The sequence below is a fragment of the Schistocerca americana genome, chromosome 3 (genome assembly GCF_021461395.2).
Source record: "Schistocerca americana isolate TAMUIC-IGC-003095 chromosome 3, iqSchAmer2.1, whole genome shotgun sequence".
NCBI lineage: Eukaryota > Metazoa > Arthropoda > Insecta > Orthoptera > Acrididae > Schistocerca > Schistocerca americana.
The window spans coordinates 201,714,222-201,786,310 of NC_060121.1; the positions used below are offsets into that span (position 1 = coordinate 201,714,222).

Here is a 72,089-nt window from a genome sequence, read left to right on the forward strand (position 1 = left end):
TATGTCTTTGTTTAAGTCCGATATCTACTATTCATGAAGAAATTGGTCAAATATTTTGTTGTGTACATAGTTAAAAGTGGTTCAAATGGCTCTGAGCACTATGGGACTTAACAACTGTGGTCATCAGTTCCCTAGAACTTAGAACTACTTAAACCTAACTAACCTAAGGACATCACACACATGCATGCCCGAGGCAGGGTTCGAACCTGCGACCGCAGCAGTCGCACGGTTCCGGACTGCGCGCCTAGAATGTGTACATAGTCCCGCGTAGTCAGCGCGTACACAACTTTCCCAATAGAGCGCATCCCGCTAAGCACAACAGCGCAGGCGCAGCGCTCGTCCGTCTCCGCACTACGAGATGGCGCTGCCATAAAGATGGACCAAATTCTGCTTCCGCCGATCCGCGTATTAATATGTCACGCAGCCAATGAGATTGCTGCTAACGTAGAACCTTTTCTCCTCGCGGATCTCACTCGCGCAGTGATACCTGAACGCTCGAGGTATTATAGCGAGTGTACAGACCTCTGATTAGTCAGTCTGCACCAGTCTAAATTAGTCTGCATCAGTCTGCATTAGTCTGCATTAGTCTGTAGTCAAGTTTCAGTCTGCGCCTAGTAAGATTATCATATTCCTGTACATAGCCATGAAGATAAATGTATAGACACCTTTGTCAAGTATCAGAGATATGTGAGAATAAGATGAACGTACCAAGACCAAAGGAACTTCAGATTGTCAATTGTAAACAGCATCCAGAATAAAGTTACGTAATATCTATGTTTTTTATTATTTTAATAAATGTGTGTGAAAATTAATGAAGCTCTGGATAAAGTTGGTCACCGTCAATCTGCTACTCTAAGAGTGCAGGTGGCATTTCTATCGTCTGACCTAACGGCAGAAGATAAACACGCCACAGTAAGACCACGAGACATATTGCTGACACTCGCCTACTTCGTTAGAGCCACAAGTCAAATAATCTGATGGTGTGCGTACCGAAGGTCTTACAGTACGCACACCAAATATTTACTGTGTTTTAGAAAGCACAGAGACAATAGGCTACTGTCCTGCTTTTGTTTCTATTCTTTTGGTACATGTTTTTTTTATTAGCTTATGTATTTAATAATGTGTGTTAGAGCGTGTTTGTGGTCCAGCCATAGGTATATTTATTTAATTTCATGTTATTTAAAGGTAAATCCAGTATTTCGTATGTGTTTATATATGTTCGTGAGTGTGCGTTGGTTTGGAGAGGTGGAGGGAGCGCTCTAGCCAATCATAGCTCTCGTTACTACGGTAGGCGAATACCAAACAATGGAGAGGTGGTATGGAAGTGAGGGAGGAGCATCGGGTCGCACAGGACACAGGGAGTGGGGGGGGGGGGGGGGGGGGTGCTGGATGGGCAGTTTGCGCTGGGTCGCAGGAAATACTTGGAGAGAGTAGCAGTTTGCGCGTGATCGCGGGAGATAGAAATATTTCGTAGTGCTGACTTGTGCACTTGTGAGGTTTCAGTGGCTTCTGCAGTGAAGACGTAGTATGCGCTTAGAAGCGAATATCTCACAAGCTGTGTTGTTGTTCGTAACTAATTACGTGAAGTACGAATCTATTGTTTCCCTGTTATTCAACATATATTTTCTTTAATTGCTGGACCATCGACACCAATAAGTGTTTTGCAGTTATTAACGGATTTCTTAAAGGTACTTCTGCTATGGTACTCATGATTTAAAGTCGTTAAAAATAGTACCCACAGATTTCTATGAATTGCGATCTTTCATTTATAGCTTTCTATGTTACATTCAAAATTCGCATTTGCCGAGTGATGAACCATGGACCTTGCCATTGGTGGGGAGGCTTGCGTGCCTCAGCGATACAGATAGCCGCACCGTAGGTACAACCCCAACGGAGGGGTATCTGTTGAGAGGCCAGACAAACGTGTGGTTCCTGAAGAGGGGCAGCAGCCTTTTCAGTAGTTGCAAGGGCAACAGTCTGGATGATTGACTGATCTGGTCTTGTAACAATAACCAAAACGGCTTTGCTGTGCTGGTACTGCGAACGGCTGAAAGCAAGGGGAAACTACGGCCGTAATTTTTCCCGAGGGCATGCAGCTTTACTGTATGATTAAATGATGATGGCATCCTCTTGGGTAAAATATTCCGGAGGTAAAATAGTCCCCCATTCGGATCTCCGGGCGGGGACTACTCAAGAGGATGTCGTTATCAGGAGAAAGAAAACTGGCGTTCTACGGGTCGGAGCGTGGAATGTCAGATCCCTTAATCGGGCAGGTAGGTTAGAAAATTTAAAAAGGGAAATGGATAGGTTAAAGTTAGATAGAGTGGGAATTAGTGAAGTTCGGTGGCAGGAGGAACAAGACTTCTGGTCAGGTGACTACAGGGTTATAAACACAAAGTCCAATACGGGTAATGCAGGAGTAGGTTTAATAATGAATAGGAAAATAGGAATGCGGGTAAGCTACTACAAACAGCATAGTGAACGCATTATTGTGGCCAAGATAGATACGAAGCCCACACCTACTACAGTAGTACAAGTTTATATGCCAACTAGCTCTGCAGATGACGAAGAAATTGAAGAAATGTATGATGAAATAAAAGAAATTATTCAGATAGTGAAGGGAGACGAAAATTTAATAGTCACGGGTGACTGGAATTCGAGTGTAGGAAAAGGGAGAGAAGGAAACGTAGTAGGTGAATATGGATTGGGGCTGAGAAATGAAAGAGGAAGCCGCCTGATAGAATTTTGCACAGAGCACAACTTAATCATAGCAAACACTTGGTTTAAGAATCATGATAGAAGGTTGTATACATGGAAGAACCCTGGAGATACTAAAGGGTATCAGATAGATTATATAATGGTAAGACAGAGATTTAGGAACCAGGTTTTAAATTGTAAGACGTTTCCAGGGGCAGATGTGGACTCTGACCACAATCTATTGGTGATGACCTGTGGATTAAAACTGAAGAAACTGCAAAAAGGTGGGAATATAAGGAGATGGGACCTGGATAAACTGAAAGAACCAGAGGTTGTACAGAGTTTCAGGGAGAGCATAAGGGAACAATTGATGGGAATGGAGGAAAGAAATACAGTAGAAGAAGAATGGGTAGCTCTGAGGGATGAAGTAGTGAAGGCAGCAGACGATCAAGTAGGTAAAAACAAGAGGGTTAGTAGAAATCCTTGGGTAACAGAAGAAATATTGAATTTAATTGATGAAAGGAGAAAATATAAAAATGCAGTAAATGAAGCAGGCAAAAAGGAATACAAACGTCTCAAAAATGAGATCGACAGGAAGTGCAAAATGGCTAAGCAGGGATGGCTAGAGGACAAATGTAAGGATGTAGTGGCTTATCTCACTAGGCGTAAGATAGATACTGCCTACAGGAAAATTAAAGAGACCTTTGGAGATAAGAGAACCACATGTATGAACATCAAGAGCTCAGATGGAAACCCAGTTCTAAGCAAAGAAGGGAAAGCAGAAAGGTGGAAGGAGTATATAGAGGGTTTATACAAGGGCGATGCACTTGAGGACAATATTATGGAAATGGAAGAGGATGTAGATGAAGATGAAATGGGAGATATGATACTGCGTGAAGAGGTTGACAGAGCACTGAAGGACCTGAGTCGAAACAAGGCCCCCGGAGTAGACAACATTCCATTGGAACTACTGACGGCCTTGGGAGAGCCAGTCCTGACAAAACTCTACCATCTGGTGAGCAAGATGTATGAAACAGGCGAAATACCCTCAGACTTCAAGAAGAATATAATAATTCCAATCCCAAAGAAAGCAGGTGTTGACAGATGTGAAAATTACCGAACTATCAGTTTAATAAGCCACAGCTGCAAAGTACTAACACGAATTCTTTACAGACGAATGGAAAAACTAGTAGAAGCCGACCTCGGGGAAGATCAGTTTGGATTCCGTAGAAATACTGGAACACGTGAGGCAATACTGACCTTACGACTTATCTTAGAAGAAAGATTAAGGAAAGGCAAACCTACGTTTCTAGCATTTGTAGACTTAGAGAAAGCTTTTGACAATGTTGACTGGAATACTCTCTTTCAAATTCTAAAGGTGGCAGGAGTAAAATACAGGGAGCGAAAGGCTATTTACAACTTGTACAGAAACCAGATGGCAGTTATAAGAGTTGAGGGACATGAAAGGGAAGCAGTGGTTGGGAAGGGAGTAAGACAGGGTTGTAGTCTCTCCCCGATGTTATTCAATCTCTATATTGAGCAAGCAGTAAAGGAAACAAAAGAAAAATTTGGAGTAGGTATTAAAATCCATGGAGAAGAAATAAAAACTTTGAGGTTCGCCGATGACATTGTAATTCTGGCAGAGACAGCAAAGGACTAGGAAGAGCAGTTGAACGGAATGGATGGTGTCCTGAAGGGAGGATATAAGATGAACATCAACAAAAGCAAAACGAGGATAATGGAATGTAGTCGAGTTAAGTCGGGTGATGCTGAGGGTATTAGATTAGGAAATGAGACACTTAAAGTAGTAAAGGAGTTTTGCTATTTGGGGAGCAAAATAACTGATGATGGACGAAGTAGAGAGGATATAAAATGTAGACTGCCAATGGCAAGGAAAGCGTTTCTGAAGAAGAGAAATTTATTAACATCGAGTATAGATTTAAGTGTCAGGAAGTTATTTCTGAAAGTATTTGTATGGAGTGTAGCCATGTATGGAAGTGAAACATGGACGGTAAATAGTTTGGACAAGAAGAGAATAGATGCTTTTGAAATGTGGTGCTACAGAAGAATGCTGAAGATTAGATGGGTAGATCACATAACTAATGAGGAAGTATTGAATAGGATTGGGGAGAAGAGAAGTTTGTGGCACAACTTGACCAGAAGAAGGGATCGGTTGGTAGGACATGTTCTGAGGCATCAAGGGATCACCAATTTAGTATTGGAGGGCAGCGTGGAGGGTAAAAATCATAGGGGGAGACCAAGAGATGAATACACTAAGCAGATTCAGAAGGATGTAGGTTGCAGTACGTACTGGGAGATGAAGAAGCTTGCACAGGATAGAGTAGCATGGAGAGCTGCATCAAACCAGTCTCAGGACTGAAGACCACAACAACGAGTGATAGGAATCTTGGACCGTTCGATTAATGTGTGTATTCATATTGTATACTGTAGATTCAGCAGTATTTGGCTTGTAATGCGGCGAGCACGTATGCCAGCCCCTAGACAAAGAAAATAGTCAAAACTTTTAATATTTCAACTGTGAGTCAGAGGGTACGTAGTTGAGGGTCACCACACCAGACATTTCGTTTTTATTTTAAAGCCCGCAAGTCTTGCTGTACCACAGAGGGTAGTTTGTTGCAATTTCACTCTAACATAGAGGGCATTTATTTACAATTTTTGCTATAACATGGGCAGCTTATTACATTTTCATTGTAACATGGAGGGCAACGTCCCCAATTTTGTTGCAACTGTGGCTTTTGCTATAATCCATCTTTGACATGAAAGACCTTACAATAGTGAAACAACATGAAAGGCAATTTGCTTCACTTTTACTGAAACATGGACAATTTGTTATTTCCACTGTCATGTTGAGGGAAATTTGTTATAATATTATAAGATGGTCTTTTCGTTTAAGATCCCGACTTGAGAAAAGCTGCTGAGGGAGTCATCACACTGCTCTCGTGGCTTCCATCTGTATTAGTTATCTTTCAGTAGTGAAATGCAGATTTGTGTGTGTGTGTGTGTGTGTGTGTGTGTGTGTGTGTGTGTGTGTGTGCGTGTGTGTTTGTGTGTGTAGGTTATCTGAGGGATAATGTAATCAGCTCTGTAAATAGTCCACTCATTTTTATACACAGGATAACACCTGTGACCCTGGAAACTGACCCACTCACTAGTATGTAGGGTAATAGTGACCATTCTGTAAAATGGTCAACATTATCCCACAGTGGAATGGTGGATACATAAGAAGATTGGTGGTCACCTTGGTGGACAGTGGTCACAAGGAGCTAATAGCAGTCAACCTGTGATGTCAATTACCATCGTGGCCCATCCAACATTCTGGCATGTGTGTGTGTTTGTGTGTGTGTGTGTGTGTGTGTGTGTGTGTGTGAGTGTGAGTGTGTGTGCAATTTAGAAGTAAATATTTTATGTTCTTATCTTTGATCCTTAAGCAAAGGTCACAAAAAGAAATTAATTCATTGATCTTGATGCATAATCAGATGAAGGTATTCCACTTCTTTGAACTTTGCGTCAGAAACTAGCATCTCCTCTTTGATTGGTTGCGTCATTTCAGTATTTCACTGTGATTCGATGGGTTATAAAGCACAACTAGGTTGATTTGGTCGTCTGTAATGAATTCTCAATTTCCTACTGGCACAACTGGGTTGGATAAGGAATTTGGGATTTAGATTGGGTGTAGAAGAGAGGGAAGGAGGAAGGACGTGTATCTTGATGATATCATTGTAAATGATGATTATGTTAGTGGTGACAGTGACGACATTACAGATAAGGCGTTTGTAGCTTGTGACATCATCGTTTTGTCCTTATATCTAGTTAAGTCCCTGTAAGCAATACAACAGGTGACATTCTATGTTTTCCAGAATCTCCATGGATTTGCTTGTAGTGTACATTAATTTAAAAAGTAAGATCGTATATTTTCCTGTGTTACAGTCGAACAAACCGAAGTAAGCCCTTCTGAGAAGGCACCCACCTACAATAGAAAGTAAAAATGTAAGGGGATGTAGGTTGCTTGAAGAGTCTAAAAGAATTTAAAAGCTAAAAGAATTAAAAAAGTGAAATATTATAAAATGTGGTGGGACAAATTAAATAGAAACCTACATTCAAATCTCAGTTTGGCTCATATTATCGTTAGGTACAACATATCGGTTGTACTGTAGGTTAGGCGTATAGCTATGGATTCAGAGTAACATGCTCCCATTCGAATCTCATTGTGCAAATAACTTTGCATCATTTCAATACATTCATTTTATTGCAGATTCAGCTTTAATCACCAGTCTGCATTATCATCGAGTAGTACATAGTACGGATCATACTTCTGTTTCTAGTGGGTAGTCCATACCATAATAATTAATGTATAAAACCGAAAATTGTGTGATACTCTCATGTCATTTCTTTTGCAGTGATTTTATACCCAGAGATAAATATACTACATTTCAGTGTATTTAATCCAATTCATTATAGGCAGTATTTGGGTGTAACAGATGATCAAAGAGAGTTACACGATTTCGTATTATTTTTATGACTTTATTAACTCAATTCGACGGTAATTCGTTTAATTTCAACAAAGATATAGAAATTTTCAGGTGCAGACATAAAATGGATGAAGATGAAAGACATATTTTCAAAGTTTTCTAATTTTACCTTACAGCGAAGAATACTAATAAGGAAAATCACATCAAAGATAACGTTCGTGAAATTCAGGCAAAATTATTATATAAGCCACTTAAGGCAATAATGATACACAAATTTGAAGCTCAATCATAAGGGTTCAAGTGCTGTCGCTTCTGTGATCCTGTTATAGAAATATGAAACATTGACGTACAGACTATTTTGGCTGACATCATCTAAGCATCTTCCATATATCACAATACCGTACAGAATTCCATGTTTCGTCAGTGCTCCGCCGCCATCTCCTTCGCAGATATCCGTGCTTGGTGTCTTAGGTCGGGCACACAGAATGTCTGAAGTTATGTTGAATCCGAAATCCTTTTCACACTTGCTACTGGTCGATACAGTAACTGTGGTGTTCAGCAGCGACCATGAGAAACTCTCGTTGACGTTTGTGCGGCCCCATCCAGCCACAGTCGCTGAATAACCAGGTGTTATGGGAGATTCTGCCAGTGCAACAGCCTGTTAACACAAATCAGGTAGTAGATTAAGTTTCGATAATAGGGCGGCAGATTGTTCAGTAGACAAAACAGTTTCTGTGAAAACGGAAATCGCCTTGGGTACTGCTGTTGCTAATGAAAGCTTTACCAAAAGATAAGGTAGCTAATAAAATGCCCACCTATCTAGTGAATCTGGGACCGATTAATATATTAGAATAGTTGACAACAGCGCATAAATCACGTTCACAACCCTATAATAGAGCACACGCATAAGTCCAAATAGAACAAAATTACCTGATTCTGCAGAGAGGGCGGCTCTCTATACACACATGGAAAGTTCTAGTAATTTCCAATGCCCCATAAATCAGTAAATCCGTGAACCCTCCAGAATTTACAAATCACATGATAATAATGACAATAACCGGGATTGAAATCAGACTGACATATCATCAAACAAACACCAGAGCAACTGTTTTTTTACGGTGCTCCATCCTTCCACATTCATAGTCCAGCGCTCGTTGAAGTGGCCTTCTTTGGCGCTTGTGCTTTCACCTCCCTTAGCGTATTCAAACAAAATGTCCCCTGAAACAAACTAAAATCTTCGTTCAATGGACCTCTTCAGGATAAATAAAGAATCCTCCTGCCAAATCAATAAGAATATTCCTGGGACACAGTGAAACTCCTCTTCGAGAAACCATAACATTTTTCCAAACACAAAAACACTTCTTGGAAAAATTAGAACCCTTCTTCGAAAAGATTGAATCTCTTCTTTGGAAAATGATTTGTTTTGCTTTGGGAAAACGAAAAATTCTTCTTCTAAATAGTCTAAGCCCCTTTTCATAAGTAAAGTAAGAACGTGTCTTTGAAATGTAACTGAAATTTCTTGTTTGAATAAGCTCTGATTGTAGCGCCCTGCGACGAAATCCTTTTGAAGAGTTACTTAAAACTGACATCAGTCCTATTATACAGGGTGATTCAAAAAGAATAACACAACTTTAGGAATTTAAAACTCTGCAACGACAAACGGCAGAGCTAAGCACTATCTGTCGGCGAATTAAGGGACCTATAAAGTTTCATTTAGTTGTACATTTCTTCGCCATTTCAGCCAATAAAGTTTTTGGTCCCTTTTTCTTCGAAGGTGCTGCTGTAACTGGACTACAGTATCTGGAGATGTTAGAGAATTGGCTGCTCCCTCAGCTCGAGCAAGAAGCACAACAATTCATATTTCAGCAGGATGGAGCGCCACCACATTGGCACTTATCTGTCCGTAACTACCTGAACGTCAACTACCCGAGGCGATGGATCGGCCGCCAGGCAGCCCGTGACAGAACACTTCATCACTGGCCTCCAAGAAGCCCTGCGATTTTTTCTTATGGGGGTATGTTAAGGATATGGTGTTTCGGCCACCTCTCCCAGCCACCATTGATGATTTGAAACGAGAAATAACAGCAGCTATCCAAACTGTTACGCCTGATATGCTACAGAGAGTGTGGAACGAGTTGGAGTATCGGGTTGATATTGCTCGTGTGTCTGGAGGGGGCCATATTGAACATCTCTGAACTTGTTTTTGAGTGAAAAAAAACCTTTTTAAATACTCTTTGTAATGATGTATAACAGAAGGTTATATTATGTTTCTTTCATTAAATACACATTTTTAAAGTTGTGGTATTCTTTTTGAATCACCCTGTATACTATGCTACGGTTGTAAGTAGTTATTCCTTCTATTCACTGTCGATTAGACCAAACAACTCGTAAATAGCACCTGTACATTTAGAATAAAGTTTGGCGTTTTGGTGAGGAGACATCCCATCAAATTCTGACCTTAGCATGGATAAAATACAGGGACTGAAAAGTTACGTACATATTTTATGCAATACAGGCTGTAATTATTATAGTGGGAGGATTTAAAATGAAGACTCTGCTTTACAAGGCAATCAGACAGGGCTGACGGACCTGACGATGATATTGAGCCGGTAGCAAAGGAAATCGGTGGTTAATCTGGAGAGCGGATTGTAGTGCAGGTAGGAAAAATAGAAACTTTGAGTTTTTCCCATGATGTTTTGGATCTCTCGGCAATGGCAAAGATATTGAAAGAAGAGTTACATGTAGTGGACAACGTATTAAAATGTTATATGATTCATATCAAGTAAAGCAAGGATGATGGGGTGTAGTCTGTTTCAGTCAGGCAATAGTGACATAATTAACAAGAAATAAGGCACTGAAAATAACTATTTTTTACTGCAGGTAGATATTTTATTGTCGAATATGTATTGCTACGTCTAGAAGCTTTTTCTGAACAAATCTGTACAGCAATATAGATATTTAGTTCAGGCCAAACGGGAGCTTTCGCAGTGTCGTGCTACAGATGACAGCTGAAAGACAGATAAGTAGTCGAGACTAATCAAGAGGTACTGTGTAGAGCTGCAGGTGAAAGACATTTTTGGGAGAGCTTTAATAAAACTTGTGTAATTTCTCAGCATATATCCAGTGGCGTTAGGACACTGTAAGTGTGGCAATGAAGTGAAGTGTGGGGGATAAAAGTTTTAAAAGAAGGCACAGGGTTCGGTACATTACAGCAACTGAAACGGTTGTGTGTTCCCAGAGTTATGCCGAAATAAAGAGGCTATCACGGGATAAATGAGCCCTGCATCAAACGAGCCCTCGAATGGAAAATCACAGCAACATGGGGGTTCAAGTTCGGTTAGTAAATTATAAACTACGGACGGTCCGAGAATAGAAGCTTCATTAGTATTTTTCGCTGCTGGGAATATTTTCCAATCCAAGTGCCGAATTCTTACGAATACTAAACGTTCTCACAGAGACTACGTTATAACAAAGGCTCTTATATCTTGTCTAATACCAAAGGTGGAACTGTTGTCCACCATCGAAGAAATATTCACTGGACGTTGGAATGCCAAATTCTTCAGACACAGGAGAATCAGCTAATTTCATTTGAAAACTTTACTTTAGTGTTTTTGTGGCACCTGTCACGAGCTGAAACCATCTAAACGATCTGTTACGTATGCTTGTGTGAAGTAAAGGATTTATAATGTTCCACACTAACTGTTAACTGTGGTGGCACCACCAGACACCACACTTGCTAGGTGGTACCCTTTAAATTGGCCGCGGTCCGTTAGTATACGTCGGACCCGCGTGTCGCCACTATCAGTGATTGCAGACCGAGCGCCGCCACACGGCAGGTCTAGTCTAGAGAGACTCCCTAGTACTCGCTCCAGTTGTACAGGCGACTTTGCTAGCGATGTTTCACTGCCTACAAACGCTCTCATTTGCAGAGACGACAGTTTAGCATATCCTTCAGCTACGTCATTTGTTACGACCTAGCAAGGCGCCATATTCAGTCACTATAACTATTCTGAACAGATAATGTTGTGAATCATGTACCGTCAAGAGCGACGTTCTTCATTAATGGATTAAAGTTAAGTATCAAACTTATTACGTCCGCTTTCTGAATTCTAATTCCTTGTCATGTTCCAGACCTCACGTCAGTATAGTCCTACCGAGCGAGGTGTCGCAGTGGTTAGCACACTGGACTCGCATTCGGGAGGACGACGATTCAATCCCGTCTCCGGCCATTCTGATTTAGGTTTTCCGTGACTTCCCTAAATCGCTTCAGGCAAATGCCGGGATAGTTCCTCTGAAAGGGCACGGCCGATTTCCTTCTCCATCCTTCCCTCACCCTAGCTTGTGCTCCGTTTCTAATGACCTCGTTGTCGATGGGACGTTAAATACTAATCTCCTCCCTCCTCCAGTATAGTCCTTCCCTCCTCACGCCAGCCTGCGTGAGCTAAAACGCGTGCATTTCGGCCTCCTCTAGTAACACGGTGTTGGCTCTTCTGCCAACACAATATTGATAGTTTGTAGTCGGGTATTTGACGCTCTTAGACCGCAGTTAACTGGGGACAACAGGTGGTGCCACGTGTATTTTCGCTAGCGGATCTGCCAGTAGCGAGTATATCGAAAACCAGACATCAAGTGGTAATTCTCTCGAATAATCGCAGGAGTGTGAAGTTTACTTAGTGGTGCAGTTACGACCACGAAGAAAACATCTGGCCTTAAATTTCGAGAAACGTTGTGAGAAGCGTGTCGATCAGAGAAAGAACAACCAGCATTCTGCTGTATGTGTGTATTGTTCAACTACTATAACATTCATATGCTTTGTACAATTCAACTATTAGTAAGATCAACCTAAACTGCCTTCTATTTGGAGCCATATTGTCAGCTATGAATTCTGTGTGCTGAGGAAAACATTGTCTGAAGACAACGTAGATTTTCTTGTAGCTTTCATCTAACTTTTTTTGTATGTGGCGAAGAGAATTATAAATATAGGATAAGTGTAAAAATATTGTTTTATTTGTGGATAAACATACATTAAATAACCCTACTTCTTAGACTGTCAGAAATCTGAGTCATTATGATTCATTCGTAGGACACCGACAATGACTGACAACGTCACCTAGAATGTACTGCCTTAAGTTTCGAATATTAGAGTTTAAGAAACTATCTTGTACAGTGAAGATTTAAAAAAAATTGCGTTATTAGTGCAGTATAACGTTAAGAGCATTTGCTTACAATTTTCTAATGCATTCTTAATCGTAAGTACATAATTAAAGAAACATTCTTTATTACAGCATGGTCACAGAGAGTCGTTGTGGAAAGTAGAGCGCAGATGTGAAGTATTTAGTTGCAAAAGCGTATATAAGTAGGAATCATGCATTAAATAACTGTGCACACATATAATGATTGGCTAAGGCTACAGTTAGGACGAATGCTGAAAATAAAAATGAAAATGCAGACGGAAATGCAATTCAGTATACTCCGACGAAGAATAAAAGTTTTGGTGAAGGATATTCTTACATTTGAAGAGATGATGTTCAGATTATGCATGCTTTACGTAATAAAATGCTCTTTCGATTAGTAGAACGAAGCGGATTGCCACAGAATTTTAGTAGATAAGACGCCACAGTGGGCACAAAATGAACTACAGGTGTCCATTCAAGGAATACCACCGAGGTTACAAGTAAAAGCTCGCGGTCTTGCCAAGGAGCAAGTGAACTGACGAGTAGCCTATACAAAATGTGGACTCACTGGACGTGCTTACGGCTGCAGAAAGGAGTGAAATAGTTACATTGTAGTGCCTGTAAATAATGACCTAAGAACCAAAACATGAGACTTTCCTTTGAAATTAGTGCAGCACATATTTTTAAGTTCAAGGAAGTAGTTTATGATGTTTGTTTCCTAATTTGTACCGTTTGCAGACGTTTAGAAAATTACGTGTAATGAGTCGAATTTTCTCAGTACGTCCATTCTTTAAATCTAGTGCCTAGAACAACATCCTGCAGTTGAGCATGGCACTGTTGAAATAAATGACATTGTAACTTCCTTTTCAGTCTATAATAAATAAACCCTCACAAGTGTTACAATTTGGAGAACTCTTCATTATTAGATAAGATCGCCAAACGAAAGAACGTTTTAGGTTTTTAAACAATTACAGTTATAAAGCAAGAAATAGTACACTTTTACACACTAAAACATAAACTGTTATTTGTTTTCCTTTCTAGGGTGGGGGGAGGAGGGTTACTTTAAGCCCAAGATAAAAAGTAGATAAGGAAACAAAAGTGTTTAACGGTTGTTGATTTGTATTAAAAACATACTTCTTAAAGACATACTGATGTGTAACTAGGGTCCAGAATCAGAAAATAACTTGCAGCATGTGATAGTTTATTAATGAGCGGTTTCATGGTGAAGACGTATGATATTACTGGTGATTGCCACCAATGATTCAATGTATCTCTTACCTTATCCGCAGCTTTCAAAGCATAACACATGCGCATGTACCCCTTTGGTAAATTTTGAGAAAGTTTAGAAAGTTGGAATGTAAACCCTGTGCAGAAATCGTCTTAGCCACATAGTGATTTTCTACTCAGTTGTATGAGCTTTTGAGATGTAGAAGTCTTTCCTCACTCAAAATCGGTCCTCTTATCGCTGGATACTGTAGGATGTATGATATATGTCACTGGCCCACCAGTTGATACAGATAGCTAACGTGATCTTAAAATACTGAACGTGATCTATTTCACTCTGGTGTTTTCTATTCTTGTAAAAATCGTAAAACTAATGTCTAACGGCTTTAATGGACGATATTAGGTACTCCCGAACTTGATTTGTAAAATAGCAAACAGGTTATACTCCCCTTCAAATTGATCTTGACTCTTTTTGAACTCAGTAATTAATTAAACAATTGGTTAATTTGGCTCTTCCTGTGTCCTAATCTTTTCACACAGTTCAGCTTATACCCCACCTGTAACTGGTACTTTATGCTATGTTACCGTGTGTTTGGGGTTAAGCGAAATTCGGACACTCAGATGCCACAGCACATTTCCTTGCGTACTAACAGTGCAACAAGATCTCTAACAAAATATCGTCCATTATATATTTTGGAAAAGAAATAACGTCATACAAAGGCAGTTTGTCTATATTGCAATCATATGCAGCTATTTATTTTCATTCAGTACTTTGTAGCTCAACAGCCCATTTAGTCCAGAGGGTACAATCCTGGGCTAACCGTGTAATTCCATTTGCTTTTGTTCTGTACTGAATAATTTCTTCCGATGATTATTTCTTTTCCGATATATTTGCATTTGTGCTGCAACCATTTCTCCTTGGCTTCTATCCACATTCTATTTAATTCAATACTAAGTCAGTTTATTGACATGCAATCTTCCTGTTTTTTCATGACCGTTTTTTTATTCTCTTCATTCGTCAACTCAATTGGTATCAGCTGTTGCCCAAGGATTCTTAGCAGTTATCTTCGTTGAACCATATTTTCCTGTCCACTTACTGTGACTGCCTTTCCTAGATATATCCATTCCTCTTCTACCGATCTGCCCACCTTAAAATTGTCACAACTGATTTCTCAGAAGAATATTCACTATTGTCACTACCATTTACCAATGAATAATGCTTTTTATTACATTCGAGCTAAGCATATTTGATTTTATGTACAAAAATTAAATATTGAGGGCGGCTGTATAATTTACCAGTTGTGTCTATGCTGCCAACATTCTGTAGAAATTTTGTAAACTCTATTTTCACACCAACTACCATATAATACCAAAATAGAATCACAGTGCTCGAAAACAAGAAATGTTTCTGCACGACACAGCCACAGGCAAATGAGCTAACTACACAGAATTTTTGAACGGGGATGAAGCTGTTTCCATTACTTCTTTATATCATTTTAACACTTCTAGTTAATAATTTCGTAATACGTGAGTAGGTAAAGACAATAGTAAAGCAGTGCACACATAGAGGTGAGACGTCAATATCTCTTGGCACCACACAGCCCTGTTCGTAAACAAAATTTCTATCTTGGTGCCACAAAAAACTTATTTGTGAAGATAAGTAAAGATGTTGAGAACAAATATATACAGGTTGCTTATTACAATATGAAACTAAAATTACAGATTATTGTTCATGAACAAAAATTCGAAATCCCAGTACACGTGGATGCCTTACACACATGAATTGAAACGATCGTAGAACTGAAATGGTACGTTGCTGGACACAGGTTCCTATTCAAAATATTGTGTACTTTCTCCCCTCTACAAGTCCTAGAAATTTGTAATGGGAATTTCCGAACACTCTGTAGGTACGAAATGAGGCTAGCTGTGATTTCAGTTACCGTTATTCAAAGTCTATTCCCATACTAGAATATTATCTTTCAGCACTGATATTTCAGTACAAAGGTTTCCAAATTCTGTTATTGCATCGTGGGACTACATGATACTACTCTCCATACATCGCTATTTTACAACAGAAGTGTAGGTAAGTAATCCAATCGTGACCCTGGTATCGCAAAATTGTGAGAACTGTCAAAGTACTACAGAAAAATTATAACCAGTTCTCCTCATTTTAGAGTTGAAATGTGGTTAATTACCCCATAGATTACCATATTACACGAAAATTGTAAAAAGTTGCATCATACATAACGCTGTTACATAAAAAATGTATCAAATTATCCCATTCATCGACTAGTTACAGCCCAATTGCAGTAGTTGTCCCAATATTCAAGGAATAATGTATCAGATTCCTCAATACACCATGACGTTACGGCAAGCTATCCTGTGTTACAGTAATATGGCAACAAACAGCCCCCCCCCCACCTCCTTGTTACGGTATAAATCTAAGAAATTACAAAAGCTGGTTATCTTTACAAAACTTCTGTATTTTCATACACTGGGTTTATAATAATTTATTAGCATTGCTTGCACTTTTTACACTGGAACATGGAAATCAAGTAGGACAAACAAGTTTTCTGTTACAAATCTTTTATCCATTTAAGGATGTACACTAACAGAAGAACAAAACTATTTACTTTTAATCATTTTACGCAAAATTCCTCATTTCGTTTTATAAAAATCGATTCGTTGCTTACAATCAGAAACCTGTGGTGCCAAGAGTTCTCGGAATTTCATTTATGCACATAGAACCTTGTTTCACTGCTACCTTCACATATCATGTTTGGTGCAATATTAAGTTGTATTCGTATATTATGAAGATAATGAACAGGTACTAACTAGAACTAGCAATGTAGGAAATTTGTGGCATAACTTTACTGAAAAACGGTAAGGTAGCGATGGATAGAACACGTTATGAGACATTAAAGAATCATCAATTTTAAATTGAACAGAAGTGTAAGGGGTCAAAAGTGCACAGGTTCAATTAAATGTGGGCAGCAGTAGTTGTTTGGAGGTGAGGAGACTTGCAGAAAATATAGTAGCATGAAATGCTTCTCCAAACCAGTCTGTGGACTAAAGACCACAACAACAAAGTTATGACAGTGTGTACTTTAGGTTTTCCAGGAACTTTGAATTAAAACCAGTCTTGGTTAGAATTTGTTCTTTAATCAACAATACATTTCGCTTTCGTGGGACTCTGAAGATTATCTTAAAAGGTCTCTGTGGATTCATCTAATTCGATATGTGCTTCAATATAACACAGAGCGACTCTAAGTTCTTTTAAAAAAATTATTTAAAAGCAAAATTTCAACATCATTTTAAGATGCCCCATGAAGATGAAACGCTTTGTTAATAAAAGAATAAGCTGCAAGCACGTCTGTTCTTAATTCTACATACCGATGTGCTGCACCAGACAGAACAATGGAATGGTAGGTGTTGAACAATAACAACCTCTTCGAAGCGACTTCTTCCCGTATTAAAATGGGATCCGTCAAATTGTTTAACTTTGGATATATTTAGCATCTACATGCCGCATTTTGGAGCACTACGGTTCTATTTTGATATTAATTAGTAGTTGATTACGGAATACTGTCTGTAAAAGCTTTACAGGAAGTAGGCACCATAGTTCCAATGTGTAAATGTTACGGAAATTCTTGAAAGCTTGTTTTGGTACGCAACAACAAGAATGTGTTGTAACGAATATATCGAATATCAATATTGCCCCATCTGTTTAACGTTTTATATGTCACAATAGCATTGTGACTCTTAACTTACACATTGCACGTGTTTTGGTAACTTCTTTCCCCCTAAGACTGTACCTGATCTGGTTTTGTACTTTTCGTATTTTTATTTACACCTTAGAACACCTCAGTTGCTTTCTTCCAGGAACTGAAAATAGTTCAAACTGCACAGTTATTGGTGTGTTTCCCGTAATACACTCCTGGAAATGGAAAAAAGAACACATTGACACCGGTGTGTCAGACCCACCATACTTGCTCTGGACACTGCGAGAGGGCTGTACAAGCAAAGATCACACGCACGGCACAGCGGACACACCAGGAACCGCGGTGTTGGCCGTCGAATGGCGCTAGCTGCGCAGCATTTGTGCACCGCCGCCGTCAGTGTCAGCCAGTTTGCCGTGGCATACGGAGCTCCATCGCAGTCTTTAACACTGGTAGCATGCCGCGACAGCGTGGACGTGAACCGTATGTCCAGTTGACGGACTTTGAGCGAGGGCGTATAGTGGGCATGCGGGAGGCCGGGTGGGCGTACCGCCGAATTGCTCAACACGTGGGGCGTGAGGTCTCCACAGTACATCGATGTTGTCGCCAGTGGTCGGCGGAAGGTGCACGTGCCCGTCGACCTGGGACCGGACCGCAGCGACGCACGGATGCACGCCAAGACCGTAGGATCCTACGCAGTGCCGTAGGGGACCGCACCGCCACTTCCCAGCAAATTAGGGACTCTGTTGCTCCTGGGGTATCGGCGAGGACCATTCGCAACCGTCTCCATGAAGCTGGGCTACGGTCCCGCACACCGTTAGGCCGTCTTCCGATTACGCCCCAACATCGTGCAGCCCGCCTCCAGTGGTGTCGCGACAGGCGTGAATGGAGGGACGAATGGAGACGTGTCGTCTTCAGCGATGAGAGTCGCTTCTGCCTTGGTGCCAATGATGGTCGTATGCGTGTTTGGCGCCGTGCAGGTGAGCGCCACAATCAGGACTGCATACGACTGAGGCACACAGGGCCAACACCCGGCATCATGGTGTGGGGAGCGATCTCCTACACTGGCCGTACACCACTGGTGATCGTCGAGGGGACACTGAATAGTGCACGGTACATCCAAACCGTCATCGAACCCATCGTTCTACCATTCCTAGACCGGCAAGGGAACTTGCAGTTCCAACAGGACAATGCACGTCCGCATGTATCCCGTGCCACCCAACGTGCTCTAGAAGGTGTAAGTCAACTACCCTTGCCAGCAAGATCTCCGGGTCTGTCCCCCATTGAGCATGTTTGGGACTGGATGAAGCGTCGTCTCACGCGGTCTGCACGTCCAGCACGAACGCTGGTCCAACTGAGGCGCCAGGTGGAAATGGCATGGCAAGCCGTTCCACAGGACTACATCCAGCATCTCTACGATCGTCTCCATGGGAGAATAGCAGCCTGCATTGCTGCGAAAGGTGGATATACACTGTACTAGTGCCGACATTGTGCATGCTCTGTTGCCTGTGTCTATGTGCCTGTGGTTCTGTCAGTGTGATCATGTGATGTATCTGACCCCAGGAATGTGTCAATAAAGTTTCCCCTTCCTGGGACAATGAATTCACGGTGTTCTTATTTCAATTTCCAGGAGTGTAATTTAACCAACATTTGTTCGATGTATTTATAGGCTTGGTCAGGTTCGTTTTGGTACCTCACCTCATTTAGCCCTAGAAACTGAAAGCAGTCCAAAGTCTTAGGGTGTAATTTCTTAGCAACGTCTATTTTATACAGAAGTGGCATGGGATAACTTAATTTTGGAGAACACAGACTTAGGCATCAACTTTGGTAGATGTTTGTGTGTGTGTCTGTGTGTGTGTCTTGCTGCCTTAAAGCTAGGGTATTTTAGAAGTGAGTGTGATGAACCTTACACTTATTATGCCAGTGTTCTGATATATACTTTTTAATATTATCATAACATGGTGAAGGCGATACCTCTTTTATGACTGTTAAAGTACTAAGATGTAATCTGCTGTTTCATAATACTATTTGATAGAAATATTCAGCTGAGGTTGGCTGTTTCACAGTATTTTCCGCGAAATATTAGAATGAAAGTTTCATTTTATTGGCACATAAAATCAAGTGCGGTAATTTTTTTAAGAATTGTGTGGCTAGCCAGGCCATTATGTTGAATTTAGCTAGGAGGCACATTGGTATACAACTAAGACATATGCATCATCGGTCAAATCTTACTTTAACCTCCATCACCTTTATGGGTTAAGTGTCATCAGTCCTGTCAACAGTCAGTGTACTGATTCTGAAAACCACGAAGGTACAAATGGACCCTTTCATTACCTTTACATGTCAAACTCCTCCCCCGCCACCTCCCTCCACCACTATCCGTCTCGGTCCTTAGAATCCTAGGCTTGAATAACTTGATTACTATACTATACGTTTCAGCTCACATGATTTATGTTTACCAAGTTTGGTGGAAATTGCTCCATTCGCGCGAGAGACGTGAATGTGAATGCCCTGGAGCAACAGTGAAATACGCTCCAGTGTAACACATATTAGTTTAGTCTTCCGTTCGCATATCGAGTGTGTGAAGAGTATCTTCCAAAATGCCCATGAGTGCTACGTATTTAGTCTAAATTTGTCTTCCCGGTCTCTACCGGGGCGATACTTAACGGAGCTTTGTGTATGTTCAGAGTTCTCGAGTAATACCGGTTATTGAAACTTTGTAAGTAGGCTTTCACTGGATAGCTGCCAGTTCAGAGTTTTCAGTGTTTCCGAGCGCCGTTCTCTGGGTCTACAAAGTCAGTGACCAGATATGCTATATTTTTGTGTAGCTTTACCGTCTTCTGTTAGTCCTTGTTGATTTGAGTCCGATCTCCTGAAGCTATATTCTTGGTTAGTTATCACAAATTTTTTCTAAGTAAACCATTGTATATACTAACCGCATATTCGTAATATCTTGCCAATGAAACGCAGTTACCCAAATGTATCTGACGATATCCTTCTCATTTCAAGCAGCTTTACTTACACCAGTACCTCGTCTCCTACCTTCCAAGCTACATACTTCAATATGGTATCATCTCCCAGGTTCCGTCTGAGCCATGTCTCCGTAACGTTCTTTCTTCCAGGAGTGCTAGTTCTGAAAGGTTCGAAGGACAGCTTCTATGAAGTTTGTAAGGTTGGAGACGAGGTACTGGCGGAAGTAAAGATGTGAGGGTGGGTCGTGAGTCATGCTTGGGTAGCTCAGTCGGTAGAACACATGGCCAGAGAAAGGCAAAAGTTCAGAGTTCGAGTCTTTGTCTAACGTACAATTTTAATTTACCAGGGAGTTTGATATCAGCACCCACTCCATTGCAGAGTGAAAATTTAACTCTGGTAATATTCCCCAGGCTTTGACTAAGTCATGCCTCCGCAGTAACCTTTCTTCCAGTAGTGCTAGTTCTGCAGATTTTGCAGTAGAGCTTCTGTGGAGTTTGGAAGGTGGGAGAAGAGGTGCTGGCGGAGGGAAAGCTGTGAGGGCAGGTCATGAGCTGTTCTTGGGTAGCTCAGTCAGTTGAGCACTCCCCCGCGAAAAGTTGAAGTCCCGAATACGAGTCTGGCCCCGGTACGCAGTTTTCATGTGACTGAAAATTTCTGACAGTATAGTACATAGAGCACAGAGCGAAATCACGTATGCCAGCACTCTGTTCGGGATACGAGTGAACGGTCCCTTATTCAAATACTTGTCAGTAGAACGCGGCCGCCTAACAGATGGATGCAAACCATTATCAATAATAACCACTAATAGATGCACTATAACTACAAACATGGTCTACTTCTTCTTCATCTGCACTTCAAAGTTTAGGTATGCGTGCCTGTTCCATCGGCACTTTTCACTGCCAGCACATTCAGGGCGCCACTATGTCCCTTCTTCTTCTTGGCTCGTAGTGCATAGACTCACTACACACATTCTTTGTGGGGGATTTTTCCATGGTGTTCTATTTTCTTCTTTTTTTCCTGTAATATTATAAATATCCAGATGATTACTAATATCCTCATCTCTTAAATGGTATTACCTAGGAACACGTCTAACTTTCCTGAGAGAGATCTGTGCCTCATTTCCATTTATCGAGACAGCTTTAACCACGGTTCAAAAATTTTAATTTTGTTCCTTGTTTAATATGTTTTCTAATGTAACTGATATTTCTTAATCTTATTCTTTATACCCTTGCTCACTTTTGCCATTTTAATTTACATTCTGTCATTTCGAGAAAGCAGTTAGACCTGTGGACGTTAGAAAATTGATTGCCAAGTTGAGAAATCGTAACACTTCCCACATATTCTTGTTTGACTACCTGGAGGACTTACAGCAGCCGACAGAGCCAGAACCATTTGCGCCCTACATCGAGATAATGCCACTGAACACAGCACGACATGAAAATGAATTTCTCTTTTTAAGTAAGATAATTTTGACATTAGTGACCCTTTACGTTCAGGTAGACCTTTGAGGTTTTACGATGACCATTTAAACTCATAAACCGACTCTGATCAACGTCTGTGAACTCTAGAACTCACAAATATGATGAACTGTGGTCATTCCCTTCGTACGATATTTGCACGCTACGAGCAAGGTTCAAAAGCTGGGTACGTGAGTACAGTATGCATTAAACCAAAATTACAAAAATAAGTGGATGGGCACATGTGCATCTACGGTTGCTGGTTATCAGTTGGCTCGTGACCAAAAGCCGTTATTCGTGACCCCTATCGTTAATGATTACGAGGAATCGTGTCCTTACGCTAATGTAAGGAACAGAAAGGAATCGTTAAGCTCGAACAGAACACCAAATTCCCGTACAAATATTTAAGCGCATCCACAAAAGACAACGCTATGCATCTGGTGGAACAGTGTGGTATACGATGAATCGCTTCCCCTAGGTGTCATTTATGGCAATAACGAGACTTCTTGCGGAAGCAGTCCAAGAAGAACGACCAGGAAGCCTGCGTGAACTGATACTGTTCCACGATAACGCCCGCCCGCTTTCTGCTGCACTGGTAAAAAAAAAACTACAGAGGAGTTAGATTATGAAGTTATTCCGCACCCACATCACTCAGTTGATGTTACGTCCTTAGACTTTCACCTTTTCCGCTATCCATCGAACAGCCTTCAAGGAAACTTCCTTGCAGATTAAAATCGTGTGCCGGACCGAGACTCGAACTCCGGACTTTTGCCTTTCGCGGGCAAGTGCTCTACCAACTGAGGTACCCAAGCACGACTCATACTCCGTCCTCACAACTTTACTTCTGCCAGTATCTCGTCTCCTACCTTCCAAATTATACAGAAGCTCTCCTGCACACCTTGTAAAGCTGTGAGGACGGGGCGCGAGTTGTGGTTGCGTAGCTCAGTTGGTAGAGCACTTGGCCGTGAAAGGCAAAGGTCCTGAGTTCGAGTCTCGGTCCGGCACACAGTTTTAATCTGCCAGGAAGTTTCGTAATAGCGCACACCCCGCTACAGAGTGAAATTCGGGAAACATCCCCGAGGCTGTGGCTAAGCCATGTCTCCGCAATATCCTTTCTTTCAGGAGTGCTAGTTCTGCAAAGTTCACAGGAGAGCTTCTGTATAGTTTGGAAGGTAGGAGAATAGGTACTGGCAGAAGTAAAGCTGTGAGGACGGGGCGTGAGTCGTGCTTGGGTAGCTCAGTTGGTAGAGCACTTGCCCGTGTAAGGCAAAGGTCCCGAGTTTGAATCTCGGTCCGGCACACAAGTTTAGTCTGCCAGGAAGTTTTATAATAGCGCACACACCGCTACAGAGTGGAAATCTCATTCTAAAACCCTTCAAGGAATTTCCTTTCGAGTTGAAAATGCACTCCGAACATAGCTCGACAGATTCTTAGGCTTGAAGTTATCCGCACCCACATCATTCACTTGATGTCACGTCCTCAGACTTTCACCTTTCAAGCTATCTATCGAACAACCTTCAAGGAACTTCCTTTCCAATTGGAAATGTGCTCTGAACATAGTTCGACAAGTTCTTAGCTTCAAAACCGCGTGGTTTCTACAGTCGTGGAATAGAAAAGTTACCCAAGCATTGGCAGGTTGTAGCAAATAGGAAGGAGAAAGCATTTCTAATGGCTATAGTCTCTGTTATATGTATCTCTTGTGTTCGTCATTTTTATGGACAAACGTCACAAACATATGCACCAACCCAATACAGTGATAGACCAACACCATTACTGTTACTGCAGGTTCACAATTACTACAGGTAGTCATGCAGTTTTATACTGGAGTTTCACATACGCATCTGATCACGAGAAATAAGAATATTCTTGTGCTTGTTCTGCAGAGCATTGACGTTATTTGAATTCATCCTGTTGATATAGGAATAAATAAGTGGTGAAACAAGGAACGTTAGAGACCCTACCTGGACTTCGGTTCCGAAAGGGAAGTCTCTCGGCACGCGTAAGAGCGCGATGTCGTTCCTCCATAGCTTGGCTTCCGGGTGTGCCTTAATGAAGTCAACGCCGATCACCCAGCCCGCCAGTTCATGAGACACGGTACCAGCCCGCAGCGATAGGTCTGCCGGACCACTGGAGCCTGCGACGCAGTGGGCTGCCGTCAGCGCTCCATCGGTCTCCGATGATGGACGCTCCACACCTGTGAACACCCCATACCTGTAAGCTCAGCATCCAACGGAAACTTTCGATGTCTTCTACCTCATCTCCACCCAGTATACGAGATGATATCGGCCATTCTAAGGTGTAGGTGAGTGCCGCACTTCTAAGCATAATGAAACAGCGAGCGTGCCTTCGTAGCGCTTCTCAACGTAGGTTCGAGGCCTAGAGATAGCACTCGTATTGAAGGTTAATTAAGGTAATCTATTTTTATGAAACATCACAGTGCGATAGCTGGTTGGAACAGTATAATTTACGACGTCTTTCTGCTGAGAAGGTACCCAGTAAAACTCCGTTAGCAATAAAAGTGTTATTGCGTCAGATATTGGCAGTACAAATTTCTATTAGTTTCTTCCATCATTGGTAAAGTGAACATGAGAATAGACTACGGACTGACTCTTGCTAGACACGAAAATTACTTAAGATCAGATAATCCCCTCTGACATTTGACCTGTATTATAGCAAAATTGGTTTGCAATGTATTCAGCTCCCATAATAAGGCGTTCTGCGATATTAAAGCGGCGCTAAGTATGCCAAACTATGTACTATTAACATTTGTAACAATACTTGTGATCGCTGGAGAAAGTGAAAAATTGTTTCCAATAAAAATATCTCACCCTGAAACCAAATACGTCGAAATGAACTTTCCTTGCCTGGCCGGGAACCGCACTTGGAACCTTTCGTGTGGAATTTCTCCGCCAATTCTTTTTTTCCTGCTTAATTGTTGTTATCTCTATGTATTCCAATTCCTAAACGAGGTGGTAGTTGGTGGTTAGAGACACAACGTTGTTGTCACGCTTGGTTTGCAAAAATCAGTTCATACGTATCTGCCACTGAGGAATCGTCTATGTTATTAGGGTTAATCCCCTCAGCGTCACTTAAGGCCTGGAAATGGTCACCGAAGCATCCGGATCTGGTAGCAATATAATAAATAACATAATAACGACGGCTGTAGGCGTACTATTTTAATATGTAACTCTCCAACCTCCAGTGAGAACGATGGACATAAAAAAATTAAGACAGTTTTTTCTTACGATAATTAAATAATGGTGATGTGCCAGAAACATAATGTCTTTTCGTTGAAGGAAAAATTATGTTCGACTATCTATAAACTTAGCTTCTCTGAAGTAAACTGTAGTATATTATATATAATTTGCTCTTCTGCCGTTGTAATTATAGTCTCTTGCACTTAATGTTTTCTGCTCTGCTGAACTGAAATTCCTTCTTTTTTCGGTAAAATTGTCACATCCTGTAGATATATCTTCTCGGCGTGATACTTAATGCAGCCTTCTTCATTGGGGTCTGGTGTTTGTAATTACTAATAATAGAGATGTCCTTCTGTGGCTAAGTTCAGAATAATCATATAAATAAAAGGCGCCTACGTCACTGGCTAATTAACACTGTGTTCTTAATCGAAGTTGTTTTTGGGACTTATTTCTCATTGATCTTCTGCACATGTATTTGGGGAGGAAATGCTACAACTGGTCCGTGGGTTTTCGAGGTGAGAAAGAGTAATTGCTTGGAAGTTTTGCCGCCATTTTTTGTCCTTGATGTGATTTCCTCATACAACATATATTTGTATTCTTCTGAAGATATTGTTACGTTATTTACCACGCTGAAGACATCAGTTCTCAATTAGCCAGGTAGAGCTGCTGGTTTTGGATTTGCGAAACAGATTCTAGTCCGATTTGCAGAAATTGGTATATATTAACGGTATATTCCGCAATTCTGTTTATTACTACCAGTTCCATTTGGTGCCAATTTTCTTATTTCTGTTTGGTCCCGTGAGTGAATATTTGCTCCAAATTGTATGTAGTTTGGCGGCATGTACAGTTTGTCACGGATGTCAACTTCATTATGTGTACAGAGGAATTTAAGACTTAGGCTGCCAGTGGAAATTGATTCATTTCAGTACAACAAGTTGAAAATTACTGTACGAAGATCCTGCATACTATACAGACACCCAGACCACTACGCCATCCGTACACACTACGCCATCACATTCACACGGATTACCCTAGAACGCCTGCAGTCAGACTCAAATTCTCAACTTATACCACACACTTCTGATGTATTGTCCATGTTCTCTAGCCTAATATCTCATGTTGTTGTTAATGATAATATTGATGTAATCTGCACATGTATGACATACTGATTTCTTATTTTGGGTTTGTAGACCATATAGTTTTTCAGCAGTTGTTCGAGTGCGATTGCATAAAGTGTTAACGAACTAGGGAGAAAGGGGGGGGCGTAACTAGCACACTGAACTTGCATTCGGGAGGCCCGCTTCTTGCCATTCTGATTTAGGTTTTCCGTGATTTTTCTATATTGCCGGGATGGTTCCTTCGAAATGGCACGGTCGACTTCCTTCAGCATCCTTCTCTAATCCGATCGGACCGATGACCTCACTGTATGGTCCCCTTCTTTACAAATCTAACAACCAATCACGGAATGAGGATAACCCTGTACTGCGGCCCTTTTGTCAGGTTTTAATCGAGTAGTTTTACAGTTTATTTTGCTAATTTAGTGGGTCCGGAAACGCACTATAGTATTTTATCAACGACCCTACCCTGCAATCACTGATATCCTGATTAACTATTTTACATGCTTCGTCGAAGTTGATAAAAGCTAACAGACTTATTTTTGCTAGCCCATGGCCGGGCGGAGCGTCCCAGTGGTTCTAGGCGCTACAGTCCGGAACCACGCGACCGCTGCGGTCGCAGGTTCGAATCCTGCTTTGGGCATAGATGTTTGTGGTGTCCTTAGGTTAGTTAGGTTTAAGTACTTCTAAGTTCTAGGGTACTGCTGACTTCATAAGGAAAGTCCCATAGTGCTCAGAGCCATTTGAACCATTTTTTGAGCCGCGCGGGATTAGCCGGGCGGTCTCAAGAGCTGCAGTCATAGACTGTGCGGCTGGCCCCGACGGAGGTTACTGTCCTCCCTCGGGCCCGGGTGTGTGTGTTTGTCTTTAGGATAGTTTAGGTTAAGTAGTGTGTAAGCTTAGGGACTGATGACCTTAGCAGTTAAGTTCCACAAGATTTCACACACATTTGAACATTTTTGAACCATTTTTTGAGCTAGTCCGTGTAGGTGTGCTATGCCACGATAATCTGTAAAAACATGCCATATTGAGCGTTCTTTCATCGCAATGGGTTCATAGTGACTGCGTATCTTGGAAGTCAAATCCTTTTGTCCCATAATTCAACAGTCGTCTTAGAACTATAACCTGCATATTCAGGAAAATTATCGGTCAGTAATTTTGAAATCTAGTGACAGTGGGTTCTTTCAGTAGTAACACAAGAATTCCTTCCGTAATGGATGAATGCCGACTGTCTAGAGATATTATCTCGGTGTACATCCTTATCAGTTTGGGCCGAACATTACCATAAATGTAAGCAAGATTCGACAGGTATTTCATTCACACCTGGTGTTTTCTTTTTGGTGATTCCTTAATTGAATCGTCTAATGTTGAAACCAAAATAAGCCGGCCGGAGTGGCCGTGCGGTTCTAGGCGCTACAGTCTGGAACCGAGCGACCGCTAAGGTCGCAGGTTCGAATCCTGCCTCGGGCATGGATATGTGTGATGTTCTTATGTTAGCTAAGTTTAATTCATTCTAAGTTTTGGCGACTGATGACCTCAGAAGGTAAGTCGCATAGTGCTCAGAGCCATTTGAACCATTTTTGAGCCAAAGCAAAATAAGTCATTTTCTTACCTTCTTAGGGTAAACAAAAGGCCGAATACTACCATCTCATATTACTGCTACATTATTGGAATTTTTCAGAAACGAAAGTGAATTCATTTTGCTTTTATTGAGAGAGAAATAGTTAAGTTTGAGTATATCATTTCGATATTTAATGATTTCAGAATTTTTTCAATAATTTAGTTCCAACAATTTAGGAACATATTTCTTGCATATTTAGGATTTAATTGGATGAACATTTCATAATTCATTAGTATGGTCTGACATAACAGAACAAACTGAATTATTTTTAAACCAATAATGATGAACTGTACATCAGCTATGATTTTAGTCAGTCAATAACAAATAAAGCACTTCTTCATACAATGGTTTCTTTGCAGAAGGCACATATTCAATGACTTTCTACACATATTCCATATTCATTTTGACAATAGGTACTAGGTTTGTTTGGTAGGCCATTGGAATGCCGTCCATTAAGCCTGGAATGATGGGCTCATGTCTTAAGTGGAAAATATGTCTTACTATTCCATCGACATACAGATATGGAACGCACATGATTTTGTCACTGTATGTATATTCAGGAAAGAGTCTTTGCAAACCAGTTTCCTTTCACTTCCAAGCATTATGTGGTAAAGAAACGTTACATCCCTACTATTTTCACAACGTTCAGGATCAGATTTCCAAAGATGTGCCTGCTTTACTTCCTTTGCTTATATAAGGCGCTGCAGATGAAATTCCTGTACATCTTTGTTAGGTAGATCAAGAAATCTTGCCAAAAAATTATTACGTGGATTTACGTCAATGGAATCATAACATTTCATTCTGCAGCTGAAAGGAAATTAACAACACAAGATTGGTATTGCTGGTATAAGTGATATTATTTACATCTACACAATTTCCTGTTGTTCCAAGAAAGATTGATATTTACCTGTAAGACAGTAAACCTAGTCTCCTCTGTAATTTTGATAAGGTACAAGCTGTCTTTACCTTAATTCTATCAGAATCTGCACAACTATTCTTCCATTTTGGAGCCATAGCAATACAACAAACTGCAGCGCAGTGAACATTAAGTTCATCAACAGTGTGTATTGTTGGAGGTACACAGATCCTGTGCGGTACGAGCAGTATATTTTGAAAAGAAGTAAGTCAGTGACATATTTGGTTCCAACAACAAACAGCGTAAAGTGCACTACCATTTGTAGGAGCATGACGTGTTTCATTCCAACACCACACGATAGGCTATACTCTTAAACGTACTATTCAGTGAAAAATGAAAACTGAAAATTTGGTCTTATTTGGTTTCAACAATTTGCGATTCAATTATTTTCTTACGATTACAGCTGTGTTATACCTACTTATACAGATTCGATATTTTTCTCATTCATGCTGGTTGTCATGCCTGTTAAGAGAATTTCTTGATCAAGCAGTGTCGTATTCTGTGGCAGCCAACGCTGCAACTGATTTTTCAGGCTCTGTAAAGGTTATACTAATAGTTGCTCTGTTTCTCCATTTGCAGCCCACTTTTCCTATCGTACTTGACTTCTCAGTAACATTCATGCTTTCGAACCAGTGACTTTAGCGAGGATAAATGTTCAACAAATGAATAAGTAACTTCAGTTTGCTTACCAAGTTGTACATCATTTCAATTTTGTAATCCATGCAACTGAGTTGAACTGATTAGACTCTCCCTAACGGAGTTATCTTTACATTTTTGCCAAATTATTCCCGTCAGATTTGACAAGGGCGACGTTGAAGCATCTCAGAGTATGAGGATGGTGAATAGGGGAAGACAGGCTTATTAATAACAATAACCGGACCCTGTAAGACAGGGCAGTCATAATTATGATCTTGGGCGTTATGAGTTTTGCACATGTAGATGTAGAAACGATCGCTGGAGAGCAAAGGGTTAAATTCCCACATCAAGGAAGAAATGAGAATATCAGAAAGGGAAGCGCCAATCAGGACCACCAGAATTTTGGCATAACGAGGGCAACAGTGGAAGCGATGAAAACGGTGGGTACCAGAATGACTGGCTCTGAGCACTATGCGACTTAACTTCTGAGGTCATCAGTCGCCTAGAACTTAGAACTAATTAAACCTAACTAACCTAAGGACATCACACACATCAACGCCCGTGGCAGGATTCGAACCTGCGACCGTATTGGTCGCTCTGCTCCAAACTGTAGCGCCTAGAACCGCACGGCCACTCCGGCCGGCCTCAGGAATAGAGGCTGAGCTGCATACATTACTGAAGTATGGTCAGCTGACCCAAGGATTAATATATGCGTGGAGAACTCACCCCAAGAGCATGTCAGCTGCTGTTCACAGCCAAAACTGTACCTTCAGAAGAGATAAATGAGAGAGATGAACAATTAAATATGTTAGATCTTGGAGATATGAGAGAACTATTACTGGTAAAAAATCGAGGTACTATCAAGTCAGTAGTAAATGAAGCACCTGCGAAGAATGTGAATGGAGTTGTTTCACAGTGTGTTCGTCACACAAAGCGTTCGGTGGGTCTATTGAGTGAGTCTGATGAGTCTGACTTACAGTGGGGTTATGGGGTAGGTTGTCTGGGAGTTCTACCTTTGCAACGCATGAAAGTGAAAGAGGCAGTCCTTTGAAAAAATACATGGAGGCAAGGAGACAAAAGAGCCTTGAATATAAGTGTCAGGTATTGCGATTTTTGTGTGAACGTCTTTCTTTGGGCGAAACCTGGCAACTAAAGCTACAATAGAAGAAAATTTTGTGTCAGTGCACCACGTACTTCTGATGTAGTGTTGTGATGTGGTGTGTTTGATGGATATAGGATGAAGCTGTTGTTTGATGAATGTACAGTGAAGGGAGAGAACACGTGCCATTGTCTCAAAAATCTTGTCAGATCGGAGTTGTCACTCGCCTGAAAGTTAGCTGGAAGTGAGAATAGTGCACATGCATTTCTATTGATGGAGTAACAATGGGGTGTAAGCACTTCACATGAAATGCAGAACTGGGTTCATTGTGTTGAGGATACAGATGAAAAATTAAGCACAGTTTAAATAATGTCATTACTTGCTATTTTCAGAACCTGTGCTCTACTAAACGTTTCTTTTATCAGTCTGAAGTCAATGAGCATAGATAAATCTGTGCTAAGTTTTATCGAATACCTTTGATTTATGAAAAGACCATATTTTTTGAGATCGAGAAGATGCTAGAATGAGGTGTCATTAAACCTGCTGCTAGTTCATATTAAAATCCAGTACTGGAGGAACAAAAGAGTGGTGACAGACTTGCAATGGGCTCTCGACAGACATCTACTGTTATCCTACCAGAAACTGATATTGCTAAGTCTTGCACTGCATGAGGCACAATGGAACACAGCGCTGGCAAACAACGTTGTTTGGTGATGCTTGTGTGCTCGGCCGCCACATTCGTCATGCTTGGCGTCCCAGGTCTTTAGGTATGCTGAAAGACAACATCCGACGCCAATGCCTCACCATGCGTTACAGTGCTGCTCACAACATTATTCCTCGACTACAGCTATTGTTGAGGAATGATGGTGGATATATTGACCATTTCCTGTAAAGAACATCATCTTTGTTTTGTCTTACTTTGTTGTGCTAATTATTGCTATTCTGATCAGATGAAGTGCCATCTGTCGGACATTTTTTGAACTTTTGTCGTTCTTTGGTTCTAATAAAACCCAATGTCATTCCAAGCATGTGTGTCAATTTGAACCCCTCTACCAACATTATTCCGTGATTTATTCAGTTTTCAAATTTATACTGACTTTTTGATCGCCCGGTACTTCTGTGATATCTGTAGGTTTACGGAAAAGGTTGGTTCCTTGCAGGCTAGTAAGCATGATAAAGGCGCGAGATCCATTACTCGTGTAGTAGAGTTGACGAAGATGTATTACATGGCATAGAACAAGTTCCAACAAGTACCAGACGAATCGGTAATTAATTTGGTGTGGACCGGTGTCACGTCTGAAATGTGTTTCGTGAGATGGGTCTACATCATTTCTATCTACCAAAGGTACAACCTGTGGGTCCAGTCGAGTTCTCTTGTTGTCTGTAATATGTTGACTGGTTCCTACAACGTGTAGCACGACAGACACATATCCTTGAATGTGTGTAATTTATGGACAAGGCTTGCCTCACCAATGAAGGCGTATTCAGTTCTCACAGCAGCCAAGTTTTGGCACTACAGAGTCCTCATGAAACGTATGTCCATGGTGATTAAGAGCGACTCGCCTTAAACATACTTGTGGGAATTGTCAATGACTCTCCCAGTGGCGTTTGAGTGTTACCTTAGACGTATCTAGTGATTTACAACAAGTATCGCCTGGATTCCAGGGCGATGTAACGCATGAAGTTACGCAGAAACTTTCATTGTGACACGACGCTGTTACTCTACTTTTTGCTCATGCTGTCGAGGTCACCTACACAGTACATTTTCTACAGAAAGTTCGGTTGCGTTGAAACAACGCAGTGGTCTCCACGTTCGTCTTACTTGGCACCATTGGTTCTTTTCCCTGGGGAAACCATGAAACACAGAGTGTATGAGACACAGTCGAGGACGAACAGGAATTGGTGGCTCGCATCATTTACCACATTTGCAACGACATACTCACCTCAATAGCGATGGCAAGTCTGTTGCATAACAACATACCCTTTTTTCACTTAGTTTGAACTTTTGGATATGTTGTAACATGAAACACGGACATGTGATTATTTCCATTTCAGAAAATGTGACGTATGGTACTTTATCTAAGTATGATACATGTATGTCTGTTACTTTAAGTATTTCTTGTTGTAATCGTGGTGAATGGCTCGTCCAACCATTTAATTAACGTCTACATTTAATGTCAATTATTTTTCGTCCATATGTCTGAATTCAATTACGTCCTTGTAGTGGAAAAAGCATCCTACTGCGACCACTAGTACCAACGCGTAATTTGCTTTTTTTATGCCGTCTTTCTGCCATACTGTTCGGGTCAAATTTTTCCACACTCCGTATTTTTAATGTATCTTCCGACATTTGAAATGAGCACCACAACTATGTGGTTGTATTCGGGGATAAGTCTAAACTAGATATGATGCACATGCCTGTAAAACTCCTCGTCTGTTCCAACACATGTGTGCGCTTCAGTCTCTGCCGCACTTCAACCGAGCAGACACAGTGGACGCCTTACTCCACTTACAAAGGCTCGGGAAGTAGGCGTTTCTCTACTGGTTGCCAGGTAACACGTGTATTGTGGGGAACGAGAAGGCGGATGTTACAGCCAAGGAGGCGTGTCGCGACTCTCACTTCATTCAGCGTGCCATCCCCTGCATGTAATTGCTTCGTTGTTGGGGTGTAGGGTCATGAGTCCATGGAGAGACGAGTGGTCGGACGCGACAGACAAGAAGCTGCATGTGATAAAGTCCACAACCCGGCCACGGCGTACCTCCTTCCAACCTCACAGCCGGAATGAGGTGTTTCTCACTCGTTTTCACATAGGACACGGCCCTATGACGCCTGGCTTCTTGCTGCGTGAGAGTACCTGCCAAAGTGGCGTGCAGATCACAGTGTGCCACGTTTTATTGGGCTGTACTTTGTATTAAGACAAGAGGGCAGCATTTTTTCAAAACAGAATGCCACGAACATGTTTCGTCGTGTTTAGTTTTGTGCAGTGTCCGACTTCTTCCCTTAAATGTTAGGGCGACAATTGTAATGAGTTTTCAGGACGGCTGGCTCATTTTAATTTTTTCATGACTTACTGGTGTTTAATCAGACTGCATTAGAACATCTCACAATTTTTTACTTTTGTCTTAACTAGTGTCAGTTAGCGTGGATGTTCGTGCGATCGTGAGTGAGACGGTGGGAGAGTGATATTGCTTTTATCTCAGACAGCATTTTGTTCCTGTCATCTAAGTTTCTACTTTTAGAAACACTCGTTTCTGCTAATTCTGGTAAGGACGTTGATAACCTCGTCATTAAGCGAGCCTAAGTCACACGCACACACACACACACACACACACACACACACACACACACACACACACACACACAGACAGACAGACACTCGTAAAGGAAGTTGCTGGAAGAGGCCAACAAGAAGCTGTGGTTGGTTAAACCAACTATTCGAATATGGCGCATTTCGTTTAGAACTGAAAGACTTAATGAAATTGTTCTAAGGCCCTTCTTATCGGACAGTGCCCAATCACACAAGTTTATCTCCTGCGACAGGAAAAACTTTTGGAATGCAGTGTTTGTGGCGTAACACTAATAATTCATCGTGATTTAACGGCCTGCGTATTGCAGTCCTAAAATCAGAGGAGCCTTTGGTCTAGTCTTTGTCAATTTTCGACGACAACAGAGCAGTAGAAAAAAATAGGTGAGATTTTGTGTGGTGCCAGGACTTCTGCTCAGTATAATAGAACATTTTCATGTGTTCTTGGATGGATGGTTCATGCTGTTAGTTACTTGATCAACCAACCATATATATGCAGTCAGTTGTTTTACTAACACTATCGATATATGATGCTATGAAAATATGTACTGGACAATATATGTGAAACTCTTTAGGACTGTGGCTGTAGATTTCATTAGAACAAAAGTGACTAATATCACCACTCTATGCCCATGAGAAACGGCGCTGATGATTTCACTGTATAGCGCCAAACATATTTAAGTCCATTAATCCATTAAGAGTAATACTGAAAGTCATCACTCCTGAAATGGATATCCGTATTTAAATTAGAAAGTGGAAAAGCTTTTCTTTCATCTCAGTGAATGTGTTCTATTGGAGGCTCAACATTACTTACCAGTTCAAGTTATCAAGTAATACGTAGTACAATTCATATTGTTTCTAAGGAATACTTCATAGAAGAATAATGACTCTATGAAAATAAATATAATACAGGGTGATTCAAAAAGAATACCACAACTTTAAAAATGTGTATTTAATGAAAGAAACATAATATAACCTTCTGTTATACGTCATTACAAAGAGTATTTAAAAAGGTTTTTTTTTTTCACTCAAAAACAAGTTCAGAGATGTTCAATATGGCCCCCTCCAGACACACGAGCAATATCAACCCGATACTCCAACTCGTTCCACACTCTCTGTTGCATATCAGGCGTAACAGTTTGGATAGCTGCTGTTATTTCTAGTTTCAAATCATCAATGGTGGCTGGGAGAGGTGGCCGAAACACCATATCCTTAACATACCCCCATAAGAAAAAGTCGCAGGGGGTAAGATCAGGGCTTCTTGGAGGCCGGTGATGAAGTGCTCTGTCACGGGCGGCCTGGCGGCCGATCCATCGCCTCGGGTAGTTGACGTTCAGGTAGTTACGGACAGATAAGTGCGAATGTGGTGGCGCTCCATCCTGCTGGAATATGAATTGTTGTGCTTCTTGTTCGAGCTGAGGGAACAGCCAATTCTCTAACATCTCCAGATACTGTAGTCCAGTTACAGTAGCACCTTCGAAGAAAAAGGGACCAAAAACTTTCAGCGCCTCAAGCGAACAAATGTACAACTAAATGAAACTTTATAGCTCCCTTAATTCGCCGACAGATAGTGCTTAGCTCTGCCTTTTGTCGTTGCTGAGTTTTAAATTCCTAAAGTTGTGGTATTCTTTTTGAATCAACCTGTATAATCATACGAAATTTTCGCTTCACACAGAGGTTAATTCCCTAAATATTTGTGAATAGTTAATCAGTTGATGCTGCAAATAGGCACTAGTTACATGTCGTACAAGACTCGACTGAGTGTTACATCCTTCTATCTATCTCCATCTTAATATAACGGTAATATCTGAATTACCAAGATGTATGCAGGAAGGTTATGTTTCAGGCATGTATTTATTATTTATATTTCTTGAATTTTTTCTTATTTTGCTATAATACGAAGGAAATCAATAATAGAAATCGTCATCGAACATAACGTTAGTGTATTCAGATTAAATGACTAAAAATCACAGTTCATGGTAATAATATTATACGAATGAGATACACTGTTACAGCCGTGAATATTGCGACACGGTGTCCTCGATCCAGTCGTAGAACCTGTGAATATTGACATACAGGCTGTTTTTGTCGACGTCACCTAAGCATCTTCCGTATGACACAACGCCGTACTGAATTCCTCTACGTGTCAGTGGTCCACCGCTTTCTCCGTCACAGACGTCCCTGCCTGACTTGCTAGGTCGGGCACACAAAATGTCCGGTGTAATGTTGAAACCTAAATCCTTTTCGCAAGTGGTACGGTTTGTTATAACCAATATCGTCCTCTTCAGCATATTGTCATCAGAGTGGCCCCAGCCCGTCACAGTCACTCTAGTGCCAGGATCTAACTCATCTCGTCCCAGGTTTGCATCCTGCTGACACAAATCACAGTACAGGATAAGTGTGGATCAAACTGAGACAAATCGTCAGTTAGCAGATCTCTCCTGCATATACAAGAATGTGTGTGTGTATGTGTGTGTGTGTGTGTGTGTGTAGCGCTTATAGTAACTGTCTGATTATGTGTCTCTCAGTTTAATCCTGAGTCTTAAGTATATATCTTAACTGATTCACTAACTCATCGCCGCCCAGTAATGAAAGCTGAGGACAGCTACCTGAAATTAGGAAGACGATGTTGAAATTATACTGTAGGCGCCATTTGAAAAGACTTTCCGAAATTCCATTCCTACCGGATGAAAGGAGGTTTGAAAATATGTCGCCATCAAGACAAATTTGAAGCTGGAACTACGAAAATTCGTATTTAATTTCTCGTACAGAAATAAAAGCAAAGCAAGTGTGTCAGTATTTTTGAAAATTCTACCCGTAAGGGTATGAAGTTGTACATGATTTTTCTTCTTTTTCAAAAAAGTCATTATTAAAGCACTAGAGTAATTTTAAGGCTACATCTATGAAAATTTATGTTTGTCCTCTCGTGTTTCAGTGCGTTTGGGAATCCAACGCTACGGGAATGAAATATGGGATTAAAATCGATATGAAAACATTGCACTATGAAATCTTTTTGAAAGCTAAATCTATATCAGTTGGTATTTAGTGTCTCAAATTCTAATAAAAATAATTTGTGTTAGGAACTGCATTACATGATACATTGATGCATTTGTATGTTAAATCTGAAACGATCAGTTTCTGTCTAGGATCAGATCATCATCGGGTCCACGGTACTAAAGAGGAATAAAAACACATACAACTAACTCTTCAAAATTAACCTACGCAGCTGTTACATGAAGCGACATTAAATACATCATATCTTTCATCCTTACGTAGCTGTTACAAAGTACTTACAAAACAATCCGCGCTACTCATTGGCTTAATTGGAATAGCAGCTCTCGCATGTACATTGTTCCAGCACTAATACACGCTTTATTTACTCAGCAAATATGTCCATTGAACGTCATGGACGTTTGTGTGTATTATGCAGAAGCACTGAACAGTGTAAGCCAAACAATATTCGATGAGAACTATAAGGCACTGCGAAGGTACACCAGCTATATATTACAGCAATTGTCAGCACCAAATAGATGTTAAAATTACACATGACGACAAACGCTAAATGCATCTATTACATTATGATACTAATAATTCTTTCACTAAACATTTGTTTCTTATTGTTACTCACGATGGTCGAAGTAGAGAGGATATAAAATGTAGACGCAATGGCAAGGAAAGCGTTTCTGAAGAAGAGAAATTTGTTAGCATCGAGTATAGATTTAAGTGTCAGGAAGTCGTTTCTGAAACTATTCGTGTGGAGTGAAGCCATGTATGGAAGTGAAACGTGGACGATAAATACACTCCTGGAAATTGAAATAAGAACACCGTGAATTCATTGTCCCAGGAAGAGGAAACTTTATTGACACATTCCTGGGGTCAGATACATCACATGATCACACTGACAGAACCACAGGCACATAGACACAGGCAACAGACCATGCACAATGTCGGCACTAGTACAGTGTATATCCACCTTTCGCAGCAATGCAGGCTGCTATTCTCCCATGGAGACGATCGTAGAGATGCTGGATGTAGTCCTGTGGAACGGCTTGCCATGCCATTTCCACCTGGTGCCTCAGTTGGACCAGCGTTCGTGCTGGACGTGCAGACCGCGTGAGACGACGCTTCATCCAGTCCCAAACATGCTCAATGGGGGCCAGATCCAGAGATCTTGCTGGCCAGGGTAGTTGACTTACACCTTCTAGAGCACGTTGGGTGGCACGGGATACATGCGGACGTGCATTGTTCTGTTGGAACAGCAAGTTCCCTTGCCGGTCTAGGAATGGTAGAACGATGGGTTCGATGACGGTTTGGATGTACCGTGCACTATTCAGTGTCCCCTCGACGATCACCAGTGGTGTACGGCCAGTGTAGGAGATCGCTCCCCACACCATGATGCCGGGTGTTGGCCCTGTGTGCCTCGGTCGTATGCAGTCCTGATTGTGGCGTTCACCTGCACGGCGCCAAACACGCATACGACCATCATTGGCACCAAGGCAGAAGCGACTCTCATCGCTGAAGACGACACGTCTCCATTCGTCCCTCCATTCACACCTGTCGCGACACCACTGGAGGCGGGCTGCACGATGTTGGGGCGTGAGCGGAAGACGGCCTAACGGTGTGCGGGACCGTAGCCCAGCTTCATGGAGACGGTTGCGAATGGTCGTCGCCGATACCCCAGGAGCAACAGTGTCCCTAATTTGCTGGGAAGTGGTCCCCTACGGCACTGCGTAGGATCCTACGGTCTTGGCGTGCATCCGTGCGTCGCTGCGGTCCGGTCCCAGGTCGACGGGCACGTGCAACTTCCGCCGACCACTGGCGACAACATCGATGTACTGTGGAGACCTCACGCCCCACGTGTTGAGCAATTCGGCGCTACGTCCACCCGGCCTCCCGCATGCCCACTATACGCCCTCGCTCAAAGTCCGTCAACTGCACATACGGTTCACGTCCACGCTGTCGCGGCATGCTACCAGTGTTAAAGACTGCGATGGAGCTCCGTATGCCACGGCAAACTGGCTGACACTGACGGCGGTGGTGCACAAATGCTGCGCAGCTAGCGCCATTCGACGGCCAACACCGCGGTTCCTGGTGTGTCCGCTGTGCCGTGCGCGTGATCATTGCTTGTACAGCCCTCTCGCAGTGTCCGGAGCAAGTATGGTGGGTCTGACACACCGGTGTCAATGTGTTCTTTTTTCCATTTCCAGGAGTGTAGTTTAGACATGAAGAAATAGAAGCTTTCGAAATGTGGTGCTACAGACGAATGCTGAAGATTAGATGGGTAGATCACATAACTAATGAGGAGGTATTGAACAGAATTGGGGAGAAGAGAACTTTTGTGGCACAACTTGACTAGAAGAAGGGATCGGTTGGTAGGACATATTCTGAGGCATCAAGCGATCACCAATTTATTATTGGAGGGCAGCGTGGAGGGTACAAATCGTAGAGAGAGATCAAGAGATGAATACACTAAACAGATTCAGAAGGATGTAGGTTGCAGTAGGTACTGGGATATGAAGAATCTTGCACAGGATAGAGTAGCATGGAGAGCTGCATCAAACCAGTCTCAGGACTGAAGACCACAACAACAATAACATTAATTGAAACATGGCCAGACACACTTCAGTCTAATCAGATCTGAAAATTGTAACGAAACTACTTAGTTTTTTGCCTTTTACTTTTCCTAAGTTGCATATTAGATTTTTGTTGTTTACTGGTCTTCGTGATGAGAACTCATTTAACTACAGATAGATAGTCAGTCAGTATATTAGACTTATAAGCGTGATACATACAACCAGCAGTGACAGATACCTACATCACAGAAATTGAACACATGTCTAACAGGTGCCATGATTCTTTTTTCTTTTGTGCTCACAACAGTTTTATCTACGTTAACATGTAATATTTAGAAACCAAAATGATGTAACAGTAAGCAATTAGGTAGCTTTAGTGCATGTTTCATGATTTTCGATTCATAACACTCCTGTTGAATTTTATAAGAAAAAATTAAGCTCTGGCATTTAAGAGAGCTGGAAAAATTAGGACTGTACATAGACCATAATACCAGCTATGAACTATGCAGAAGACTACTAGTGTGACATAGACGGCTGACATACATTAGAGCTTTGGAAGTTTAGTGGGAAAGGTTATGATTTGTAAACGCTCTGCATATATTTCGTATGGTAGCCCAAAGACAACCTTTTCAGTAATATAATTAGTAAAGATAATTAAGTAATGAGTTGAACAGACAAGGTACCAGAAATGTCTAATCTATGATAATTCATTATAACGGTTATTGGGCTGTGTTTGGCATGCTTCTATGTACCGAATGGGGTGAAAAATTGAAAATAAAGAAAAATACATATATTCAAGTTGGCCCTGAATGTCATTACTACGTTATGCTTATGCCTACTACCCATAATACTTTCAGAATTGATTATACTGAAGCATGTCTACCGTGGTACAACAACCGAGTTAGAAAACTGCTGCGGAAGCAAACGGAACTTCACAGCAAACATAAATATAACCAAAGCCTTGCAGACAAACAAAAATTACGCAAGCGAAATGTAATGTGAGGAGGGCTATGCGAGAGGCGTTCAATGAATTCGAAAGTAAAGTTCTATGTACTGACTTGGCAGAAAATCCTAAGAAATTTTGGTCTTATTTCATAGCAGTACGTGGATCAAAACAAAATGTCCAGACACTCAACGACCAAAATGGTACTGAAACAGAGGATGACAGACTAAAGGACGAAGTACTAAATGTCTTTCTCCAAAGCTGCTTCACAGAGGCAGACTGCATTGTAGTTCCTTCTCTAGATTGTCACACAGATGACAAAATGGCAGATATCGAAATAGACGACAGAGGGATAGAGAAACAATTAAAATCGCTTAAAAGAGGAAAGGCCGCTGGACCTGATGGGATACCAGTTCGATTTTACACGCGAAGGAACTTGCCCCCCTTCTTGCAGCGGTGTACCGTAGGCCTCTAGAAGAGCGTAGCGTTCCAATGGATTGGAAAAGGACACAGGTCATCCCAGTTATCAAGAAGGGATGTCGAACTGATATGCAGGACTATAGACCTATATCCCTAACGTCGACCAGTTGTAGAATTTTGGAACACGTATTATGTTCGAGTACAATGACTTTTCTGGAGACCAGGAATCTACTCTGTAGGAATCAGCATGGGTTTCGAAAAAGACGATCGTGTGAAAACCAGCTCGCGCCATTCGTCCACGAGACTCAGAGGGCCATAGACACGGGTTCACAAGTAGATGCCATGTTTCTTGACTTCCGCAAGGCCTGCGATACAATTCCTCACAGTCGTTTAACGAACAAAGTAAGAGCATATGGACTATCAGACCAACTGTGTGATTGGATTGAAGAGTTCCTAGATAACAGAACGCAGCGTGTCATTCTCAACGGAAAGAAGTCTTCCGAAGTAAGAGTGATTTCAAGTGTGCCGTAGGGGAGTGTCATAGGACCGTTGCTATTAACAATATACATATATGACCTTGTGGATGACACCGGAAGTTCACTGAGGCTTTTTGCAGATGATGCTGTGGTGTATCGAGAGCGTGTAACAACGGAAAATTGTACTGAAATGTAGGAGGATCTGCAACGAATTGATGCATGGTGCAGGGAATGGCAGTTGAATCCCAATGTAGACAAGTGTAATGTGCTGCGAATACATAGAAAGATAGCTCCCTTATAATTTAGCTACAAAATTTCAGGTCAGCAACTGGAAGCAATTAATCCCATAAATTATCTGGGAGTACGCATTAGGAGTGATTTAAAATGGAATTATCATATAAAGTTGATCGTTGGTAAAGCAGATGCCAGACTGAGATTCATTGGAAGAATCCTAAGGAAATGCAATCCGAAAACAAAGGAAGTAGGTTACAGTACGCTTGTTCGCCCACTGCTTGAATACTGCTCACCAGCGTGGGATCAGTACCAGATAGGGCTGATAGAAGTGATAGAGAAGATCCAACGGAGAGCAGCGCGCTTCATTACAAGATCATTTAGTAAAGGCGAAAGCGTTACGGAGATGATAGATAAACTCCAGTGGAAGACTCTGCAGGAGAGACGCTCAGTAGCTCGGTACGGGCTTTTGTTAAAGTTTCGAGAACATACCTTCAACGAAGAGTCAAGTAGTATATTGCTCCCTCCTACGTATATCTCGCGAAGAGACCATGAGGATAAAATCAAAGAGACTAGAGCCCACAGAGAAGCATACTAACATTCCTTCATTCCACGAACAATACGAGACTGGAATAGAACGGAGAACCGATAGAGGTGCTCAACGTACCCTCCGCCATACACCGTCAGGTGGCTTGCGGAGTATGGACGTAGATGTAGATTTAGATGTATTTCCACTAATAATATATAGTAACCAAGAAATATAAATGATCTGTAACTAAATTATTAATGTTGTAGTACAACATATGCATGCAGCGTTTGTCAATATGTACCATATTAGCGTCTGTGTGATACTGACAATTGATGTAAAGTATAGCTGGCATGTGTTGGCAGTCCTTGAAATTTGTCACTGAATATTCTTTGGTCTGCTCTATCCAGTGCTTAAGTAAACCACACCCAAATGTTTATGAGGATAAATGGACACATATTTTACATATATCTAACTATTATTAGTGACATTGGAATGTACAACTGGTATCTACTACTCCAGTTACACAAATGTATATCTCAGATAGTTTCGTAAGTATTTTGTTTGTAGGGATGTAAGATATGATTTATTTAACGTCATTTCACCAAGCCACTGTTCATTTAAATGTTACATACTTTGTTATGTATGTTTTTGTTCTTCTTTGCTACAGTGAACCCTATGATTATCTGAATCAAGACCGATACCAATCGTCTCTAACAAAATATACCGTTGCAGCTTTGTATTGCTTAATGCAGTTCGTAACAGTCATGAAACCAGTATAACACCATGTGCAGAAAATACATCCAAAATAAGTGTTTTCGTGTCTTTAGACATTTAAATCCCAAGAGAGTGAAGAAGGACTTTTACGGAAATATCCCATTACGAAAGCATTGTTGAAACTCAGTCAGAAAAAAATTCTATTTGGCTTATGGGTTAGAAATAAGAACGTTATCTATTTCAGTGTTTTAGGACATTCAGCTCTTAAGGACTGAAGAGGGAGATTAAATTTGTACGACAATATTTCGCAGTATTGGAAGATATAGATGTTGATCTTGTACTGAAGCCTTCGTTGAAGAACTAATCTTCCGAAATCACACCACTACCGATATAAAATAGACGATGAAAGGATGTTTAAAAATTTAAAATTTAAGGAAATTTTGAAATTAAAACTACTAAAATGGGTGTGTGTTTCCTAGGTTAGAAATTTAAAAAAATGTGTTTAAGCATTCTTGGAAATTTAACCTCTAATGGGGTGAAACAGTGGGAGAATTTTTTTTAAAAATTAATCGTTATTAAAAGAACTACTAAAGTATTTTAAGCTGCAAAAATTAAAATTTACTATTAGACTTTTCTAATAGAAATAAAAGAACACATTTTTCAGGAGACGAGATACTGGCAGAAATAAAGATGTGAGGACAGGGCGTGGGTCGTGCTTCGGTAGCTCAGACGGCAGAGCCCTTGCCCGCGAAAGGCAAAGGTTCCGAGATCGAGTCTCGGTCGGGCACAGAGTTTTAATCTGCCAGGAAGTATCACATTTTTCATTGTTTCCAGAAATCCAACTGCTATGAGTGTGAAGTAGAGGATGAAAAGATTTTTGAAAATAGTTCATTATTAATGCTGAATCTCCTTTTCATTAGAAGTTCCTACGGATAATACCATGCTTCTAAAGTCTTAATTACAATGAAAAAACTAGAAGCTGTTTCAACTTGTGAACAGAATGAAATAAAACTATCTAATAACCACGGCAACAAGTCAGGTTTGTCAAAATACATAGAAAAAGAAATGAATCTCTAATATATTAATTTTTCAATACGTCTAATGTGGGTTTATAACATTACTTCCATTGTAATTAATGCGCAACATAGTAATTATAACTGATGACAACCTATATTTATCATTTAAATGCGATTCTTTGTAGTGAGCTATCCGTCTGAGAGAATTCTGAATCGGGTGTAAGACTTGCGCTAATTACTATACAAACATTTACCCGATTTGTACATTCCTTCTTGTAATTCGCCATTAGAAATTAAATTTAACCATTTCAAACATTTTAATCACTCGAAGACTGGTAACCATGTACAGAGTCATTAACTCTTTTACAGTGCGCACATTTACAAGACCGCAGTGGCTGTAACAACATACAAACACTCTTAGAGAAAAACGAAAAATACATCTGTGCAGACTACACAGTATACGCGAATGAAGCAGCTGACGCTTACCTTATACTGTACACACTGTCAGAAATGGAAACAAAGACAATGCACCACAAAGAAATTATACTAATGGGACGGAAATCGGTAGATGTTACCTGCATGTGTAGATAGACAAATGATTACAAACTCACAAAAGTTGGAATCTACACTACTGGCCATTAAAATTGCTACACCAAGAAGAAATACCGATGACAAACGGGTATTCATTGGACAAATATATTATACTAGAACTGACATGTAATTACATTTTCACGCTATTTGGGTGCATAGATCCTGAGAAATCAGTACCCACAACAACCACCTCCTGCCGTAATAACGGCCTTGATACTCCTGGGCATTGAGTCAAACAGAGCTTCGATGGCGCGTACAGGTACAGCGGTCCATGCAGCTTCAACACGATACCACAGTTCAACAAGAGTAGTGACTGGTGTATTGTGACGAGCCAGTTGCTCGGCCATCATTGACCACACGTTTTCAATTGGTGAGAGATCTGGACAATGTGCTCGCCAGGGCAGCAGTTGAACATTTTCTGTATCCAGAAAGGCCCGTACAGGACCTGCAACATGCGGTCATGCATTATCCTGCTGAAATGTACGGATTCGTAGGGATCGAATGAAGGATAGAGCCACGGGTCGTAACACATCTGAAATGTAACGTCCATAGTTCAAAGTGCCGTCAATGCGAACAAGAAGTGACCGAGACGTGTAACCAATGGCACCCCATACCATCACGCCGGGTGATACGCCAGTATGGCGATAACGAATACACGATTCCAATGTGCGTTCACCGTGATGTCACCAAACGCGGATACAACCATCATGATGCTGTAAACAGAACCTGGATTCATCCGAAAAAATTGCGTTTTGCCATTCGTGCACCCAGATTCGTCCCTGAGTACACCATCGCAGGCGCTCCTGTCTGTTATGCAGCGTCAAGGGTAACCGCAGCCATGGTCTCTGAGCTGATAGTCCATGTTTCTGCAAATGTCAGCTAACTGTTCCTACAGATGGTTGTTGTCTTGCAAACGTCCCCATGTGCTGACTCAGGGATCGAGACGTGGCTGCACGATCCGTTACAACCATGCAGATAAGATGCCTGTCATCTCGACTGATAGTGATACGAGGCCGTTGCGATTCAGCACGGCGTTCCGTATTACCCTCCTGAACCCACAGATTCCATGTTCTGCTAACTGTCATTGGATCTCGACCAACGCGAGCAGCAATGTTACGATACGATAAACCGCAATCGCGATAAGCTACAAACCGATATTTATCAAAGTCAGAAACGTGATGGTACGTATTTCTCCACCTTACTCAAGGCATCACAACAACATTTGATAAGGCAACGCCGGTCAACTGCTGTTTGTGTATGAGAAATCGGTTATAAACTTTCCTCATGTCAGCACGTTGTAGGTGTCGCCACTGGCCCCAACCTTGAGTGAATGCTCTGAAAAGCTAATCATATGCATATCACAGCAGTTTCTTCCTGTCGGTTAAATTCCGCGTCTGTAGCATGTCATCTTCGTGGTGGAGCAATTTTAATGGTTAGTAGTTTATATTCAAGAGAAAGAGCCTTACACATTGAGGAAAGCAGTATCACTTTGGTCAATCTTTCGCCCTTGTGGCAGCAGTTATTTGACTTGGAATTGACTGATAGAGTTGTTGGATGTCCTCCTGAGAGATATAGTGATTAATACTGTCCAGTTGGTGCGTTAGATCACTAAAATCCCCAACTGGTGCACCAAAAGTTCTCAATTGGGAAGAGATCCGGTAACCCTTGTGGGCAAGGTACGGTTTGCCAAGGACGAAGACAAGCTACAGAAACCCTTGCACTGTGCTGCCTGCTATTTTCTTGCTGATACGTAAGCCTAAGATGGCTTTCCATGGAGGGCAACAAAATAAGCCGTGGAATACCGTCGTCGTACCACTTTGCACTAAGCGTGCCGGGAGTGACAACCAAATGGGTCGTGTTAAGAACAGAAATGGCACCCAAGACCATCAGCCCCTGTTGTTGGGCCGTGTGTTTGGGCGTCAGTCAAGCTGATATCCGACCTCTGTCCAGGGCGTCTTCAGACACGACTTCGCAGTTCATCGGGCCATAATTCTAAGCAAGAATCAGTACTGAAGACTGTTCCACACCAGTCGGTTACACTTCATTACTAACGGTCATTCATCCTCTCGTTTATCTAGCCTTGCCCTTGCCGAATTGCTCTTCATTGGCCCTGGTTCTCTCCACCTGAGCGCCAGTACTCAAGAGTTCCTTCCATGAGAAAAGCTAGTATCTTCCTACTTAGCAGCACTTTTTGAAGAACAAGAAATCCTCACTCGATGTAAAGAAGAACCTTTCTTCGAGACGCACGGAAATTCCTCTTTCAAAATCGTATGACTCTTAATCGAGAAAGCAGTAAATCTTTATTGTAACACTGAAACATTTCTTCGAAAAATTAAAGTATTTGTTCTAAACGATTATATCTTATCTTTGGCAGAAAAATGAAAACTGTTCTTTGGGAAAAACGAACATTTCTTCCCTTAAAAAATGATCGAAATCCTTTTAGAAAACTTCTGTGAATGCTAACAGCAACCTATTGTTTTAAAAATCTCAGACTGTAGCGTCTTGCGACGAACTGCTTGTAACTGACTACATATAATTACCTGTACTGAAATGTAGATATTCTTTCCACTCACTATCAGCTAAGCAAACCTATGCTTATAACGTTTGAGGATTTAGAGAAATGGTTTGACATGATTTGATAATGATGCACAGAGACGTGGTGTTATCTACAACTAGCATAACATCGGACTGTAGTTATGAGAGACGAAGGATTTGAAAGCGACACTCTGCTTAAGGAGGCTCTGAGAAAGAGTTGAATTCTATTTACGATGGTACTGAGCAAGCAGTACCGGAAAGAAAGGAAGAATCTGGAAAGACCACTAAAGCACAGGTAGAGAAAATGGAAAGTATGAGGTTCATCTGAGAGTCTGAAGCTCTCAGAGACGGCAAATAACTTGAAATATCAGCTGAACGCAATGGGGTATGTCTTAAAAAACTATACGATTAATATCAATTAAACCAATGTCATAGGGTCTACTTTCTTTAAATCAGGCAATGCGGTATGAGCCACTAAAAAGAATAGTTGACCCTTGCTATATGGTTACTAAAAGACCTGACTATTGCAGACGTACAGGGGATGTAAAATTCCGACCGGCAAAAGGAAAAAAGTGTCTTTTAAAACAGTTTTCAATGTTCAACGTTCAGAGGCAGCCATGAAGAAAACCACAAATTTTTTTCTTGTCCAATTTCAGAGGTACAGTAGCACACTATACACCGTAAATCTTCTCCCATTGCTATGAAGCCACGTAATTCAGACACAGAAGAATCTTCCAGTTTAGTCTTTAAAAATATTCCATCCTCCCTATTCTACTTGTCAGCTACTGACACCATTTCCTATGAGCGTGTGTTAGGGATACTGGATTTTTAATATTTTGCCCTAAAAACTGCTAAAATTTCTACTCGGCTGTTTGATGCACATAGGCCGCTGTTAACCAACGCCTGCTAGTGGCACTACCTATAACCGCTCCAGTGACCCTTCCACAAGCCAAGCTTATGAGTTCAGCAATCGGTCAACTGGTGGTAACTCTTTCAAATACTCCCTCCTTATTCGTAGGTGAATACGATTGAGAAACTGACACCTAATGAAGTACTTTTTCATCATACTCTTGTATGAGAAACAGATAAAACGTGAGGGGAATGCGAATACATCGTAGTTATGTTAATTGACTGAATGGAAATTAATGTAGTACGCTGTGCAGAAACATAAGTGCAGACGCAGTAAATTTTTGAGTCAACTTCATATTTCACAGCAGTAATGACACTAGAATGAGATTTTCACTTTGCAGCGGAGTGTTCGCTGATATGAAACTTCCTGGCAGATTAAAAGTGTGTGACGGAACAAGACTCGTAGCTAGGAGGTGACGTACTGGCAGAAGTGAAGCTGTGAAGACCCAAGAGAGAGACAGCACAGTTGTATGTATTAAAACACAACCTATTAATTACTGTTTATTAACTATTAAGGTATCTAATTATGCTCCAAGAAGCCAAAAGCCGTTTCGTATTGAACTGTTAAATATTATTGTGGAACATTAATATTTTGTGATCAAGTTTTTAATTATTATTTGGTTTCTTCATGTATATTAAAATAAGTTCCACTATACATATCCACTTTGAAAAGCAAATATGCTCAGTATGCTCTTGATCGATTGTCAGGCAGAAAGCATACTTGATACACTGCAATACCTCTTTAGGGTTTTGACTGGCAGATTCCAGGTCACTGGTGGAGATGGGAGGAAAGGGGGGGGGGGGGGGTCCATTGACGCAGCTCCCTGCTGTAGTCAGCTGTTACAATGAATCTCATACAACGCTTCGCGAATAGTCGGAGCCAATAGTCGTACTGTTAATTTCTTTAAGCCGATAGCGGCCTTTGGATGTACCATTGCTCACATCGTAAATTCATTGTACACGTCTGCAGCGTATCACATCTACTTGGAACGTGTATGTCAAATACCAGGGCCAACACTTTTCACAAGTCAAGGTATTTCATACTTCCTAGCTATAAATTAAAAAACAGAGTATGTAAGTGGAGAACTGTAATATTCTTACGTTGAATGGATGTTTCTTCCATCTTTTCTTTCCCATTAACTGCAACAGTAATCAATGCACTCGGATAGCAATCATTTACAGCCCTATCAATTAGCGTAGGATACAAACTATATGCTTTTGTCTCTGGAAATACACATTATGATTGGTAGCCAGAGAGGTTAGGCAACAAGAGTCACCGAGATGGTTCTGCCCCATGTGTTGTGGGAAACATTAAATTTCTGTAGGAAAGCTTTCTGGGGTGAAAGTATCTCGTTTGGAGCTAGAAAGACACTTGCTTCTGAGAGACGTGAGTCTGGAACGATCAGCAGAGTGGTTGAGGTCCATTGTGTCAGCATGTCGAGACTGATAAGATGTAGTTAGTGACATCGCTGCATCTTTTTGCTTAATTTGTTTCACTACTACCTAAACATCATTTCCGATATTTGAGAGACTAGTCTATTCAACGTAACATATGCTTCCATTGTGAACTTGTCATCGAGGCACTAGGCGAATTTTTGAATATCTCGTCGTCTTAAATGGCTTACGACTAGTTTTCTTCTCTGATAAACCTGTCTCAATAATGTTTTAACATCTTTTCAGATATTTTTTATTTTAGTTCCCATGAGCAAGCTTCTGAGTTATTTTTGGTCATGAACTTCCTTTCAGACACAACAATATGCAAATTTTTATCAGACACTGGATCTCAGGTATCTGTAGCATGTATAACTTAACTTGATAAATTAGGGTTAAATCCATTATGCTTGGCATTAACCCCTACAATATAAAGGAAGGTTGTGGGGTTGGGGGAGTTCTGGATTCTTTATGCCGACTTCTCTGATATATTATAATCTGGTCATCTGCTTTACATTTTAAAATTTATTCTTTCCTATACTACAATCCATAAGTGTTTTGAATTTTTCAGTTAAACTTCATCCAAAAGTATAAGCCTGGTAGTAAATATGTCTTTTCCCAATAAATGTCATATTTACATTTTTAGGTTCAGGAGCCTTCTTACATATCTTAATGTCTTTAAATAACATGTTATGTGAAAGGTCAACGACAGTTAACGAAATTTATATTATTTCAAATTTAATATGGTGGTCATAAGCCACATTTCACCACAATGTACAAATAACAGAGAATGCACAGATATTCCTAAGACTGTGCTGAACACGTTTTCAGGTTTATACACTAGTTATACATCAGTACCTATTCAAAAATGTTGTTAGCAAAAGTTAACAATAGTCAACGAAATTTGTGATTTAATTATCTTGTGGTGGTCATATAGTCTCCACCATTAGTAGTACACATTATGGAAAATACGTTAGTATAGCTGGGGTTAATCGGCGTAGTTAAGAGTCATATTGATTCACACATTTCAACAATGATATGGTTCCGAAAGGGGGGAGGTAACTTTCAGGTTAATGTAGAAGATCGCCTCTTACTCAGCAATAGAAGTGAATTCATATTCGGTGTACATAGCACCAAATAGCGCCGAAGTTCACCTAGAAAAAGCCTATAGTGGAGCTGCATGGAGCACTACATTTTCTGGGTGTTATGGTAAAAAATCCATTACTGTCACAAGGAACATCCGAGAAAACGTGTGTACCGCCTAAACACTGTACAACGTTCTTGAAATTCAACTTGCAGGATATCACAAGAAAGGTACTGGAGTGTTAATCTAGATAGTTTTAGGGGCTGATATGACGGTGAATTCTTCTTGTTTTATTGAAAAGTTAGATAAAACACAATATTTTACATGGCACACAATATCCAAGGTACAGCAGCTTGGTGGAAGCAGAGCCAGTACCGTAAACAAGAACAATGAAGGAATACAGCAATAAGGCGATACACTGACAGCTGGAGATACTAGACGAGGACAAATTGAACAGATAGTTCACATCAGAGCAGGACAATCGGTAAGTCTGACTGCAGTGTGGAAGGAAATAGCACCTGAAGGAAGACAGGACAATGAGATCATGCAAAGATCACTGGAAGAGTAAATAGGTTAATTATATACTCTTGGACTATAGGCTACCATGCCACTTATCCAGTATCTTATAGCCAACGGAAGTGAGGTGGATGTCAATAGGAAACTGTATCGGATCCTACAGCATTTACAGTCTGTTTCATTTGGAAGAATTTGTGTACCGGCAGCTTTAAAATGGGATGGTAGCAACAAATAATAGTCCCTGACGTGTAACCGTTGTCACTGTCGCAAAGAAACCACCATATGGCAGCAAAGCACTGAGATGCCGTTGCAGGTACCGTTATCTCTAACAGAAAACAATTTCAGAAGTCTGTCCGTAGCCAATCGTAAATGAAGTCCTAGATAATATGGGTTTGTGTAATGATTTCACAGATATGAACCTATGAAGCGTGCACCATCCGTCAGAGGTAGCACCTCAAGATCATCCAAAACCAGCATTCCCAAACAGCTCAGGTCATTATCAATCTTGCTACATGCCTTTTGCGCTGAAGAACAAACCTGCTACTCTCCATCATCTATTAGATGTTGCCCTGTAAGGATTGAAATGGAAGCAATGTTTGGTCCATTTAGATGATGAGATTGTGCTTTCCAGTGCTACCCAGGAGCACATAGTGCTTTTACAGATAGCAGCAGGGACAAATAAAACCAACATCTAAGTATCAGGTAAGCCATTCAACAAATACATATAAAGTATACACTCTCTTTTTATTCCTAACCTTCCGAGAGCGCGCAGGGCATTGTGCATTTATTAGGATGGTCCTTACTTTTTCGAAATTCTCCTTTCTTCATAGACACCCCTAGCTTTTTCTTTTTGTTTTGAGAAGAATTTTAAGACCTTTTTTGTTGAAAATGAACAGGAGGACGGCGGACTGGCCTAGAATCTGCGTGATATCAGTACTAATTTTTTATTACTGCTTACACGTGTGATTCAGTGCTACATTAGAGTCATGCTTATGCGGGGCCCATTATGGTTCAAATGGCTCTGAGCACTATGGGACTCAACTTCTGAGGTTATTAGTCCCCTAGAGCTTAGAACTAGTTAAACCTAACTAACCTAAGGACAACACACACATCCGTGCCCGAGGCAAGATTCGAACCTGCGACCGTAGTGGTCTCGCGGTTCCAGACTGCGGCGCCTAGAACCGCACGACCACCTCGGCCGAAGGGCCCATTATGAATGTCAACTTATCTCAGAACACTGCACCCTCCAACCCCACATTTTTTTGCGTTAGACATGTTATGATAGCGTGCCAGATTTCATTACAATTAATTATTATCAACCCATACCTTAACCGCCTAAAAAAACTAGATGATATGTGAATACTGATGTAAGTGTGTGCATTTCTAGTTATAATGTTGTTGTTGTGGTCTTCAGTCAAGAGATTCGTTTGATGCAGCTCTCCATGCTACTCTATCCTGTGCAAGTTTCTTCATCTCCCAGTACCTACTGCAACCTGCATCCTTCTGAATCTGATTGGTGTATTCCTCTTGGTCTCCCTCTACGATTTTTACCCTCCACGCTGCCTTCCAATACTAAATTGGTGATCCCTTGATGCTTCAGAATATGTCCAACCATCCGATCCCTTCATCTGGTCAAGTTGCGTCACAAATTTCTCTTCTCCCCAATTATATTCAATACCTCCTCATTAGTTGCGTGATCTACCCATTTATTCTTCTGCATTCTTCTGTAGTACCACATTTCGAAAGCTTTTATTCTTATCTTGTCTAAACTATTTACCGTCCACGTTTCACTTCCATACATAGCTACACTCCATACAAATACTTTCAGAAGCGACTCGATGTTAACAAATTTCTCTTCTTCAGAAACCCTTTCCTTGCCGTTGCCAATCTACATTTTCTATCCTCTCTACTTCGACTATCATAATTATTCTGCTCTCCAAATAGCGAAATTCATTTACAACTTAAAGCGTCTCATTTTCTAATCTAATTCCCTCAGCATCACCCGATTTAATTCGACAACATTCCAATTTTCCTCGTTTTGCTTTTGTTGATGTTCATCTTATATCCTCCTTTCAAGACAGTGTCCATTCCGTTCAACAGCCCTTCCAAGTCCTTTGCTGCCTCTGACAGAATTACAACGTCATCAGCGAACCTCAAAGTTTATATTTCTTATCCATGGATTTTAATACCTGCCCCGAATTTTTCTTTTGTTACCTTTACTGCTTGTTCAATTTACAGATTGAATAACATCGCGGATAGGCTACAACCCTGTCTCACTCTCTTCCCAACCACTGCTTCCCTTTCATGCCGTTCGACTCTTATAACTGTCACCTTGTTTCTGTAGAAATTGTAAATATCCTTTTGTGCCCTGTATTTTACCGCTGCCACCTTCGGAATTTGAAAGAGAGTTTTCTAGTCAGCAATGTCAAAAGCTTTCTCTAAGTGTACAAATGCTATAAAAGTAGGTTTGCCTTTCCTTAACCTATCTTCTATGAGAAGTCGTGGTGTCAGTATTGCCTCACGTGATCCTACATTTCTCCAGAATCCTAACTAATCTTCCCATAGGTCAGCTTCTACCAGTTTTTCCATTCTTCTGTAAATTATTCACGTTAGTAATTTGCAGCCGTTACTTATTAAATTGATAGTTCGATAATTTTAAGAAATGTCAGCACTTGCTTTCCGTGGCACTGGGATTATTAGATTGTTCTTGATGTCAGGATATTTCACCTGTCTCGTTTATTTTGATCTTGGAAAAGTGTTGTCATGGCAGGCTCTCTCAAGGCTATCAGTAGCTCTAACGGAATGTTGTCTACTCCCGGCGTCTTGTTTACACTTAGATCTTTCACTGCGTTGTCAAACTCTTCATGCAGTATCATATCTCCCATTTCATCTTCATCTACATCCTCTTACATATCCATAATACTGTCCTCAAGAACATCGCCCTTGTAAAGACCCTCTATACTCTTCTACCACCTTTCTGCTTTCCCGTCTTTGCTGAGAACTGGGTTTCCATCTGAGCTCTTGATATTCATGCAAGTGGTTCTCTTTTCTCCAAAGATCTCTTTAATTTTCCCGTAGACAGTACCTATCTGACCCCTCGTGATATATGCCTCTACATCTTTACATTTGTCCTCTGGCCATCCCTGCTTAGTCATTTTGCAATTCCTGTCGATCTCATATTTGAGACGTTTGTATTCCCTTTTGCCTGCTTCATTTACTGCATTTTTGTATTTTCTCCTTTCATCAATTAAATTCAATATCTCTTCTTTTACCCAAGGATTTCTACTAGCCCTCTTGTTTTTACCTACTTGATCCTCTGCTGCCTTCACTATTTCATTCATCTCTCAAAGCTACCCATTATTCTTCTACTGTATTTCTTTCCCCCATTCTCTTCTATCTTTCCCTAATGCTCTCCCTGAAACTCTCTACAACCTTTGGTTCTGTCAGTTTATCCAGGTCCCGTCTCCTTAATTTCCCACCTTTTTGCAGTTTCTTCAATTTTAATCTACAGCTCATAACCAATAGATTGTGGTCAGAGTCCACATGTACCCCTCGAAATATCTTACAATTTAAAACAGGGTTCCTAAATCTCTGTCTTACCATTATATAATCTATCTGAAACCTTTCAGTGTCTCCAGGCTTCTTCCATGTATACAACCTTCTTTCATGATTCTTGAACCACGTGTTAGCTATGATCAAGTTATGCTCTGTGCAAATTTCTACCAACCGGCTTCCTCTTTCATTCCTTACCCCCATTCCATATTCACCTACTACGTTTCCTTCTCTTTCTTTTCCTAGTGTCGAATTCCAGTCACCCATGAGTATTAAATTTTCGTCTCCCGTATCTTAATAATTGCTTTTATCTCATCATACATTTCATCAACCTCTTCGTTATCTGCGGAGCTAGTTGGCATATAAACTTGTACTACTGTGGTAGGCGTGGGCTTCGTATCTATCTTGGTCACAATAATGCGTTCACTATGCTGTTTGTAGTGGCTCACCCGCATTCCTATTTTTGATTCATTATTAAACCTACTCCTGCATTACCACTATTTGATTTTGTATTTTCAAACCTGTATGCACCTGACCAGAAGTCTTGCTCCTCCTGGCACCGAACTTCACTAATTCTCACTATATCTAACTGTAACCTATCCATTTCTCTTTTTAAATTTTCCAACCTACCGGCCAGATTAAGGGATCTGACATTCCAAGGTCCGACAAGCAGGACGCCAGTTTTCTCTCCCCTGATAACAATGTCGTCCTGTGTAGTTCCCGCCCGGAGATCCGAATGGGGGACTATTTTACCTCCGGAATATTTTATCCAAGAGGACGCCATCATCATTTAACCATACAGTAAAACAGCATGCCGTCGGGAAAAATTACGGCTGTAGTTTCCCCTTGCATTCAGCCGTTCGCAGTACCAGCACAGCAAGGCCGTTTTGGTTGGTGTTACAAGGCCAGATCAGTCAATTATCCAGACTGTAGCCCCTGAAACTACTGAAAAGGCTGCTTCCCCCTTAGTTATAATAAACGATTGAAATCTGGCATGAATCACCTAAAAAATTCACCGCAGATATTGAGGAAATGGAAAGAACTGCTGGTATGCGGTTTTCACAGGATGGATTAGAAGCCAGGGGCTCATATTGCTAGCCAATAGAAAGTTGTACTAATACTAAGTACGTAAGTTTTTATGGAAATATACTCTTTTTAACAAAACTATTGTTTATTGATATTAACAAACTAAAAGTAGGGTGAATTAGAATGTCAGTAATGTCTGTTGCAGGACTTAAGTGCATGTCCTTTTCGAGAAATCGTTTTTTGAAAATATTTCACCCAGACACTTGTCTGCGTCATTCAATCAGAGCAACTGCTTGGTACGTTTCTGTTATATTAGCTTACAGTGAGGCTGCGTGTTCCTTAAGGGGACTGCGACTTGTTGACCAATTAGTCTGCGGCAGTCCACGCAGGATGTCGTGAGTAGACAGTGTGATATACCAATGCAAAAAAAGACGACGTCCTCGTAAAATACGGAGAGTGTAGAAAAAACGCAGTTCATTCTTGTACGACGTATGCGACAAGATATCGCAACAGACATCAACCATTTCTGAAGTTATTTATCGACCTCTTCAAATCAGTTACGTGAAAGTGATAGTGTAACACGCTGACAACGGAACAGAAGGATACAGGTGACGACAGAAGAGGGGGCAGTTAATGTTCTCGCCGCTGTTGGAATTGATCCCCAAGTTCTATCCCACGCAGTGGCACGAGGATGTGGCCTGAGTCAGGAACATGTCTTACGCAGCCTCCGTCGACACAGATTCCATCCCTATGACATCTCTCTCCATCAACAGCTGCTTAGGAAGTATTATGAGAATCGAGTTAACTCCTGTACACAGGCATTAAGGCAGTATACACCGGATGCATTAAGTATCACGAATAGTGATGAAGCCACATTTACCAATGATGGCCAGGTGGTGGTGGTGGTGGTTGTTGGGATGTTTAAGGGGGACTAAACAGCTAAGGTCATCAGTCCCCCATTCCAAAAACAAGCGAGACAAAGTCGCAGAGCAGATAAAACCCCAAGGGGAAGGAGACTGCCCCCCCCCCCCCCCCAGGTGCTAAAGAACACAAATTAGGCAACGAACACTACAGAAAAGAAGAGTACAGACGAACACCAGACAGAAAGAAATAGAAGAAAAGAAGATGGCCAGGTAAACCGCCGAAACACGCACTATTGATCTGTTGACAATCACCTTTGGCTTCGTCAGGTGGACCGTCAGCGTTGTCTCAGTTACTTTCTTTCTTAGGAAACACCTTGACAACAGTGAGAGAGCTTATGTCTTGCAATCATCGAAAAGTACGATACATACCGCGCAATGAAAATACCTGCATATGAAATACAAACACTGTGGTATGGTTTCTGTCGATGTTCGTTTTGCCTCTCTCCCACTGAATTTAATAAACCCATAAATGAGGTGCATATCGGAAAATATTTCATCAGAGCACCTATTCAGTCTGTTGTGTATCGATTTTGACGTACAAGTAACACTGCAGCAAAATGAAACCCGATTCGAAACAGAGCAGTAGTGAATGCAAACTTGAGATTGAAGGAAAAAGAGGGCATTGCTGTGGCCAATAGCAGGTACCGAGAGTGAACGATGCAACTTTGTTTTTAACCAAGTCTCGTAGAGCAAACCGTGATCATTTTGACTGTCGTATTGGTAATTTATGAAGCAACACAGATACGAAGATAAGAAATCAAATCAAACGCAATTACTCGGTAATGGTTCAGAGGATACGAGAGGTCAATTATACCAACATAGTTAGGTAATAGCCCTAGACAACGAGTAAACTTTTGTCGGTGGGATAATTTTGCATGATACTCAATATGTGCTTGAGTAATGATGAGGATAAGTACTACAATTACTACCTTTGCCATATAATTATAGCACCGGTTTTTACATACGTATCTAACAGTGAAGTAACAGAATATCCTGGCGTTTGGTTCCCTCAGGACAGACGTCATATGAGTTATCACACAAATTAGGAAGACTTAAGTGCTGGAAAAAGGAAAATTAAAACCCCTACCTGGATTTATTCTCCAAAGGGGAAAGCAATCTGCACGTGCAATAGAGCAATGTCTCTTTCCCACAACTTGGCGTTCGGGGCTGCCTTAATGTCATCAACGCCGACCAGCCAACCCCCCTCTTGGGAATCTGAAGAACCAGCGCGTAGCGTATATTCTCCGGGATCATTGGATCCCAGGACGCAGTGCGTTGCAGTCAGAGCCCATCGGCTTCCGATGATGGACGCCCCGCACTGGTGAGAACCCTTCCTCATTAAGCTGAGCATCCAAGGGTGTTTCTCGATGTCTATATTCCATCCGCCTAGTATACGAGACGATTGTGGCAATCCTAAGGAGAAAGTGAGAGACAAAGAGCACGACAGTACCGTCAGTGCCGCTTTGTCAAGCATAGTGGATAGCGCCCCTACTGCCTTAGTGGCACTGCTCAAGATAGGCTTATGCCCGCAAGCAGCAACCATATTCGAGGCTGAATTTTTTTATGAAACATCATAGGGGGGCAGCTCACTGGAACAGTATAATTTACGACTTCATTTCAAAAGGTAATATCCGTCTACTGAGGAGGTATGGTGTTAAATTCCACTAGCAATAACGGTTTTACTGCATCAGATAATGGCCGTACAATTCTCTTTACTGACTGATACGGTCAACGTAAAGGTAATGATCGTGCTCACACTTGGTGAACACGACATTACTTTCGATCTCGTATGTCAACTCAAATTTGAACTGTGTAACAGCGGGCAGGCCGCAGTGGTCGAGCGGTTCTAGGCGCTTCAGTCTGGAACCGCGCGACCGCTACGGTCGCAGGTTCGAATCCGGCCTCGGACATGGATGTGTGTGATGTCCTTAGTTAAGTTCGAGTACTTTGAAGTTCTAGGGGACTGATGACCTTAGATGTTAAGTCTCACAGTGCTCAGAGCCATTTTGTATAACAGTGACATAGGTTTACAATGTATACAGCCATTCTGTGACACAAAAGCACTAAGAATGCCAAGGTATGTACGGTTAACATAACTTACGTCACTTGGTGTTGCTGGAATAAAATGTAATGTCGTTCTGTAATACACAGTTCAACACGACTGCTGTGTTACTACACACATCAAAAAAAGTTTTGCATCACCGCGATTCCGACAGTTCTGGAACCTCTACAGAAAATTTGAATAGAGATCAACATAAACATCACTTCCTCCCATTATACTGCACATGAAAACCACACATTGCATGTTGTAACACCATACAGCGGGGCCTTCAGAGGTGGTCGTGCAGATAGCTGTACACACCGGTAACTCTAATACACGGTAGCACGTCATCATGCATTGATGCAGGCCTATATTCGTCGTGGCATACTATCCACAAGTTCACGAAGGCACTGTTGGTCGCGATTCTCCCACTCCTCAACGGCGATTCAGAGTAGATCCCTCAGAGTGGTTGGTGGGTCACGTCGTCCATAAACAGCTCTTTTCAATCTACTCCAGGCATGTCCGATAGGGTTCATGCCTGGAGAATGATCTGGCCACTCCAGTCGAGCGATGTCGTTGTCCTGAAGGACGTTATTCACAAAATGTGCACGATTTGGGCGCCAATTGTCCTCCATGGAGACGAATGACTCGTCAGTATGCTGCCGATATGGTTGCACTATCAGTCGGAGGATGGCATTCACGTATCGTACGGCGCCTTCCGTGACCACCAGTGGCGTATGTCAGCCGCACATAATTCCACTCCAAACAGCAGGGAGCCTCCATCATGTTCCACTCACTGGACGGTGTGTCTAAGGCGCTCAGCCTGACCGTGTTTCACCGAAACACGTCTCCGACGATTGGCTGGTTGAAGGCATATGCGACCCTCATCGGTGAAGATAACGTGATGCCAATCTTGAGCGATCCATTCAGCATGTTGTTGGGCCCATCAGTGCCGCGCTGCATGGTGTCATGGTTGCTAAGATGGACCTCACCAAGGACGTCGGGAGTGAAGTTGCGCATCATGCAGCCTATTGCGTACAGTTTGTCGTAAAACGACGTCCTGTGGCTGCACGAAAAACATTATTCAACATGGTTGCGTTGCTGTCACGGTTCCACGGAGCCATGATCCGTAGGCAGCAGTCATCCACTCCAGTAGTAGCCCTTGGGCGACTTGGTCGAGGAGTGTCATCGACAGTTCCTATCTCTCTATATCTTCTTCATGTCCGAACAACATCGCTTTGGTTCACTCCGAGACTTCTGGGCACTTCCCTCTTAGAAAGCACATCCTGGCATAAAGTAACAATGTGGACGCGATCAAACCACGGTATTGACCGTCTAGGCAGGGTTGAACTACAGACAAGACGAGCCATGTGCATCCTTCTTGGCGGAATGACTAAAATTGATCGCCTGTCGGACCACCTCCGTCTAATAGGCGGTGCTCATGCGTGATTCTTTACATCTTTGGGCGGGTTTAGTGACATCTCCAGTCAGCGGAACTGTGTCTGTGGTACAATTTCCACAGTCAACGTCTATCTTCAGGAGTTCTGGGAACCGGGGTGATGCAAAACTTCTTTTGATGTGTGTATTATGAACTGACTCAACTACAGTGGCATCATCATCGCTGTCGATTATTGACTGCTCTTGCAGATGCTGATCGGAGCTACACTCTATGAAAACTTAGTTCGCGTTATTACAAGAATGACAGAAAGATTTGCTTAATCTTATGCAATCCATTGCCACTGGGGTATGTTTAATATTTACTACTGTCTTCGAACTGTAAAGCATCACTTGATGCACAAAAGACAAGTGCCCCCACTTAAGTACAATTTCAACAATTACAAAAGTACGGTTGCGTATACGACTTTAATAGTACTGGGGTGCTGCTTCATCATATGTCCGAACTGGGGCGGTGCCAGACCGTCGTGCTCACCTCTACATCGACGTCAGTACGATGATGCTGCAGGGGGAGTGTCTTCAAGAGCGCCTCCAGTTTTTCGCTGTGGACTGCAACGTGAAATCCCCAGTATATAAGAAACTATCAGCCTCGATTGCGGTAATGAAACCAACCTTTACCTAAGATTCAGCCCAAATAATTGAGCCTTCTTCAGAATATATACCTGAATCTACAGGGTGGTCCATTAATAGTGACCGGGTCAAATATCTCACGAAATAAGCATCAAATGAAAAAGCTAAAAAGTCGAAACTTGTCTAACTTGAAAGGGGAAAATCAGATGGCGCTATGGTTGCCCGCTAGATGGCGCTACCATAGGTCAAACGGATATCAACTGCGTTTTTTTCAATGGAAACCCCCATTTTTATTACATATTCGTGTAGTAGGTAAAGAAATATGAATGTGTTAGTTGGACCACATTTTTCGCTTTGTGACAGATGGCGCTGTAATAACCACAAACGTATAAGTCCGTGGTATCCCGTAACACCCGCCAGTGCGGACGGTATTTGCTTCGTGATACATTACCCGTGTTGAAATAGACCGTTTACCAATTGCGAAAAAGGTCGATACCGTGTTGATTTATGGCTATTGTGATCAAAATGCCCAACGGGCGTGTGCTATGTATGCTGCTCGGTATCCTGGACGACATCATCCAAGTGTCCGGACCGTTCGCCGGATAGTTATGTTATTTCAGGAAACAGGAAGTGTTCAGCCACATGTGAAACGTCAACCACGACCTGCAACAAATGATGATGCCCAAGTAGGTGTTTTAGCTGCTGTCGCGGCTAATCTGCACATCAGTAGCAGACAAACTGCGTGAGAATCGAATCGGAAATCTAAAAAACCTCGCTGTAGAGAATGCTACATCAACATCGATTGCACCCGAACCATATTTCTATGCACCAGGAATTGCCTGGCGACGACTTTGAACATCTTGTACAGTTCTACCACTGGGTATAAGAGAAATTATGGGACGGTGACAGATATTATGCGCGCGGCGAAGCGTCATTCACCAGCAGCGGTAAAGTAAACTGGCATCATATGCACTATTGGGCAACGGAAAAATCCACGATGGCTGCGACAAGTGGAACATCAGCAACCTTGGCGAGCTAATGTATGGTGCGGCATTATGGGAGGAGGGATAATTGGCCCCCATTTTATCGATGGGAATCTAAATGGTACAAAGTATGCTGATTTCCAACGTTATGTTCTACCGATGTTGCTACAAGATATTTCACTGCATGACAGAAAGGTGATATACTTCAAACATGACAGATGTCCGGCACATAGCTCGCTTGCGATTGAGGCGGTATTGAATAGCAGGTGGGTTGGTCGTCGAAGCACCGTGCCATGGCCCGCACGTTCACCGTATTTGACGTCCCGGGATTTCTTTCTGTGGGGAAAGTTGAAGGACATTTGCTATTGTGATCCACCGACAACGCCTGACAACATGCGTCAGCGCATTGTCAATACATGTGCGAACATTACGGAAGGCGAGCTACTCGATGTTGAGAGGAATGTCGTTACAACTATTGCCAAATGCATTCAGGTTGACCGACATCATTTTGAGTATTTATTGCATTAATGTGGTATTTACGGGTAATCACCCTGTAACAGCATGCGTTCTCAGAAATGGTAATATCACAAAGGTTCATGTATCACATTGGAACAACCGAAATATAATGTTCAAACGTACCTACGTTCTGTATTTTAATTTAAAAAGCCTAGCTGTTACCAACTGTTCATCTAAAATTGCGAGCCATATGTTTGTGACTATTACAGCACCATCTATCACAAAGCGAAAAAAGTGGTCCAACTAAAACATTGATATTTCTTTACGTACTACACGAATATGTAATAAAAAATGGGAGTTTCTGTTTTAAAAAACGCAGTTGATATCCGTTTGACCTATGGCAGCGCCATCTAGAGGGCCAACCATAGCGCCATCTGGTTTCGCCCTTCAAACTAGACAAGTTTCGTTCATTGTAGTTTTTTCGTTTGACGCTTATTTCGTGAGATATTGGCCCGGTCACGATCAATGGACCACCCTGTATAATTTGTCTATGAGGGCATGGTACTAAGTAAAACTAAAACAGTCGAGTTGATCGTGAGGATCTGATTTAATGCATAAATTTAATTTATTCGATTACCATCATTTGGTGGAATCATGACAGGTATTTAGTATTTGCGCCCTGGACTTTATATTTACTTACACTGGGGGAGTGGAACACATCTGTGTGTTCTCCTCATCTTGGACCATTCACATTTGTTAGTTGAGCTCACTCAGTGGTTAGTAATCCAAACAGAAGATGGGAATCGAGAATTAAAATCAGGACCTAGATTTAAAATCAAAACCAAGGAAAATCTACTATCTAAAAAGGCAGAAGGGATATTTAACTCTTCTCTACAATTTCTAAGGTACTTGTGGGAAAGGGCAAACAAATGAGTGTTCAAGTTGGTGTGCGGCATGCGCGAGAGTGAGCAGAAGAGTAATGCCCAAGAACATTTTAATGCTTCTCATATCATGCACGTTATTCGGTAGACTCCCGTTTTGCTGAAGTAGGTTGAGACCGTCTGCCGTTGCAGTACTCCGAAATGTAGTGTGCAACATGTCAGAATATAAAGTAATTATGTCGCTGTGTGGGATACAGCGTGTTGTAATCGAATCAGTTGTGCGACTGAATTCGTGATTTCCTGTGAGAAAGGTCACAGTTCGTAGTAATAGACGGAAAGTCATCGAGTAAAACAGAAGTAATATCCGGCGTTCCCAAAGGAAGTGTTATAGGCCCTCTATTGTTTCTGATCTGTACTAACAACATAGGAGACAATCTTAGTAGCTGTCTGAGATTGTTTACAGATTATGATGTCATTTACCGTCTTGTAAAGTCATCAGATGATCAAAACGACATGCAAAATTATTTAGATAAGATGTTTGGTGCGAAAAGTGGCAGTTGACCCTGAATAAAGAAAAGTGTGTTCACATGAGTACTAAAAGAAATCAGCTATATTTCAATTACGCAATAAGTCAAACAAATCTGAAGGCTTTAAATTCTGCTAAATACTTAGGGATTACAATTACAAATAACCTAAATTGGAACGATCACATAGATAATATTGTGGGTAGAGCAAACCAAAGACTGCAATTCATTGGCAGAACATTTAGAAGGTGCAACAAATCTCCTAAGGAGACTGCTTACACCTCGGTTATCCGCCCTATTCTGTATTATTGCTGTGCAGTGTGGGATCCGCATTAGGTGCGACTGACGGATGACATCGAAAAAATACAAAGAAGGGCAGCTCGCTTTGTATTATCGCGAAATAGGGGAGATAGTGTCACAGGCATGATACGGGAATTGGAGTGGCAATCATTAAAACAAAGGCGTTTTCCGTTGCGACGGTATCTTCTCATGAAATTTCAATCACTTGTTTTCTCCTCCGATTGCGAAAACATTCTGTTGGCACCCACCTACGTAGGGATAAATAATCATCAAGGCAAACTAAGAGAAATCCGGGCTCGCACAGAAAAATTTAAGTGCTCGTTTTTCTCGCGTGCCGTTCGAGAGTGGAACCGGAGAGAGACAGCATGAAGGTGGTTCACTGAACCCTCTGCCAGGCACTTTATTGTGAATAGCAGGTTAATCACATAGATGTAGATGTAGATGTATAATTACGAATTCAAAGCGTTCGTCCACACACCGAACGCTTACGAGTGCTATGACATCTGCAACAGACTCCTTGGGTTTACTATCATCGATAGTCCTGACTTGGCCCAGTCATACTTTAATCTTTCACAAAACTTAAAGATCACCTTAGAGGGCTTTATTTTGATAGCGATAAATCAGTGGAAGCAGAGGTAAGATTTTGCCTCTATCAAAAAGTTAAATATTGTACATTGACTGTATGAATTAATAAAGAAGATTCGAAATGTTTCTTCTATGGTATTTAAAAAGCCTTCAGATTTTCACACAAAATGTTCTGAGGCGCTACTTTTCAACGCGCCCTCGTAATTTAATGGAGACATATTATCAGATTCAGAAAAGTGTCATCTACACAACCACAAATTATGGAACGAGGAGGTAAGTTCGAAAAAATATCACACAACCTGCTTAACGCCTCATGTAACCAAATTACTGACAAGAAAAACATACAGATCAACGAAGGAAAATAGACGAATTATTCGAAGGCTATCAGTTTTGCTTTCGAAAATGTGAAAGAACCGGAGACGCAAGTCTGACTATGCACTTGGCAATGCAAGCAAAACTTGAGAAATATCGAAACATCTTCATAAGGTCTGACCACATGGAAGAAGCATCGACAGGGTAAAATTGTGCAAGGCTTTCGAAATTATGAGTGAAATACGAGTAACCTATTTGGACAGAAGGGTAATTTACAGTATCTAAAAGAACCAAGAGCGAAGGATAAGAGTGAGTATAAACAACGAAGTATACGATTCAGAAATGATGTAGAAAAGGAATGCAGTTTGTCTCCCGTACTGTTCGAACGACACATCGATGAGCTAGTAATGGATATCAAAGAAAATATATCAGTACTATGACTTGTGGATGAGATTGCTATCCTCTGTGAAAGTGAAGAAGCATTGTAGGACCTGTTGAACGGAATAAACAGACTAATGAGTGTAGAATGTGGAAGGTGGAATGAGCAGTAGGAAAAATTTGTTCAACTATTAATTTAATATCATAATTAGTTACCACGAAGTATACGGAGCGGAAGAAGTCATTCATATTGGAAGGTAAACAACACGATGAACATAAAAAGTACGCTAGAACTGGCGTAGGGGGAATTCCCAGTCAAAATATCCGAAAGATTAGAGATGTGGTGATACAGAAGGATCTTGAAAATTAGGTGAGCTGATAATAAAAGGAAAGTCGAAGTTCTCCGCAGAATCGGCGAGGAAAGGAATACATGCAAAACACTGACGGTGAGAATGCACTGGATAATAGGACTTGTGTTGCGACATCAAAAAATATCTTGCATGGAAGGCAAGGTAGGGGCTGAGGATAAAAACTGCATACAGTTGAGGACGTAAGGTGGAAATTCTACTATGAGATGAACAGTTTGTCAAAAGAAACGGACTTTTGGCCGGCTTAATCATACCAGGGGTGACTCAAACAGAAAACGTGGATCTTAAATGGAAACCAGTATTGATAGATGTGTAGCTTTAGACTGGATTTCAAGTTAATTTTGGGGAAAAGATTTGTGTGTTCATGAGGTAGTTGGGTCATTTTGAAGGAGAAACTGTTTGTCGGCCAAGAAATGTGAAATACTGACAATCTGCAAATGGATGTCTTGTATTGCGACAGGAGTGTGAGAATGGTGCGTAAGAGTGGTAGCACGCTAGAAGTGAAGTCTTTGTGTAGGAAGTTTTTGAGAAGGGGAATAATTACAATTATAGTTCTCGGATTTGCGTATTTTTGAGGATTTTTTTGTACTTGTTTGGGTAAGATATGTTGTTTAAAATTCTTGGGTCAGTTTAGCTAGCCTCTCCTTTCTGTGAGCTTACGTATAGTATTATGCACCATTCATACATACACAATGGTCATCTATCATCGTACCAAAACCAAAGCTGAAGGAATGTTTTGGGGCACTTGAGATTTAGTGGTTTGTTCAATGTACCATATGCATTCGTAACACTGATAGTTCAAGGGAAGTCACTTTACGATCCCATTCGTTGTTTGAGTCCTAGTTCCACATAACTGGACTTGAATCTATGTTGGAGACTGGTGCTCCTCGGCTATTTTAAGTAGTTTATTTATTTGCAAACACGGGGCCGCAAATAAGGAGCGTTAGTAATGTGAAACATGTCGATTCATATTGATAGTCTTGCCTAAAGGAGAGGGGTTAGTTCTGAGTGCAGCTTGCCACAGGCACTCACAGTTGCCATATCAGCAGCAGACAAAGCAAGGGAGTGCTCACTATTACCTGATGTTATCACACCACAACGCCAGCAATCTTAATCACTTCAAAAGTGTCAAGTGGGAGGTTGTGTGCTACGAATAGTGATAAAATGATTCATTGGACTGTGAAATCTAATTTCAAAAATGCGGAATGATCATATACATATAATTATAAGTTAATATTTATTGAACCCAGAAACTCAACTTCTCAAGATGTATGCTTTTGATGTTAACTGATTGTATAAGCTAGATGTAGTTACATATTTTTTTATACATGTGTTCCACGATTAGAATATATTATGACTCACATGCATCAAAAATTACTGCAGTAGTCCGGCACAAATGAGGATTAACGCAGTAATTTATATTATAAGGATGAGATCTGATGTTATATCATAATTAAATTATCCAGGTAAGCAAAATATGAATTCGGTTGTAGATGACATAAAGATCAGTAGCTTGCTGAGCGTTTGCTGGGGGGAAGGGCAATGAATGTGAGAGTGGTGGACGGGCCTGGTAGGTCCCAGGTGAGGAGAATGGTTACTGGATGCTGGACTCCTTCCGGCCGGTCCATGCAGGTAAAGAGACAAAGGTTGCTATAGTGATCGAAATATGAGCTGGAAGCTGCATTGAAAGAAAATATGTTACAGAGCTTTAAAAACTTACACAATAAAGCCAAATAGACGATAAAATTCACAAATACGAGACGAATTCACTGTGTCTTTAACCATGGCTGTACGACTAGTTTTAAGGGAGTTGGTATCATCTTTCATTGTGATTATTATGCAGGAGAATGGAAATTAGTACCAGTTCAATCACTACAGCGAGCGCATAATATCAAATGAAAGGTGAGGGTATCATCAAAAACTACAATATAGTACGTTTTTATAAAATGTATATATGTAAATATGCCTCTCATACTATGAAGGTACTAAGAAACACATAGGTCCTCACCTAACCATTCGAAGTAACAACTACCAACAAATTGATATTAGGTATTTTTACTGTTAGTGTAGATGGCTATTGTAACTGTTGCGCCGGCCGAAGTGGCCGTGCGGTTAAAGGCGCTGCAGTCTGGAACCGCAAGACCGCTACGGTCGCAGATTCGAATCCTGCCTCTGGCATGGATGTTTGTGATGTCCTTAGGTTAGTTAGGTCTAACTAGTTCTAAGTTCTAGGGGACTAATGACCTCAGCAGTTGAATCCCATAGTGCTCAGAGCCATTTTGTAACTGTTGCATTTAATCACTGTGCAAGTGATAATTATTAAAAGCAAAATTTCTGTGTGACGGAAAATGTATACAGAGGGCAGAAAAGCATACTTTATATATGTTGGCTGTGGTGTCACCGCCAGACACCACACTTGCTAGGTGGTAGCTTTAAATCGCCCGCGGTCCATTAGTACATGTCGGACCCGCGTGTCGCCACTTTCAGTGATAGCAGACCGAGCGTCACCACACGGCAGGTCTATAGAGACGTACTAGCACTCGCCCAGTTGTACGGACAACTTTGCTAGCTACTACACTGACGAAGCCTCGCTCCTTTGCCGAGCAGATAGTTAGAATAGCCTTCAGCTAAGTCCATGGCTACGACCTAGCAAGGCGCCATTAGCCTTACGTAGCAATTGATACTTATCGTCTAAAGCATGTCTCAGCAAGAACGATGTATACAACAAGGATGGATTAAAGTTAAGTATTCCAAAAGCTACGTACTTTTCTTTATAGCATTCATTACGTATCCTGTTTCAGACCTCACGCCATCCTTCGTGTGTTTATAGCGTGCATTGCGGTCCCCTCAAAATCACACTGAGTCGGCACTTCTGTCGACACATCGTTGGCCACACATATTTTATAGTTTTAGTGCTGTTATTTCATATTGTAAAACCAGATGTAGGCATGGTTAAATATTTTACTAATACCTCGAGTAATACAAAGGAAGGAATATTGGGTTTAATATCCCGTCGCCATCGAGGTCCTTAGAGACGGTGCACAAGCTCGGACTGTATTAAGGATGGGGAAGGAAACCGGTCGTAACCTTTCATAGGTAACCCAGCATGTGCCTGAAGCGATTTAGGAAAATCAGGGAAAACCTGAATCTGGATGGCTGGACGCGGGTTTGATCTATCGTCATCCAGATTATAAGTCTCGAGTAATACAGTACTGTTTTCGTAGCGTCTGGTCGCAATAGCTATTGCAGAATTGTGCTGACAGTGTCTTTATATCTGCAGACAGCCTGAGTTGTCGATTAGTGTTTAAGGACGCGCAACAGTGCGCTTGTTGTCTTCCGTCTTTGGTTTCCAGTCAGCCGTCCGGAGAGGTCCTCCTTTTTCGTTAGTGGTATTTCATTAGCGGTTGTGTTCGACAGCAGTCGAATAAGTCTGGGCGGCCAAGCAGCTGCTCTAGTGAAACGCCTAACTTTGTTCTTGCGGCATTTACCCAACGATTTCATTGTACTTAAAATATAAGACGCTGGTGATTGAGTCTGATCGGCCAACTAAACTTTGATTTTATTCGAGGGACTTGAGGTAGATAAGTACTTTATCTACACCGCAGCAATATGCATTCTGAGACTAGCGTGTAATGAATTTAGTTGCCCGTTTTTGCATGAATTACTTAGGATTATGAAATTTACTTTTACTGCTTGATTACTACTCAGAAACAGCACTGCCATGTCTTCACTGTTTGTTTTCGAATCTCTTGACTAATAGGCTTGTTTGCGTTTCTCTCCTATGCTGTGTTAATTGTTATCCATCTTTGTATTCAGTTGAATTCACAATGATACAAAGACTCATTTCCAAATTTGCGAATTAATCTCAATAAATTTATATTGGTTTAAACGGACCTTATGTTGTGTGAAAAAGGTTATCAATCCTACGCTATTTATCCAAGCAGTTTACGTGTCTATAAATTTGTTTACTAACCTGATTCATAGGTCTTAAATCGTTGGTGCATGATAAAACCTGCGACATTAAATGAACCAAGCTACAGGGATTGGACAAAGGTATGAAAATACAAAAAATATACCACATTACCATGCCTGATAGAGTACAGGAGAGTTGTTGCCAATTAAACATTTTTCCTGATAAACAATGGCAAGTTCGGTAAGGATGATGTAGAAGGATAGCGATCCTGCTACCTTGTCTTCGATATAGACCACATCAGATGAATAATATTGGGATCTGGTGGCAATGGTGGCCAGGATGGATGCAACAATTCATCCCTGTGCTCACTAAGCGATTGCTAGACGATGTGACCTTTCCAAACAGGCCTTTGGACACAGCAAGGCCATTGGGGAACGAGCACTGTAGCATGCGTTGGGCCTGATCAGTCAAAACGGTTTCATAATCCATCTCAGTAATGTGGCCATGCAGAGTAACCATGAGACCCATGTAAATCCACGATGTGGCTACTGAAATCGTCACCAAACCCGTGCAGTATATCACTTTTGGGACGGGAAATCGGCCAGAAGTTGGAAACAGTGTGAAACGGGACTCATCCGCCCGAAAGTTATTCTTCTCGGAGCACGCAAATGCAATAGCCTCATACCTAATAATCATATTCCACCGCTCGCTCAACGAAAGATCCGTACCTTGAGACTGGAAATTTGCACAGGTGACACCAACATTCTAGAAAGGCAATAGGAGTAATAAACGAAATTATAGGCGCATATCATTAACGTCATTATGCAACAGGATTTAGGAGCATATATTGTGTTCAAATATTATGAATTACCTTGAAGAGAAGACTATTTACGCACAGTCAACAAGGATTTAGAAAACATCTTTCTTGTCAAACACAAAGAGCTGTGTACCGACGCGAGGTGTTGAGTGCTATTGAGAAGGAGTCTATAATTGATTCGTTACTTCTAGATTTTCAGAAGGCTTATGACGCAATACCTGGCAAGCTTTTGTAATCAAATTGCGTATTTATGGAGCATGTTAGCAGTTATACTACTGTATTTGTGATCTCTCGTCAGAGAGATCGCAGTTTGTAGTAACAGAGGGAAAGTCACCAAATATAACAGAAGTGATTTTTGGCCTTCCCAAAGGATGTGTTATTATCCCTCAGCTGTTGCTTATCTATTTAAGCGATCTGAGAGACAATCTGAGCAGCCATCGTACGTAGTTTGCAGAGGATGCTGTCGTCTATCGTCTAGTAAACTCATTAGCAGATGAAAACAAGTTGCAAAACGATTTAGAAAAGAGATCTGTATGGTGCGATTTTCTCTGCCTCGTGATGACTGGGTGTTGTGTGATGTCCTTAGGTTAGTTAGGTTTAAGTAGTTCTAAGTTCTAGGGGACTGATGACCATAGATGTTAAGTCCCATAGTGCTCAGAGCCATTTGTATGGTGCGAAAATTAGAAATCGATGCTCAATAATAAGGAGTGTGCGGTCATTCACATGAGTGCTAGAAGGATTCCGTCAAACTTTGGTTTCACGATAAATAAGTCAAATATAATGGCCGTAAATTTAACTAAATACCTAGTAATTACAATTATGAACAACTCAAATTGGAAAGAATGTAGGAAATGTTGTGGGGAAGGAGAACGTAAGGCAGCGACGTATTGGCTGAGTGCTTAGAAAATACAACAAATTTACTAAAGACACTGTCACGTTTGTCTGTCCTCTTTTGAAGTACTGCTGCGGGGTGTGGGATGCTTACCGGATATGATTAACGGAGTACATCGAGAATGTTCAAAGATGACGAGTGAGGTATGTATTACGGAGAAACAGAGGAGAAAGTGTCACTGTCATGGACACCGGGTAAATAAAATGACCTTTCTCGTTGCGATGGGATCTTTTCACGAAATTTCAATCGGTAAGTTTCTCTTCACAATGGGAAAATATTTGGTTGACCTGTATACAAAGAAGCGATCATCGTAATAAAACAAGAGAAATCAGAGCTCCCACTGGAAGATACAAGTGTTCGTAGTTTTGCGCGCGCTGTTCGAGGGTGGAATAACAGAGAATTATTGTGCAGGTTGTTTGATGAACCCTCTGCCACTCACTTAAGTTTAATTTCAGATGTAGATGTAGATGTAGATTCGACGAGATTAATATCGTGTCGCTCAGTGTGGCAGACAGAGGCTGCAGTGGAGTCGGCATAGCTAAACGCAGCGGTCTGTCTACATCTACATCTACATCTACATTGATACTCCGCAAGCCACCCAACGGTGTGTGGCGGAGGGCACTTTACGTGCCACTGTCATTACCTCCCTTTCCTGTTCCAGTCGCGTATGGTTCGCGGGAAGAACGACTGTCTGAAAGCCTCCGTGCGCGCTCTAATCTCTCTAATTTTACATTCGTGATCTCCTCGGGAAGTATAAGTAGGGGGAAGCAATATATTCGATACCTCATCCAGAAACGCACCCTCTCGAAACCTGGCGAGCAAGCTACACCGCGATGCAGAGCGCCTCTCTTGCAGAGTCTGCCACTTGAGTTTATTAAACATCTCCGTAACGCTATCACGGTTACCAAATAACCCAGTGACGAAACGCGCCGCTCTTCTTTGGATCTTCTCTATCTCCTCCGTCAACCCGACCTGGTACGGATCCCACACTGATGAGCAATACTCAAGTATAGGTCGAACGAGTGTTTTGTAAGCAACCTCCTTTGTTGATGGACTACATTTTCTAAGCACTCTCCCAATGAATCTCAACCTGGTACCCGCCTTACCAACAATTAGTTTTATATGATCATTCCACTTCAAATCGTTCCGTACGCATACTCCCAGATATTTTACAGAAGTAACTGCTACCAGTGTTTGTTCCGCTATCATATAATCATACAATAAAGGATCCTTCTTTCTATGTATTCGCAATACATTACATTTGTCTATGTTAAGGGTCAGTTGCCACTCCCTGCACCAAGTGCCTATCCGCTGCAGATCTTCCTGTATTTCGCTACAATTTTCTAATGCAGCAACTTCTCTGTATACTACAGCATCATCCGCGAAAAGCCGCATGGAACTTCCTCGTATGCTTATGAGACGCCAGGCACACAAAACGCGTCGCTTTGCATCAACAGGGCCGTTCACGAGAGTTGCCAGCGCTTAACGTCGCAGTAGTGGCGCAGCTGAAAATTGCAGGCGC

General features: G+C 41.4%; 1 protein-coding gene across 1 annotated transcript; it reads right to left on the reverse strand.

Annotated features, from left to right (window-relative positions):
* Positions 1 to 7,473: 7,473 nt before the first annotated feature.
* LOC124605973 (trypsin epsilon-like) lies at positions 7,474 to 32,297 on the reverse strand. The gene is made up of 4 exons (XM_047137938.1): positions 32,262 to 32,297; positions 32,141 to 32,162; positions 23,696 to 23,928; positions 7,474 to 7,845 (listed from the first exon to the last, which is right to left on the reverse strand). Exons 1-4 carry the CDS (start codon positions 32,295 to 32,297, stop codon positions 7,474 to 7,476), a joined length of 663 nt encoding a protein of 220 aa, XP_046993894.1.
* Between the last annotated feature and the right edge of the window lie 39,792 nt (positions 32,298 to 72,089).

Coding starts and splice junctions, on each gene's coding strand:
- LOC124605973 (XM_047137938.1), bottom strand. CDS start 32,297: ATGTTGTTATGCAACAGACTTGCCATCGCTATTGAG. Junction 32,163..32,261: donor GACTTGCCATCGCTATTGAG/GTGAGTATGTCG, acceptor TGGTTTCCCCAG/GGAAAAGAACCAATGGTGCC. Junction 23,929..32,140: donor AAAAGAACCAATGGTGCCAA/GTAAGACGAACG, acceptor GGGTGTTCACAG/GTGTGGAGCGTCCATCATCG.